General features: G+C 36.0%; 1 protein-coding gene across 1 annotated transcript; it reads right to left on the reverse strand.

Moving 5' to 3' along the window:
- Positions 1 to 291: 291 nt before the first annotated feature.
- ALDH1A1 (aldehyde dehydrogenase 1 family member A1) lies at positions 292 to 33,039 on the reverse strand. The gene is made up of 13 exons (XM_050329312.1): positions 32,868 to 33,039; positions 25,784 to 25,888; positions 21,806 to 21,946; positions 18,611 to 18,740; positions 17,508 to 17,569; positions 15,489 to 15,617; positions 12,954 to 13,067; positions 10,714 to 10,816; positions 9,995 to 10,179; positions 6,807 to 6,971; positions 4,769 to 4,926; positions 3,085 to 3,159; positions 292 to 905 (listed from the first exon to the last, which is right to left on the reverse strand). The coding sequence occupies exons 1-13, from the start codon at positions 32,955 to 32,957 to the stop codon at positions 833 to 835; spliced, it is 1,530 nt and encodes a 509-aa protein (XP_050185269.1). The 5' UTR covers positions 32,958 to 33,039; the 3' UTR covers positions 292 to 832.
- Between the last annotated feature and the right edge of the window lie 39,050 nt (positions 33,040 to 72,089).

Genomic DNA, 72,089 nt, shown 5'->3' on the forward strand with positions numbered 1-72,089 from the left:
CAGAGCCCATTCAGAGGGGAGTGGCTTCAGACTAGCCGTAGTATGCTCTTAAGAGATGAATGGTTGTTAGGGATTGGATCATACCAGACACAGGCCAAGTGTGTGCCTTCTAGCTTAGTGTTCCATGTGTTCATATTCTTCCAATTATAATACTGACAAAATATTAGGGACTTCAGTCTCCACATAGCAGATATAATTCTGATGAGCTGAACACACCAGTGGTGCCTCTGTGCTACACAGAGCCAAAGGGTAAACTGGTATAGTAGAAAAAACCAATGAAAGGAGAAGTAGTAGGTTTTGTAGGGGAATTTTAATATTTTTTTTAACATTATACAGGTTACATTTGTGCAGCATGATGAACAAATTTAATAGTCTAAGAAATATATCTGCAGAAAGACACAGAAAAGTATCTGTCTGCAAACTACTCATAAGTGCTTTTGTTAAGGCCACAAAGAACAGAAAATGTTGCAAAGAAAGCTTGCCATCTAAAATTTAGAAGACCACAAAAATTCAAACTGTACCTGTAGAATATATCAGAAAAGGAAAATTTTCATAGCACTACGGAGAGCCTCAACTGAAAATAGGAGTAGATCTTTCTGAATATGAATTTTTAAAATTAGTTAGCTATGTAGCAGGCATTAAAGTTTCCTTATCACAATTACCAAATAAAATGTTTCTACATTATTCCATATATTGTTAATGCAAGCAAGTACCTCTTACACAATCAGAAAGCAAAAAGGTTAATGAATCATTTGGACAATAAAACATTTAAGAATTCAGATAGTCTTTTCAGATTCATTTGAAGCTGTTAGATTCCACATCTCAAGAAGCATTACGAGTTCTTTTGTGGGATTTTGATTGTGACAGTCTTAACTTCTGTGTATTCATGGAGTCCATATTCTCCCCTAGATAAAAGAGAACCAAGAGCAATATTTATGCTAATGCTTTTTATATGAGTTTTGTTCTGGATGGGATTTTCAGTGATGTTGTGCAATTGGCCATTTATATAACAAGTACACTGGACATATTTGGAAGACAGTTGTGCTGCTAGACTGTTGCTGAAAACCTTTTGAAAGGCTACAGCAGCAGTTTCCTGAGAAAAGTTGGAGAGACAGCAATATTACATCTGTGCAAAAGAATGGCATTTAATTTAGAGTATCTCCAAATTGGATTTCTGTGCAGCAAATCAGGAACATGTTAGATCTTCACAAGCACGCTCAACAAGTTATTTGCAAAGGTCATAAAGGTTTTCTTCTGATGCCAAGAATTTTCTCCGACTTTAAAGAATAGACACTTCATCTCAAGTAAATAGGGGATGTAATTAATCCATGATGAAAACTCTCAGACAATGAAAAAAACTTCAATATTTGACATGTTACTAGCAGGATTCAACTTTACTTTTTCAATGGTGAGTTGAAGCTTGTTTGTGTGCCTAGATATTTGACTTCTGACACAGACAAACTGTTTAGACATGACTAATTGCTTTACAGAACAAGTGTAATGTTCCACCGCTCTCACTGCCATGTTACTAGATAGATATATAAGGAAAACAGAAACCTCTGGTCAGGACCCTTTTACTGGGGGAATATGTTTACTGATTCTCTTCATTTTTGAAGAGGCATTCTGTTAGTATGTGACATTCAGTAGTTTAATTCATAATGGTATTATCATTCCAAGAATTATACAGGGAATTTATTTCTGCGGTTCAAGGAAGTCAGTGGCTTGACATTATGACTTGTTAATTATTTAAGTGCGGCTGTTTGACACATATTTCTGCATCTCCAAAAATTGATTGCTGTTTATTTATTATTTTTTTTCCCAAACAGACATCTATCTGGTGATCTATCCTTGTCCTTTAGCAGGAATATTTTTACTGGTCTGATAATTGTGACTTCGAACAAAAAAACTTCATCAGCACAACAGCTTAACTCCTTCCAGATGCACTGTTATAGAAAATATTTTTTATAGTTTCTTATTGGTTTCCTGTTATTTCCAGCAAATAAATTAAAAAATATTTCTGTTAAAGACTAATTCAGAATTGATAACAGCCAATTTTTTTCTACCCACTAAATGCAAAACATTTGCATAATTTGTATTTGATATACTATTTGATAATAATGGTCTAAATTATTGGGTTTTTCCATTTTGCAGTTTTCTAAAGCTCTCAGCATTGACTTGAGTCCATTTCCTTTGAAGCTAGTTGGAGCTTTGCCATGAGGAGCAGATTGTGTCCAGTGATAAGTAAGTATGAAAATACTAGTTTTTATCTCCTAAAAAAATACGTAAGAAGAAGCTCTGAAATACCTCACCAACATGTATATTTTTTAATTGCTTCTATGATTCATTAAATTTTTTATACATCGGTCTTAATAAAAAGGAAAGCTTACAAGTATTTATTTGTAGTTATTGCTTTAAAAATAATTTGTTGTTCCTATATGTGTGACATTTTTAACAAATGACAATTAAAGGTAAGACAGGACATGATTCAAGTGGAAACTGGAATAAAACTTTGAAGTTTGAAAAAATTTGTTTATTTATAATTTTTGTATAATACTCCACTTCTAGTTTGGGAAAAAAACAAAGGTCCAAAGACTACAGAGGACTGTTTTCATCATAACTTTTGACCTGGCATGTACAGCTGGCATGTACTGTAAAAACACTGTTGTCACAAGACTTTAACTGCTAACTCTTTTTTAAATGTAGTATTTTGAAAAGTCTCTTCTTTTCCAAAACCTAACATTTGAAGGGGATATCACAAACTACACAAATATATATCTTCAAAAATGACACTTTTTCTATACATTCAAAAACTGTAAATCGAAACCAAAATGGTCAATTTAGTTTATCAGTAGCTTGCAAGCTTCTAAAACCAGTAATTTTGAAAAAGAATGTATCCTAGCAATTTTCTTATTTGTAGAGGAATTGTTTGGTTGACATTGCCTTTCAAAACATGAAGCCTCTAAACACTAGCTTAATGGGACAATATTTGAAACTGGACATCAAATTTATGCATATTTAAAGTTGGGGTTTGGAATTTCATTTTGCAGTTCCTGTGAATCCACATTTTTAAAAGTATTTACTTACATTTCTCGTCCATTTCCTGACATCTTAAAACCTCCAAAAGGACACTGAGCAGATACTGCACTATAACAATTAACCCTGAAAAAACAGAAATATTACTCTTGATAGTGTGAAGAAACCTTTTTCACTTCTGAAAAATCAGTGTTTTTCTGTCAACTGTAAGAAACCTATGGTGATAATCACAAACTAGAATTAAGTAATATATTTGCAAAAATAAGTGTAGTTTAAGGTTCAGAGAAATGAAGCATTAAAACCAGATACAGTTATAATCAGGGTAATACTCATGAAGGGTCTTCAAGCAGAGTGACCATCATACCTTTCTCTGATAGTCTCAATAAAACTCCTAACTCATACATCAGCTCTCAAACAAAAGACTAGCCACAGCTAAGTCTTCTGCAGGTCCACTTCTTATTGATAAAGTCAGGATAGCTTCAGTATATGTTTAGGAAGTTTTGTTTGATTCTACTCAGTTAAACCATATTCTGTATTGTAGTTGAGAACAAAGATACAATGAATAAGAAAGGAATTTCACAGGAGAATTTGTAAGCATGAAGAATTTTGGCATAATGTGCATCCTGCTTCCTGGCTGAGAAGCTCTTTTTGTCTTACAACCTTGTCAAATCAAATATTCTCTACTTTCATATTTTATAATCTCTTCTCCTACCAGTCTGCTGGTTTCAACAAAAGAGATTCTGTTCATAGTTAAGGGTTCCTAGGCCACCAATCATGTAAGAGCAAAACCCAAAAATTCTACTTCTATTCAAAACTTTCTTCCATATAAAGAATAACAACTCCTAAGTCAAAACTGTTAACTTATTTTTAGAATGTATATGTTTTTAGGTCACAGGACCTGGGCAGGGACTTTTTCTGGTTGCAAATGCTTTCAGATGAAATGTAAATTGGACACAGGTTTTGCATTCAAGTAAAATCAGTTGTTCTCCTTCTGATGCATTGAAATAATTGTAGGGAAAAGCAGGCCTTTATCAGTGATAGTCTCTAGATTCAGTCTGCTATGCCTCCAAGCTTTCACTCTTATGTCTCTTATCCTTTTATTTTCCAGCTCTGTGTAGTTTGCCTCTTCTTTTCCATTGCTGGAAACAGTTGGCCTTGTAGCAGTTCTCCCTCAGCTTGTATTTCCTTCCTCTGTTCAATCTTCTTTAATCATTTTTTTCCATTACAGATGGATGTTCTGCCCAGGCTAATGGCCACAGAACTTCAGAAAACTAATTTCTTTACACAATACTGAAAATGATCGTCATAAATTATGTATTCACAGAATAATAGAATCATAAAATATGCTGAGTTGGAAGGGACCCACAAGGATCATCGAGTCCAACTCCTGACCCGGCACAGAACCATCCCCGAGAGTCACATCATGCACCTGAGAGCATTGCCCAAACACTTCCTGAACTTTCGCAAGCTTGGTGTTGTTACCACTTCCCCAGAAAGCCTATTCACCCAACCACCCTCTGGGTGAAGAATTTTTTTCTAATATCCAATCTAAATCTCCCCTGACACAACTTCAGGCCATTCCCTTGGGTGTGTCAGTGGTCACCACAGAGAAGAGATCAGTGCCTGTCCCTCCTCTTCCCCCATGAGGAAGATGTAGACTGCAATGAGGTCATGCTCTGCCTCCTCCAGGCTGCACAGATCAAGTGACCGCAGGGATTTAAAAAGTATGACTTACCATACTGTTCCAGCCTGAAGAGCAGCTGCAAACGTCAGTGCTTTATCAATGTCTTTGGTAAAAACTGCTGCTGCTAAGCCATATGTAGTATTATTTGCTCGCTTGATAACTTCGTCTATAGTTTTAAACTTCATGATTTGTTGGACAGGTCCAAATATCTGTATCAAACATATGTAAACTTACAAAGTAGACTAGAATAACTTAGTATTTTAAGTAATTTATATTTATTAAATTTACATCTATTCGATGGTTTTATTCCTGAATTCATTCAGCAAAGACTGTACATTTCAGGAAAAATTTCTAAAAAATATTATAAATTCACATAAAGATTGTTGAAATATGATTTAAATCAAGATAGCCTATCACAAAATAATTATTAAAACAATCAATAAATACATTAGGAAAACGAACAATAAAGATTAAAAGACTCCCACCATAAAGGGAGTTAACATGGTGTCACACTGTGCTACATACCTATACAACAAACAATTGGGTATTTTCTTGGTAAACTAGTTTTAAAGCAGAGAAAGACATTCAATTTTTTCTTCACCTAAATTTTCTATTAAACTTTTATCTCTGTAGGCAGCTACACAACTGGGAATGTACTCCAAGTGGAACAACTAATTCTGCTTTCCATATGGGTGTTAGGTGAGATAATAGTCCTTCAGGTTCTGCTTTCCTGCTACCATCACTCAGTGTTCTGAACCAGAGGTGCCCATGCCCACCACAAAATGCCAAGACTGTGTAGTGTGAGGGGGCATTGCTACATCCAATTACTTCTATTCCCACAGATTGTGAGCTTTCTACCTGACTGAGTTTTAGGGTTAGTTTCTAACTAATGTTGCAAGAGTTGACTTGCACAGATCAGAAAACCACTGAACATTCCCCCACTATTCAAACACTGAGCTTCAAAAGCTGGATATTCTTTAAATTGCCTTGCCTATCTGGAGTTTCATTGTTCATTACACTTAAAATAATGTGAGAAGTAGTTGTTTTACTGCTGACCAAAGAGAAATTAAGAGAGCAGCAAAAAACCCCACAAAACTCTGTGTGGTTTCCTACCTGACTCCTAGAATGACAGAAACAATCCAAATTCTGTCTCATAGACCTCTCTTCTCTTTTACAGCTCTCTCCTTGTCACAACTCTAGATGTTGTGGTCATTTTAACTAGGGCTGTTGACTCTTGGTGGATGTACTAGGTATGTTCATCAGACTGCATCAGCAGTATTGCTGGTTTTGTAAAGCAACAGTTAGGAGGATTTTGAAGGAGGTTTTTTAGGAAGAAGTGTAATGGACACCAATTGCAGCCCAATTGCAGCAGTTATTAATCAAGACGAATATAAAAAAACACAGAGAAGAGATCATGACTGGATTTTGAGGCTGTGTTTAGAGAACTAGCTGTCATAGCAGCTCTGCTGTTCCTTGCAGACTTTCACTGATGCCCTGGCACTGTCACCTTGGTTGGGTCAGTAAAAGATTTTTCAATCATATGTAGACACATTTGCAAACTGATCTAAATTAAATAACTGCACAGAGGCAAAACTCTGATGTACAGTAATTGTCACCAACAAAATAAATGTTGAAGAACAAATCAACTAGTTTCTCATATGGCAAAAGAGCTGCCTGGTGCATATTATGTCCAAACGCAAAATTAAGTAGCTCCCTAGGCAATGCAAATTGTTCACAAGCTGTGCCTCCACTGTTTGCTTCTCTGATACTGGTCGCTGTGATGCTGGTATGTGAGACATGGACAGTATGGGTAGATGTAAATAATCCAAACCTCAGCATTTTTCTGCTTCCAACCTAAATAGGTGACTTCGTAGGCAGGCCAGGCTTATACTCCTCTCCCTCACCACGACCAAGTTGGTGAAATGGGCATCAGAAACCAACAAAGGTGCTTTAAACACCACCAAGATGGAGCAACAGACTTATTGAGAGCATTTTTATGTCATTGCTCGACCTTCTAAATGAGTATTTTGTACAGACATTTAAATAGACAACCTTCAGTGAGAGAATGGATGGCTAAAAATTTGTTTACCTCTTCTTTGGCAATGCGCATATCATCCGTAACATTAGAAAAAACTGTGGGCTGGATGAAGTAACCCTTGTCTCCCCATGGACCTCCACCACATTCCAGTTTGGCTCCTTCTTTTTTCCCACTCTCGATTAGCTCCAGGATTTTTTCAAACTGCTCCTTGTCAATCTAAATGAAAAGATATTTCAGGGATGAAAACAGCACACACTGATAATAGTAGGTCTTCTAACTCACTAACCTGAACCTGACAAGGTTCCAGCTTTGTTCAATTACATGTTGAAGTCAAACAGGTAGAGAGCGCTGATAACATTCTTGTCATTAACTACTCAAAACTTTTTCGGCTTAAATAGACCAATAATCAGAAATGTTGACATAGGAGAATCAGGTGTAGAGGGACAAAATTAATGTGTCTTATACTTCTCAGTACTCTTGCCAGCCAAAAATGGTTCATCAGAACAAAAATTGCTGGGCTTTACTCTGAAAAAATAATGGAGGGCTTGATCTAACCAGCAAGACTCTCCTGTACTTCATCAGGTCTGGTAGATTGGCCATACTACTTTCCTAAAATATTAGAGGAAGTTAAAAAACAGCAATAAAATATAATTTAAATTCAATTTTTTTTTAGTTCATTCTCATTTATTAGTGGAATAAAGACATACACTTGTCATTTGAGAAACATAGATGACAAATTGTTTACAATATGAAGCCTATCTCTTGCCCTTCCACTAACTCAGGCTTACCAACAAATTCAGTATATGCCAAGTATATTGCAGTTTGGTTGTATAGTTTGGCAAAATGCATGGCCTTTGTCTGGAAAAGAAGTTTATGGTGACAGTACAACAGGTGCTTATATTTCTCTAACTCATTCCAGTTTTCTGTGACAAAATGGATAAAAGCAGATAGTGCAAATGGTGACTAGAAACAGATCACATGTTGTTTATTCTCCTCCAAGGTCCAAATCAACCAATCACCCTTCAGACCTGAAGGGAAGTTGTGCACAAGATAACATGTATGTCAAAAAAATCTCAATGATAAAGCTTGTTTGGTAAAGGCCTTTGACATTCTCTTGGGTTTGTTTTTTTTTTCCTTTCTTTGCTCCATTTTCATAATTCTTTCCTTCACTATTTCAGACTTCAGTCCTTCAAGTACAAGTTCATGAAGATACTGAGATTAATTCCAGGGTGACTCTAGCACAGAATATTCTTCCCTGTGATCATACACATCAGCCAGCAGAGCAGAGTAAGTGTGTATCTTATGCTCTTATTTGTGCAATAAAAATGTTGAATTTCAGTTTGAGCAATAAGTTTTACTACGGTCTTAGAACACAACAATATTTTCAAATGTTCTGGGGAATTCTGGGCACATATTAGATTCAACAGGTATTTAAATAAAGCTGTGATGAAAGTTTATAGCTATAAGGGTAAGAATTTAAGGACATGATTTTTAGTTCACTGCACTCCCTTTGTCATTTTACTTTCAAAGAAATGTTTGCCTTACTGAATGCTGAAGACATCTGCTACCTTGGTGGCCACATAAATATCTTGAAGAGAAAACAAGGTTTATATAGTACAGCTCATATTGTTGTCAGTCCTTCCTTTGCTATTACCATCATTATTTTTCTTAATAATGCATATATAAGATCTTTTGAATTCCAATAGGGCTTTTGACTCTTCTTTGATGTCCACCATGCAGTGTTACCCAAACTTGCCATTTAAGGTAGGTGGTGCCCCAGAGGGCCTGCGACCTGGACAACAAGTATGTCTTTTTCTCTATGGTAAGAGATCACAGTGGATAGGCCTGATACAGGCTATCAGTTTTTGTTTCTAGAAACCATTAGTCAAAGTACAAGGAATTTGAAGACAAATATTTAGCATAATTACCACAAAAGAAAATGCACCCAAACCACATGGTTACACTTTCCATTAAATGGGATCATACCAGTTCTAAAAGAAGTAACTTTGTTAATCTGTAAAATCATTAAGTTTCTGCTAAAGCTTGCTAAGAGAAAAATAAGTCAATAATGGCAAGTGATGAGATTAGAGGAGCAAAAAATCTTTATACTCTTTAAAATATTTTCGTTATTGCTTTTTCGCATTTAACTTTCCTTATTTTTTTTTGTAGAAGTTTACTTACATCTCTCATTCAAATTGTTAGCATGAATTTCACACTCAGTAAAGCCACAATAACTTGATAGAAGATTTCTGTTAATTTTATATTAACTGTACAACAGACACCTGGAGTTGACTTGTTTGAACATTCTTACCCTTTGACTTTTAAAATGTATTCAGATGAATGTTATCTTGTATCCAAACACATTGCAGGAAAATAACATTCTTCCCTAATTTTAAATTTCCCAAATCTTGTGTGGCTTGAAATGTTTTTTTTCTTTTCCAATTTACTTGGTGTATTTTATTACATAAAATGACTGTGATACCCAATGAAGAACATGTTACACTATCAAATGCGTTGGCCTTGCTTTATCTCCAACTTTTACTTTCTCTAAAACTGTTCTGTGACAATCAGCTGTGCACATAATAGCTCTACCAATAAAGTATATTCCTGTAGTATAAGCTGATATGGGACTAAGACTAGATGAAAACTAATTTAACAATGGTCTGATGTCATCCACTGAATTCACAGCATCATAATAACCATACTTATTAATGTTGCATTTTAGCATTCATTTGATGGGGAAGCTATTGGCATAACCTTTTAACAAAAGCAGGAAAAAACAATAAAATGTATTTAAATTGTGCACTATTCTAAAACTGAAAGTGGCAAAATGAAGGTCTAGCACCTTCAAAAAGCGGAAAAGACACTAAAAGTCTTACTTCCTCAAGTTCATCACTTTCAGTGGCACTATTTGAATATATAGTTAGCAATCTTTAACATAACATGGGTGATTATAATGCAGTTACAGCTGTTGCTTTGGAAGTTTCTCAAAGCACTTCATTTTTTTGTAATTGTTCCCCTCACTAATAAAAGGGACTAGAAAAGAGAAGGAAACCTCACTGTTTGGCTTATGACAGTGTTGTAAACAACAGTCTCTCTGGTTTCTTCCTCCTTGTTCTCTAGACTAACCACTGGAAAACTGTACTTAGCCTTGAAAGTACTGCAACAATAGGTTTAGATGTAATATTAAATTGCGATGTTGTGACACAGCTATGCTGGAAACATGTAACATTACTTACTTGAGGACCTTGCTGTACACCAGGCAACAGAGGATTCCCAAGAGTATACTTCTTTGCTCTTTCAATGCTTCGGCGAACAAACTCATCATAAATAGGCTCTTCCACAAAAATCCTAGATCCTGCTATACAACACTGTCCCTGGTGATAGAACAAACCAGTATGTGCAAATTCCACAGCAGCGTCCACTGCAAAGAAATGCAGAGTTCATCAGATCATAAACACAAATCGTCACATCATGCATTCTTTACTAACCTTTGTCACTACATCTCATTTCCTTTTTAGCACTTTGTATTTTTATGGTCCTTTAAACCATGTACTTTTGTCCGAACTACTCTTATCAAGTAACATCGTACACCTAGTTAAACACACATTAAGCTGTTTCATATGAAATGTAGATCCAACATTATTTACCGTGTTAGCAGTAGCAAGCATAGTATTCACCTAGAAATTTAATAAACCTGTATAAATCTGATTTTGGTTCTGCATTCATATTGCATTAGGATGATCATTACACTAAGGATGGACAGGTTGTCAGAGGTCCATATTCATTCAGGAGCTATAAGGTTTTGGTGGCAATCTAACTTAAAACTGTGGCATAACTAGAAAACATTAAAAGTTACTCCCTCAGTGGAAAGGTTTAAACAATTTACTGACAGAGAAAAGAAAAAGAGCATTAACTTTTCAGTAGTAGTATTTTATATAATAAAATTGCTACTAACAGTCTGCATCCGCAAATATAATGTTAGGACTTTTTCCTCCAAGTTCCAAGGTAACTCTCTTCAGATTGCTCTTTCCGGCTGCCTCTTTAATCAGTTTGCCAACCTAAAAGGTAGGGAGAGCATAGCTTCATCTCAGAAAGGTTATAATGACCTCAAAACTTTCTCTGATTTCCTCAGAAATGAAAATCCATTCACAGTTATCTACTATCCCAGTAATAAAATGACAAATAAATGAAAAAAAAAAAAAAATTGAAGAGTCAGGGTGCAGGTAACTTAGAATAGTTTCCTCCTGTATACATTCATGTTGTTGCCTAAAGATCAGTGAGGAAAATCTCACAAGGCAAATTTAGTATGGGTAAGATTTAGAGCAGGTTTTTAATGAAGGCCTTCTGGTACAAGGAGTACAAGAGTGAGCACATCTGTGTCCAAGGTTTCCAGAATTTACGGTCTATCTAAGAACTATCTGCCCCCAGATCCTCCCCAGATCTGCCCCACTGGCACGCCTCCCTGGAAATTCAGTCGGAGGCCCTAAGACCCCTTTATTTCTCATATTCCTCTTCTTCACAGCACATGCTGTCTTTGGAGCTTCTCCAAGGTTCCAGGCATGAAGTTTACTTTGACTATGATGGTACCTTGTTTTTCAGGCCTGGGTTCCATATGTTCTTAAGCAGAATGTGTTTACTATAATCCTGCCTTGAAAGGAGCCTAAACAAGCCTAAAGAATTTAAGAAAATTCTATACGAAATAGGGGAATAGGGTTTGGTGATTGTTAACTACTGTTCTAAAGTGTGACAGACTACACAGCTGCATTAAAATGCACAAAAGCAGAAAATCCAAAAAGTCCTGAAACATCAATGTTAACTGCTAAAGATATGTGCTGCTTTTTGGGTTACCACCATGATACTTGCATGTATCTGTAATCTAAAGTAGGCACTGATTTCTGCTTTGCCTGTTTCCCAATCAGGTTGAAATTTCTCTGTTTTATTCATGGGAAAGCCCTCTGATGCATGAACATGTATGAAAGAATCTACATTACCTGTATGGACACTTTCTTGTTCCAATTTCTCCCTTAAAAGAAAGAAGAGGAGGAAATGGACACTGTGAGGTAGAACCTCTACCCCACTTCTTTCTACTGGTGACATAATTTAAGGAACTACTTGCTATGAATAGCCCTGGAAAAACCATGAAGGAAAAACATGCTTGTAGCTCTTGTGGCTTTGATCTCTAACTTCCTGTGTGTAGCAGACACCACATAAACCTCCTTCCACTGTCAACCTTCCTGCCATCATTTCTCATTCCTAAATTGCAGTGCCAGTAGAGGACTGTCCCCAAAATCTATGAATACATCCTTGGGTCCATCTGCCTTTGGAGGGCCATGGGGCACTGGGAACTGTAGTTGTTAGTGGCTATTTGGAACATCTGTGGATCTTGCTTGTGTGTCTGGGGTTTAGGTTGTTTTCCCATTACTTCAGAACTAAAGGTTTTTAAAAGTAAACATAGCTTTTGCACTCAGTATGTACTCATCCTTGTCAAAAGGGAATGATATTTATCTTTGGAGTCTATATCCAAGAAGTTAAGAGACCAGGTGGCGGCTTTCCCATTTAGAATGGAAGCAGACAGACAATATAATGAAGTGTATTAAGGATATAGCTATATAATGCCTGCAATGAGAAATCTTCAATTGTATCTATCACTCACAGTCCTTCAGGGTGAAGATTAGGGAAAATTAACAGTGACCTTCCTTTTAATTATTAAACTAATACATAACCAAATACTTTTCTAAGACCACCCAGATGATCCTAAGTATAACTGATATATCAAAAAGCCATCATCTCACCTAAGTGTGTGCAGAACCAGGAATGAGATTTCTTAGGTACCTTCCTACCATCCTACTGTTATTAAAATTAAACGGAACTTCTTTAAAAAAGGTGCAATCTATGTTATGAAAATGTTCTGTTTTAAATGCATAAGACTTAAAATAGCCTTGGTATATGAGAACCTAGTGTATCCCATGGACTGCCTTTGTTTGAAGGGCTTGCCAGCAATAACAAATACTGTTCAAATATGTTTAAAGTTAATAATAACCAACGAATCATTAAACAGAATTTGTTTAACAAACCAGTAGTCAAAAGAAAGAAGAGAGTTAAAATAATTACATGGAACAAGTTAGACATTAAATCATTGGTGGGAATCAGAGGAGCACATTTCCTGCTTATATTTTCTTGCATTCATTATAGTACCTCTGTAGAGCCTGTGAAAGCTACTTTATCTATATCCATGTGGTGAGAAATTGCTGCTCCAGCAGTGGGTCCAAAGCCTGGTACAATGTTCACAACTCCAGGTGGAAATCCTGCCTGAATTAGAAGAAAGAACTCCGTAAATTTGGGGAAGGATAATGACTAGAAGAATATATCTCAGGCAGTTTTACTTCCCTTCTCCAGCCATCTTTTCTCAGCCATACATTTATTTTCAGCCCTACACCCCCAATTGTTTTCATTCTCCCAGTATTTATGCCCTTTTAGTTTCTTGGTGCTATTTCCAAAGAAATGAATTTTTTTTTTCTTTTCTTACTCAGTCAGAAAGAAAGAAAGACTGCTTACTTTTATGTCTGCTTCTTTAAAGCTGTTTGAATCAATGTGTGTGCTTGCTGACTTCTGCACATTAGCATCCAGGCAAGGTGAAATTTAACTAACGATCTGTTGCCTGAAATTCTATTAAAAAAATGATGGAAATAGTACCTCAAACTCAATGTCTTAGCTTGTTCCTCTGGATGTAGGTTGAAAGCAGAGTGGGCAGCACGAGAGTTTACAGTAAAAAAGAGGCAGATCAGCTACCAAGCATGAAAAAGCAGGTCACCTGAGATATGCACACTTCCAATATCCTGCACGTTTTTTATGCAAATAGGCTTTTCCTGTTTTTCAAAACAAATCTGTGTTTTCCTATCAATCCTGTATAGTTATGTTCCATTCATAAGCAAAATAAGCTATTTTCTTCCAGAAGGTTGTCAGGCAAACTCCAAGGATGTGTGAAATACAGCTGGATTTTTTGCCAGTTTATGAAGCAGGTATGGGATCTTAAAGGCACTTGTAGTGTAAACATTAAATTAAAATTCTAAAAAGATTCATGTCCTGCATTATCACTTAAATGAGTCTCTTTCTAACATTAAATGGACTTTGATATTACATACAAAAATTTCAATTTTTAATTGGAAAATGGTGAATTTCAGGTGATGAGTTACGGCTTCTAAAACTTAATGTCCTGTGTTATCAGCACCTTAGTGTTACTTTTATTCTCCCAATTTTGATTCCTTACAATTTCATGCTCAGATACACTCTGTCCATGTTTGTTATGCTCAGTTAATATTCTAGATTAATATTTACCCTGAAATATTGAGGCAATGAGGTTCATTCCATTTGCTTAGCATTGTGTTTCATGCTTAATTTGTAGAGAAAAGTAAGAAGGGTAATTTTTAATGGAACTAATTCACACTGTGTCACTTTGAACATTTAATTTCCATGTTTGTTTTAGAAGCTCTTCACTACATATTAAAAAGGGAGACTTTTGAGGGCTATTAAGAACGACAGTGAAGATTACCAAAAGTGACAATTTTTTTTTTTTAATGTGGACACTTGAGAATTAGAAAGTTAAATTAGACCTTCAGCTATTTTTACAAGTCTTTACAAGCAATTGAAGTGATGACTGTCAGGGATTTGGCTCCAACTTTGTTTGGATACTGATCACTTTACCACTTACGAGCATTCTTTTCAGGAAATCAGAATATCAGAATAGGTATTTCATTAGAGTGATAGGAGAATTGAGTTATTTTCCCTGTAAAGTTACTTTTTCTAGATAAATATACTTTCTGATACTTATTGTTAAAAATTAATAGGGAAAGTATCTCTAATATTTTTTAATGCATTTCCTCCTCCCCAGTATTATCTAATAGCGTTTACTATGTGATGCAATAACAACAGGACTTGGGTCCACCCTGATAGTCATTTAGTTTCTGTGTAATATTAATACATAACCAGTCAGTATGCTCTGCTGAGTCATTGTTTTGAAGCAGCATAATAAGATGTGCCAAGTCATTTCCATTAAAATTCAGCAAGGTTACTGCCCTGCTGATTATTGACATCTGTGAATACTTTTGAAACATGTTAGATTACATTTGTTGATTTTATTGAGAAGAAAGCTAAAGTATTTAACTGTTCCCTTTGGGGGTTTGCTGGCCTGGGTACAATAGTTAACTCTGGAGACATAGTGCACAAAGTGTATTCTCACAGTTTCTGTGTGATGAAAGTTCATAGGTTTGGCAGTCACTAGTTCGATTTTATGGCTCCCAGTTAATAATAAACCCAGATGGATGAAAACTGCTTTCAATTGAAAAAAAAAAAAAACAAAACTGTACAAACAGGTTCTTCTCTGTGATAACCATGCTATAAAGTCCTTGCCACCCACATCCATGTACTCTGCACTTGAGTTCTTGCTTGCTTGCTTGCTTTTGACTTTGAAAGATACTGTGTTTTTGTAATACAAATATATTTTTGAAAGAATGGAATTTTGTATGTGTGTAGTAGGCTGAAAGATATGCATGCTTTTGCCCTAGATTGGTTTCACTGGATTACAGTAAGGCAAGTGCCACAGTGCAAGGCTAGGCATGCAATGAGAAGTACTGGCAGAGGCCAGCCTGGATTATATTACCTCTGTGGCTTTGCAGCTGCATTATACTCTTACATTTTTGAGAAGGACAAGTAACTTTGTTGTTGATGACTTACCTCTTTAATTAAGGATCCCATGTAAAGGGCAGTGAGTGGAGTTTGTTCTGCTGGTTTGACAACCACCGTGTTTCCACAACAAAGGGCAGGGGCAATCTTCCACATGAACATAACCAATGGGAAGTTCCACTGAAAGACAGATGAGAAAGTGTATCCTATTTCTAATACATCACCAAAGTGCCTCAGCTTTTCCTGTTATAATAGGGTAAATTGTCAACTGAATGGTTGAACGCTTTGTTGAACTCTTTTCAGAATGAAGGTATTTTGAAAAAGCAACTGGCAAACCACGTAACACAAAGACCAGTGATTTTTGTATATTTTAGTACAGGGGATCCAAGGTACTAGTTAAAAGCTCAAGTGGCAGTAAGTGTACGTCCCTAACAGCCTTACAGACAGCTGTTGGATTAGTGGTACAATTGGGAGTTTTGCTATCTTAAATGATCACATCCATCATCAGTTCAGTTTTCTAAGGGAGGCAAGGTAATAAGTAATGCTACCCCTTCCCTTTTCCTTAGAGGTTTCAACAGCACTTGTGTTCAGTCCAGACAGACTGCAGAGCAGCTTTAGACCCCATGTTCTGTAGTGTGAGGGGTAATGTGACCAGGGTAAAAACTGTTCGTCCCTTTAAACATATTTCTCATAGTTTGGGAAGCATTGAGTCCATGAGCCTCCGCTCATAAGTCATCTTTACAAAACTGGGAAAAAAGGCTGTTAAGAGCTTCCTATTATACATCAAACTGTTCCTTTTCTCTCTCCTTGTCTCCTTTCAGTCTCACCCCACCAGCAAAAATAGTGGGAGCATAAATAACACAAAGTGAGGAATTACAGGGTTTTCTGAATATTCATCATTAAAGTAGTACTGAGTCAGTGAAAGGAAATGGAAATGGTGAGCTATCAAAAGTGGTTTGCAACATTCACATAGTCCTCAAAGTTTTGCTTTCTGTGGAAGCCTGCAACTTGGTGGTTCTTTTTTTAATGAAGAGAAACTTAGGAAATGCACAGAAATCCTTGAACATTTTATTAGGGAAGGCAGTGTTTGTACTAAATGCTGCTTATACTTCCAGGGTGTAATTTTATTTAAAATCGTCACATCTAGTGTTTCTATTTCTTTAGCTTATCTTAACTGAATGTTTTACTTGAAATATTTTCTGTCTGACTTATAAGAGAATCAGTTTCCTAGCTCTCCTAGAGACTGGATCCAAACATATCCCAGCAATGTTCTCCAAATCAATGTGGTGGTCTAAAGGGATAGCAAATCTTCAAGCTCAACTGAAAAACATCAGGAACAAGTCTGGGACCCACATATTTGAGCAAACCTAACAGACAATGTGACTATTTCAGAATCTGTTAAGTTGTTGGGAAGGTCAGGTGAGATTTCTCACTACTACCATATGCAAAAAGGTGCATGGATTAGGAGTGTCTAATGCATGCAACTATTTTCACAGGCATCCACTAAAACTAAAAGACCTCACAAATAAATCGAAAAGTAGAGTTCTTCAAGGTTGGTTTTTTGAATCTTCACTTAAAATAAGTGACTTCAAAACTGGAAGATTAGACATGTCAAAGAGGAGCTTATTGGACACATTCTTTGTGTTGTTACTTGTATCACCACCATGGTGAATGAGTCTTAGCCATAAGTAAAAATCCATCTGTCTGGAAGCTATACAGAGCAGAACAGACATTTTAGGTCTTAAAAAGGCTGTAAATATTACACTCTCCTACATGTTAGTTTCTAATTCTTTCAGTCCCAACAAAACATAATTCCATATTTCAAATGATTCCGTCAATCTTTTGAGATTTATTTTCCCTCCATATACAGGTAGGAGGGAGACAAGTTGAACCAGACTGACTCATCAAAAATTGTGTTGCAGAATTTGAGTACTCAGGATAGTCTTTATCTTTCAAGATCTGAAATTTTCTGGTCATTTTTCACAAATGTACTTGCATAGGCAAAATTTCAAAAGCATTTCCATTTGTAATAAGGAATACTTTTGTTTTACATAAATAGTTCCAACTTACAGGAATAATTTGGCCACACACACCAATAGGCTCATGTCTTGTAAACGTAAAAAAGTTTCCATCTGTGGAACAAAGAAATAATTAGACATGCAGACAAAGCACTTGTGAGAAACAGTTAAATCAGAAAGATGATACAGTTGGATACCAAACTTAGCTGGATACAATTTTACTTATAAATGATACTTTCAAAATCTTAACTATGATAAGAACCATAAAGCACATCTGGATTCAATGCCTACTTTCTTCATCCAAGATTTTTTTGCCAGTCTGACTGACTTTTTGCAGTGATAATCCTGCTTCTTGATGTAGTATGCACAGCACACCAATGAGCATTCTTAATTTCTTTTTTCTTTTATCACCTTTTTCTTTTCAGAAAGTGCTCTTTTAAATCCTGGGTACATATCAGACATTTTTTAATATTAGGTCTCAGCTTAAATCAAATCCTTTTAGTATAAAGTCCTCTTTGATTCAAACAAACATGTGTTCCATTAAGCCTAGCATAGAGACCTATGTGATGCAAAAAAAGTTGAAAGTATTTATCACTCCAGTTTTCCTTAATTCCTTCTTTATTGCCATTCTTTTCTTTGTCCTTCTTCAAGAAGGTAGCTTGAGAGACAATGTTTTCACAGAGCTGCATAATGGGAAAGGGAATGGAGTGAAATTTTGGCAAAATACGTTTTCCTTCTTCCAATCTCTTAGTACTTACTCTTTCTAGTACATTATCCAACAACTGAAACAAATATTACTTCTTTGTCTTAGCTTTAATAAGCAAATACCTGTTTTTTCACTACTGTAGTCTTGCATAAACTGTACATTTCTATGCAAAAGTACACTACCAGATTTCTTAGGTATACATACAGGTTAAATTTGTTGGTCAATAACCAGTAATGGTTAGTAGTGCATAGAACAATAAATAAATGTGAAGAACTGCACTAAATGTTTAAACTGAAAACTATGATAAATCTTTAATAACCTATACTAAAAACTATCTAAAAAAATTTCCATGAGATATTTTCCGTGTTGCACAACTTTTAGATGAAAGTCAGTTATTTACAGCTCCCATTGGCTTCAGTTCTGTACTTTTGTTATCCAAAACTACTCACCCACTGGAACAGTACGCCCATGGATTTTATCAGCCCAGCCTGCACAGTAGCGTAATGATTTGATACAGGCACCTAAGTCCATTAGGTAGGCTGTGGAAAAGAGTTTCCCACCTTCAGTGGCTTCCATTGTCTGCAGACAACAGCAATCAAAAAGTTAATATCAAATACTGATAATGGTTCTTATGCTTATAGTTTGTCACTTAGATTTTGGTAGTTCAGGTTGAGGATTTTTGTCTTTAGTACAAACATTTAGATTAATTCTCCTTTGAAGCACACTACTTGAAAAACTTAAGGTAGCAATTTACAGGTGAGAAATTTTCATGATGGTTTATTTGTCTGGAGCAGATAGCAGATAGCATTATTGTGGCAAATTTGTAATGGTAAGAATGTACTGAAAAAGCAATAACATTTCTCCCATCTGAATCAGTTACACTGTTCTGGTTTGTGTTAAATATTCTGCAAGCATAGGTCAAGAGATCAGGTAGGAGTCTGTGCAAGTAACTGATGCAAATAAAATGAGCGGTGTTCCTCACATATCAGCAAGAAGACTCAATGGCATATAATACCTTAACATATATATATATTTATATATATATATATATATATATAAAACATGTCATATGACCCTAATACCTTGAATGTTTGATGAGCAAAAGAAAAATCTGAGTCAGTTAGAACTCCTAACAGAAAAATTCACTATGAGAAATAAATATTTACACAGAAGAGACTTTCTTTTATTGGCTAACTACCACCTGAGTGATCTAGCTGGTCTTATTTGAAGCTAAACCTGATTCTCCATGCCAGGTAGACATAAACTTTTACAACAATGATCAATAAATATTCATTCAATGTCTATAACTCTTCACCTGGACAATTCTGTTCCACCCACAGAGACACCAGCACTAAATAGGGTTGATTGCTAGCCAGATCCAAAGAGTGTGGTTTGGATTAATGCCACTTCCATACCCCTAATTACTGGGACATCTAGTTAAAGATCATGTACAGTTCTTAAATAGTGTCAACATCTTTTTGACGCTCCTAAATTTTTTCCCCAAGTTTTCCAAAACTGAAGACCTCCAGCTTTTTTAACAATCTTGTTATAACATTCATAGCAAAACCCCAGATCTTATAAATACATTTTTCTTTTCTAAATTTGTTGGGGTTCTTTAGCATTTCAGATTGTATCTACAGACTGATCCTTTAAGAACAGTTTTTCAACAATAGTGCCCCTGTGAAGTCTACATTTTAGTTGACTGGACACATTTCAGATATCATATTTGTGAAGAGAACGGAAAAAACAGAGAAGACAGCAATTCTTGATGGCTTTCTGCAACAAGGAACTGATTAAATGAGATATGCCTTTGCCATTGGAGGTAATATGTCTGAAACCTTTTTTTTTCTGTTTGGAGATGGGAGAAAATTATTCCCTGTCCTCAAACTTATGAATCCTCTAGCTTTCAACATCACAACAGACTGAAACATAAGAAACACAATTCTCAGTGACTTTTTCAGTCCCCTGTTTTGACTTACTGTTCCAGTCACCTGCCTATAGGGCTGCTGAGCCTCTGAAGCATGTTATCATTAAACAAAACACTGAAACAGAGTAATTTTCATCCATGAACACAGGAGAATACCTTAGCAATGAGCTTTCGGGATCCATTTTGATTCCTAGTGTACTCTAGGGCTACAGACCTAGTGATGTCTAGGGTTATCTGTTATTCTATAGTACTAGTTCTGCAGGTAGGATAAGCTGTGAGTCAAGAAAATCTCCCTTCACTTTGATAAAGTCTAGAAAGCACTTTGTTCAAACACACCTTATCGAAAAGGGTAAGTAGTTTATAGTGTGAGTAAGATGTAAGAAATATAAATAAAAAAAGTAAATTAGAAACTAGGGAGGGGCCTCAGAGAAAAGCAATGCTTTTATATTACGAAAATGAGAAATGGGAATAAAAACTAACTCAATGTTTCAATTTTTTCTGTGGAAAAAAAATATTGTATCTTTACTATCTCTGTAAGGCTTAGGCTTTACAATAAAAAACTAATGCCAGCTTATTCAATATTTAATTGACAAGGGGATATACTTTCCTATTAAAAATGTACCTCTCATAAAATTTTGTGTCTCTCATCTCAAATAAGTCTAGCATTGTAAAGGACGTTAAGTTCCAGCCATTCAAGGTTTCTCCTGATAAACTATGCTATGGTCATAAGGACATACAATGGGCAATAGATGCTTTGCAGGTTTTATTTATTTGAAGGTTTAAATTTTACAAACTTATCAACAGTGTGGTCTGTGGCTAATGGTTAAATAATTCAAACTGTAGCTGGACCAGTCTGAGTGATTATACTTCTTCTTCTCTTTAAATTTGTTTGCACTGTTGACAGAAAACCAGGAATCATATTCAGCGTAAACAATAATCCTGCCTAAATTTAATTTCAGAATGTTCTTGAAATAGCAGAGAGATCAGCTTAATGATAGCATCATATGTGGGGCTTAAAACAAGGGGAGGAATGCATCTCTATTTTACACGTTATTTCTTGGCTTAGTTCCCTATACGTAGGTGGGGGTGTAACAACTTAAGTGTCTGCTCTTAGATGTGGTAAAATTGCCAATACACAGTATTTGATAAAGACAAGACATCATTTTCCCCCACCATGTTCTTCTTGCCTTTAAAGACTTCATTGATGCCTTTGGTTCTGGTTAAGATTAATCTCTCATTACCAGTTCCAAGCTGGAGTTAAAGAAGGACCAGTGTTAATGAAATATATAGGCACAAAATTCAAAATTTTTCCCAGTTTTGACTTGTATCATCTGTAAGCACTGAGCCAAGCTTTGAGTTTGAGCTTTGATTCAGGCTTTGATTTGGGTTTAGGACTCTGTTCTGGCTTTGGTGTAAAAAAAATGCTAACCATGCCATCTATGTTAGTATGTCCTTAAGTATCAACAATTCAAATTACCGTGATTGTAGGTAGTTTAAGTATCACTTTAAAGTGATCAAATACGCAAGTACTTTTTGGATTTGGGGTGTTAATAAGTCACAGTCCAAACCAGTTTACTGCAGTCATTTTGCTATAGAGATGAAAATCTAATATTTAGAAAGCCTGACTTTCCAAAGGATAGGCACATCACACTTCCTTGCATCTTTCTTTAAAAATCAGGACTTTTGTCCTAGTTTTTTGGTCACATATCATACTCACAGCTAAAATCAGCCGATCTCTTTCAACTAAGTCAGCTAGTTTATTCAAGAGCCTTCCTCGCTCTGAAGCATCCATTGTACGCCAGGGCGACCCAAGCTCAAAAGCCTTTCTAGCTGCTTTAACTGCCTTGTCTACATCCTCCTGTGGGGAAAAAAAAAAACTTTTATAATCAATAATTGATTCTGTCATTTTTGGCTGTTAATTATGTGAAGTTTAACATAAAGTTTAAATAAGAGAAACCAAGACCAATCTAAAATTAAATACATAGGTTATTTTTTTTTTTCCAAACACTTCAGTTGCTGTCTCAGCAATGTGCATTGTATAAGAAACAGGTGGTGGGTTCTCAAAGCTTCTAAAATAAAAACATATTAAGGAACTCTATTTTTAAAATTTAAATTTTCAATCTCTCTTCATACACCAAGCAATTACACTGATGATACAATTAAATGTCTTTTATTTATGAAACGAGGCCCAAATATCCAAGTTAAGTGTTTAATCATTCATCATGTAAAACCATCTTGTGATGTTGTGAAGACCAGGTTATAAAAATCTGCTCTTTAGGATGTTTCGTAAAATAAACAGAAATTTATTATTGTGGAAGAAAAATTAATACATTTATTTTGGGAATATTTAAGAAAAATTTGTGTTTAAAATTATTTTTCAAACATAATTAAACAAAATTAAAAACGCCACCTCATTTAAAATACTAATCCTAAATATAATTTGTCAGTCCATTAATGTTTTTCATAGCATATTTTATTATTTATCATTTAGCCTTCACTATAGAAGGAAAATCTATGGTGAATTAATTGCATGTAACTATTCTGTGCAAATGGTGTTCCAGGATTAAAAAAACCCAAAACAAAACAATTAAAAATCTCTTTTGAGAAGGCTTTTAGCGCTTAGAATTCTCCTATATTTCATAATTCTTGTAAAAGTTTACACAGGAAAACAATGACATAAAAAGGAGATTTATTCTAGATTTTTTGTTAGAAATTAGAAACAAATTTCAAGGAAAAAAAAAAAGTGGTTTCTACGCATGCCACATTTCCCTGAGAAATTTGTGTGCAATGTTTGAAGTATTTCTTTCAAACGTTTTTGTACTGCTGTTTGCTGAAGTCTCCTCCAGGGAAATCACTATCAAGGTTGACTAAGTCAGCAAAGTTGACTGAGTTGGCACCAAAATCATTAAACATGAACCAGATCTTAAATCTTTAACTGGTGTTGGTAGCCAGGAACAAATTTTTAAAAGCTATGAGTGAGGTGGGTGAGTGGCTTCGAAAGCCCAGCACAGACCTGTTAAGCAGGAGGCCCGCAGAACTTCCCAAATTTTTTTCCAGGATATTTGGGAAAAGATGGTAAGGAACTATACAAGTAGCATAGCCATCACTATAGGACCATACTGAGCAGTCACCTACATCAGGTAGCTGAAATCTACCAGTTTAAGAAGAATTGCTTTTCTTCAGAATCTTCAGAATGTTGTCAAATACATCATCACTGTCTGAGAACCCTGTCATAAATATTCTACAGCTTTTCAATATGTCTTGTGGAGGTATAGCTTTACTCCTTTACTGGAAAAGGACAAGGGGGAAACAAAAGTAGTACTGGTACAAATGATGTAAATTAAAACTACAGTACCATACGTTCTTTCTACTAGAAGTGCAGAAATCATTAAAACCAAGAGAAGTAGGATAAAGGTTTTAAAGGGCCACGAATGAAAAGTAATAAAAAAATTATTGTTCTTCAACAGTATGAAATTTAATTCGGATACATAAATCTACACTATGAGTATAAAGACTATTTTCTGGGCCAGTTTAAACTTTTTTACATTTACTTTACGTACACTGACCATTTGTTGAGCTGTTTTATTACTACTAGGAGCCTTTAGGATTAGGAACACAGTTTGAAAGCACCATCAAACTGAAAGGAAACAGTTCCCACCCACATAAATGTCTGTGCTTTGTAATCTCCTCGTTTTTTTAAAAATGCCACTACAAGGAATGGGACAGACCTTTGTCAACCCTATTGTATGCACAAATTAAATGCCTAAAATCTTTTGACTCATTATTGGAAGTCTAGGCTCTAACATATTAGGTTCATAATGGCCATGTAATTTACTAGATTTGTACAATTCACTTGGTAATTTAGTTAATAGCAGTTGTCATCACACATTAGTTTGCAAAATTATTGAAGAGAAAGCAAACCTGATTGTCGAATAGTATTATCTCTTTGTCTAATGAGTTGCTGGAGTGCTGGTACGGAAAGGAAGCTACAAAAATTTTGTGTGGTAACTGAACAGTTGCAAGTCATGAGTAATTTAATTTGAGAGTGATCAAATATCAGTGTCTCAGCACTATATATAGGTAAGTGGGACAAAAGCGAAGCCTTTGAAAAAACTCCTGGTTAGATGTACGAAATAATTAAAAACATACTTTCTCAGCCATCTTTTTCTAAAAAAGAAATTAAAATATGTCTTCATTCTAACCATCTTAGAAGTTTGTGGTCACTATTGCTCATGTGCTAGACAGCCTTAGAGACACAGTTTATTAGGAGATTCATAGTGAAAATATGGACCAAAGTAACTAAGACTTAATGAGCAAACGATTCTGAATGTATTTCTTAAAAGAGAATTTCATTTCAGGCTGAATCTTTGTGCAGTAAATTAAAGCACTCTGAAAGAGCCCATGCTTACTATATTGGCAATAAATGTTTGGTGAGCTTATAACACAGGTAAGGAACTTATAAATTTTACAATAGTTCTGGACAAAAAGGTGTTTAATAAATATTTAGCTACTAAGCTTAAAAAATGCTTGTATACAAAACATTGTAGGTATGGATATTTCTTGACTAAAATAACACACCATTTTGTAAGAAATGTGAAAAAATTTTCTCACTTTTGGATATAAAAAATTGACTTTGAGGGGGAAAGTGTAAACACTGAAATAAATATTTGTAAGAACCAAATCATTTCAAAAACCAATTTCATTTCCAGATACAGTCATCTTTGAACTGGAAATGGGACCTTCACTTCTCATATTTGCTTGCTCGGTTTATAAAAAAAAATGGTCATCATTTTTAAAACATTGCCTGTCCTTCCCCCACCTTGACAACTTACATTTAAATGATATAGCAGCACTAGCCAAATCCTTTTCATGAGAAAAGCACATAATACAGCAAAATATAGAGCTTAGCACTTAGGTTTTCATTATATTTTTTATTACATGACATCTATCTGTAATTTTCCTCTAAGGAATCTCATAAATATATGTAAAAAAATGTTTGTTTACAGTTTTCAACAAGTTTTTTAGTCCTCTGTTTAAGTTCATTGATTGAATATGTTTTAAGTAGATAATTAGTGACTGCTTGATAGGCTACCTTCAACTTCAGTTCTTTTTTGGACCATGTTCCAAGGTATTTTTCCAAATAAAATATTTGAAGGGGGCAATACTGAGAAGACATATTCATACAAATGCTGATGGTAATAATTATCTTCACAGAGTATGTGTGGGAAATTAAAAATATTTGCCCTCTTCATATTATCTATAATGGAAAGTCTTATGTAGATGTGTAATGAACAGGTTACATTACTGAGTAAGGAAGAGCAAGAAAAAACAACAAAGACACACAATTAAGTTTTTAGGTAAGACAGATCACAGATAAGAAAAAGAATTGACAACATTAGTAAGACAAAGTAGCAAAAAATATTTTTTTAGAACTTTTCTTATATGAGTAAGATCCTAAGGTAAGGATCCAGTTTTTCAGTGTCTTTTTACAAAAAATATTATGACTTAGTTAAAAAAAAAAGAAAAAAAAAAAAGAAGCTAAGAATTATTTTGCAGAAGAAAGTATATAGGATGAAGTAGGTACATCCCTAAGGTGGTTACATCACAGAGATGGCTGTATGGCTGTTTGCCTTCCTGCTTTTAAGATGAAGAAGTAAATTTAAAGTTAGAATTATGAACAAGAAAGAAGTTTTACCTTGTCGCCTTCTTCAACCTCACAGATTTTCTCTTCATTTGCAGGGTTAAAGACTGCAAATTTTTTACCACTGACTGAATCATGCCACTCATTGTTTATAAATATCTGCAGGGGAAGAAGGAGTGTAACAATATTAGTAACACATATATAGCTGTTGTCTCTCATCTGCTCTAGTGAATGAACCTATCTTTCATACCTGATAGCTGCCTGACTGATACCTGAATTAAAAATAATTAGCTGTTTCTAAATTATTCTGAAAAGATGAGTAATCACATGTAAACATAACAGGGATCAGCCTTTTAAAATTGCCTTCTTTTGAAGAGGCAAACCTTCTCTACATTATATTTTTGCTTTGTTTCATATCATAAAAATATACTGTTACAAAGGGCTCCTTCCCCTCTCAAACCGAAATCTACGATGTGCAAGGGAGGTACATCCCTAAATGACCTACCTAAAACTACCTGGGTTTCCTGTTCTCACAGGGTTGGTAACAATGGCGGGCTTTCTTGTTACACAGCCTTACAGAAGTAAACCCAATCCTTGGGTTTAGTGAGTATAATAACTTAAATTAGAAGTATCTTGGAGAGCACTGTTGTATTTAGGTTTGCTTTGATTTTTCTTCACTCTCTCCTGCCAAAGAAAAGAAAATCCCAAACCAAAACCAAATCAAAAGCCCTAAACAAACAACACCAACAGTATGGTTTTCTGACATTGAAGTTGGACTGAAAAGCCCTCACCAAAGTCAATTGAATGAATCACAGAATCACAGAATAAATAAGGTTGGAAGGAACCACAGTGGAACCATATGGTCCAACATCTCAGCTCAAGCAGGATTATCCTGAAGCACATTGTACAGAATTGCATCCATGTGGTTCTGGGTGCTTAGGACATGTGTAAGGATCTCGGGGTGAAATTTCAGGTACTTACCTCTGTTCACAAATGCAAAATAGAACCTGGGTCTTACATGTAGATGCACAAGATCTGTACTACTCTAGAATAATGTGTGAGGCCGTGTTGGTAAAATTGTCAGAGTGGGTTAACTTTTTCAGACTGTAGGTTAGCCTCAAAACAGGCTAAGACAGGAAAGGCTTTTTGGGAAGACGTAATAAATGCACAGGTTGAAAAGACGAGGCTGTGTTGCTAAGAAGTATTATGTAGGTTGCTCGTTGAAGTGAGCATGATAAGGTATACAGTCTGATGTTAACTACCAGTCCTTCTCTGCCTGATAATCTCTGGGTCAGTGATGAAGTGGGGTCCCACACTGAGCTGCCCTCCCAATGCCTGAGCCCATCTTCCTGGTGCTGGTGGGCTGGTGCTCTCCCTTCTCACTCTCTCCCAACAAGCCTGCATTGCTGGCAGGCATGTAAGGTCTTGATGAGTATGATCAGATGAGTATGATGAGTATGTCAGACTCTGACTGACTGCACCAGCTATTTTGAACTCAAAAAGTACCTCTCTTGCCTCACCTTTAGTCACTGGAGCTTAGCCATTGAGATACCTAGCAGAAAAGATGTGATTCCTGTTTCCTTTCCATTAGGATAAAGGACTTATTGTTGCTGGTTATAGAGCAGGAAAATTGAAATGGAAAACCAGAAAATACTTTGGGGCAGTCAAAGTCAAGACACCAGAACTACAGGATAAATACTTTCTGTCACATAGACCTGGGAACTAAACCCTTCCACCACAACCACGTATGTTGTGAAAATGTATCTGATTTCAGGAAATAGACTTTTTTGCATAGCGTTGAAATTGCTTACTCTGAGTGGTAGTTGATAATTAGGGAATAGTTTGTGAATAGGGATCAAGATCAATAAAATACTATATTTCCATAAATGAATATGGTAAAAATTTGCTATTAATATATTCCTATATGTTTCAGATTGTCTCTATGTGGGCACCTTATACACTGTCACTGTAATGTCTGCCCATCAGGGCTGACCAGCAAACTCCTGATTTAACAAAAGCTATCAATCCCTGGAAAGTCCCTGGAAATTTCAGACAAGTGATGAAGCTGGTTATAAGAATATCCACACAAAATTGTGGCTGTGGTGAAAGGACGAAGACAGCAGCTAAATGGTTAATATGTCCCTCTTCCCCCATCTAGATATACTGCCAAGAAAAGAGACAAAGCGAAAGGTAAATATTAACGTAACACTGATGTGATGTTACAGTATGCTAAATTCATATCTGTCCATGAAAGGAACAATAGCAAAACATACCATTTTTGGAAATTTTTGAAGTGTTTGTTTAAATATTACATTTATTGCACCAACTAATATCACCCATAATATTAGTTTAGAATATATCTGTTATTGATGTTTCTAATACCATTTCTGTTAAAATATAACTTCACTATATTAAATATATAAACATCATTGTATCAGGGCTGTATAAATCAAACTATCCAGATGTCTTTCATAAGCTAGATAGTGGGCTTGTAAATGCAGGTATGAAAGACAGAAAATAGAAAGAAAAAGTCAAAACTCTACAATTAAGCTGTATAAATACATTGGAGGCAGCTGTACTCATAAAAGTGCATGCAGCCATGCTCATTAAATGCTGTGGAGTATTTGCTACAAACAAATAGGATGTGGATCTCTAAATCCAGACAACGTCACAGTACCTGCTAATAGCAGCATCTAACAGCAACCTTGACTGAGAAAAAATATGTTTGGGATCATCTTGCAATAGGTTACAGTGTTTTGTCAGTCGGTCAGAACTCCACTGACAGCTTGGCTAACATAAATGCAAAGGACCTAACCCTCTGTGGCAAATGCTGTACAGGGCTTTGTCTGTATTGACTGACTATGGCCCATGAGGTTTAGGGCTACAAATTTGTTTTACAAGGATTTAGAAATGTTGTTGCAGGTGTTTTGTAAGTGTTACTTCACTGGAATTTTAGGAGAGATGTATTTTTATTGCAATGACTCAAAGTACTAAAGACTTTCAGATTTCTTTGCAGTAGAACTGGAAATACACATTTCCTGTAAGTGAGACTGTACACTACTAAAGCTTAGTATTTCAAATAGAGCCCAGCAACAGGCAGTCAAACCCCTCTGACTGTCTTTCTTTCGCAATGAGAGAGTGCTGTAAAATCTTGTTTCTTTGAAACGATTGATTTCAGCTCAAATGATCTAACACAATTCATCATTTAGGGTTGAAATTACCTGCAAGACTACAGTATTTCTGACCTTTTTACACAGTTGATTTCATCATTCAAATGACCTGAGCAGCGAATGGGGAGACAAGACCTGAATTTTGCCTTTTTTTCTGTCTTCTCATCAGTTTCTTTTCCGTCAGTCCTGGAGTATTTTGAAAAGACTGTGACTTCATAATATAAAGTATCTGCTAGACGGGATGCCATATTTTTGTCTGTGCTGCACGAGTGAAGCTCATGCTGACTCTGTACAGCTTTGTTTCAGATGGACCACACTACAGCTCTGCTGAAATAAATTTTAGGGCCCTTATATTAGGCATCATCACCTTATGAAACATAACTTTTTCTTTAATCTTCCTTAGAATAAGAATCCCCTTTTTTTGTGGTTTCAATATTGTGTAAAGTCTGTACATGGATCCAGGCTTCAGTGCTTCTGCAAAATGACTTAAAGGGCAGCTTAAAGAAGAAAATACTTAATTTCTGCTATAGCAAAGATCCCATATTCAGCATCTGTCTATAAACTTATTCTTTTCTAGGGAAGAACTTTGACGTCATTCACTATTATTGTTAAAAATTATAATTCAAACTACAGAGATGTAGTCAAGAAATGAAATAGAACCAACTAAAATGTGGACTACCCCTAACTTAGCTATTAAGGATAGCTTTGTAAACATGAACTTAAATGTCTAAGCTATCTTCTATTTAGACATCAGGAAGTCTTCCAAACTTATCGTACAAGAAAAAGCAAAACCTCTTCTGCCCATAAATCTACCCCTTGTTATAATAAAGTTTTTCTTCTCAATACTTTACAAATGAGCCTTTTTGACTGTTTTTACAGAAATTTTAACAGCTACTCAGCTCACTGCTCATAAGTTTTCTAGTGCAGACTATAAACCAGGGAATTACACCAACAGCATTTTTTTTACAGGTCAGGAACAGTGAAGAGACATCAGGGCTGAGTTTGGATGTATGATAGAGGCAGTTCAGCACCACTCAGGGGAGGTGATGCACGGTGCTGAATAACTGCTAGCACTTATACATACCTGTTCTTATAGAGTATGACATTCAGATATTCTTGAGTACTGTAATACACTTAAATTTAATTGGCAGTAAATTTTACAGATACATCTAGACCTTAAAGAGGTCTAGAGACCTCTTCCCAAGAGGAGGCACCTTTCAAGTGTTGTATGTTCTAACTTACTAGTCTCACAATACATCATGGAGTCTCACAATATACTTTAAGCAATAAATATGTGGCATTATTCAAGGAACTACTAAAGAATGAACTTTTAACTTTAAGCAAATACGTCAGTATGTAAATTTTTATTTGTCAGTAGGGGGCTTTGTGTCCACAAAGCCAGCTGATCTGAAAAAAATGTGAGTATCTGTAGTACCTTTCTAGCTGATTACCTTTCCCCAGATATTCCAATTATATTTTTGTGCTTTTATGCCTTATCTTTGTTTGTGAAGCTAAAGATGCAAGATATTGATGCTCAGCTTTAATTTTCTTTATTCAGTGACTTAACCTTCCATACTTTCTGATATGCCACATGCAGCTTAGTGAGAGAATGTTTAGCCATTTCTCCCCCTCGTGTAATTTGACAACCTAATAATTAACTAATTTGAGTTTCTCTGATTAAAGGAGCACCACAGGGCTTAGGGTATGTGAAAGCATCATGACAGAAAGCATGTCACACAATCATGGTCTAATTCTTCAGTGTTGACTAAGTAAAATATTTACCAGTATGTTTTTAACTAGTTACCAAAACTTATTCAGTTCATGGAAATATCTTTAAAGGAGATTCAGATATGAAACCAATTCAAGATCACTTTGGGGTTCAAAATCCAAGTTAATTTTAGTGTTTAAAATACTTCCATTTGATGGTTGAAAGTCAGGTTCCCTGAAGAGTGTTAAGAGTTATACAACTACATGTTATATATGAAAAGGGATTAATCTGAAATGTAGCTATACCTACCTATAAATCCATAGATGTATGGAAATATTTAGTTAAATGAATTCTGTGAAAGGCCTCGAATGATCTTTCTCATAGAAAATAAAACAGAGAGAGTGTTAAGTAAAAAGGAAAGTCCTTGAACATCTTCTGAAGACCTCTCTTCAGATCCTCATGCAATGGGCTGTTGATATTGTGTAATGGTAGGAAAAGAAAAATTGGAGTTTACAGAAATGAAGGATCTGGTCTATTTGCTTCTGACAGAAAAGAGTAATACGTCAGCAGTAATTAGGGATTCACTTGTCTTAATCTCTCCACTGTAAGTAGTCTCTCCCCCACATTCTAACTTCTGTAACAGGAGAGGGACAGGATGGGTAAGAAGGCAAGAGTGGAAAAGCTTTATTAAATTGTAAGATGAGTGCTGGATATGGGGTAGCATTTCTATTATCCCAAATCTCTGTCACTCAGAAGACTGCTGTGGCTTTCAGGTAATCCTATATGGTATTTGAAGACAGGAAGAAAACATTGCAAAGATCAAATCTCCACAAGGGTGTGTTGGATTTTGCAAATCAGCGCATTGCATTTCTGCACAGGTACAAATTCTATAGAACTTTACTGTCAAGGCAAAAGAAGCATTTTGTATGTGACACTCTCCTTGATTACACACTACAAACTATAGACTTTTGTCTTGGCTGGCTGTCTTGCGGTTGCTTTTTATATTAACAGAATAGATTTTTACTAGTTAAATATTTTATAAGGATGGAAATATTTACAGGAATTCATGTCTTGAATATTCAGTTACATCAGTTGGTGTTTTGCTCATATTAGTTGTCTTCCTTTGTAAAAAATCAAACAATAAAAAGCTTTTTCTTTTTTTTTTTTGAGACAGGAAGAGCAGTAGCGGGCTATCATATGGCAGAACTACATAGCTTTCCTAGTCTGTTAAATATTTACAAAGTAATGTCCTGTGTGATTTATTCAAGAAAGACATGCATTGAGAGCTGCTTGATTTTTGCCATTAAAAAATAGGATAGAATGTAATTCAAAAGGACTAATTTAGATGATTGTTGAATACCTTTCTTTTGGAAAAGAAAATAAACAGTGGCTCTAGAAAATAATATTATTTCCCTTTCAACAGTATCGAGAAAAAAAGAAAAGAACAGTGACCAAGGAGTCTCCAAAGATAAGAGGTCCTTTCTGATAAACTGTTCTGCCTATATGTTTCAGAGAGCAGAGTTTCAATAACCTCTGCCAACACTTTTGTTGAAAGTTCTAGGAGATATCTGTGTTCTATGATATATGGTATAAAACAGGCAAACAGTGTTTTCAAGTTGGAAACACAAGTCTGGATAATATTCTTTATCTGTATATTTCTAAATGTATATGGAGAAGAATTACTTCAAAAAGTTTATGGTAAGATTGAGTAGTTAATGTTGGTAGACTTTATTGATATCTACTTGTTTGAGCTGAAAGACAGGTTCATTATCTCTAAGGTAAGTATGAGAGCAGAATGATTTTTATTTTAGTTTCATTTTCACACATGGCTTTCAACATAATCTTATTAGGTATAATTATTTAAATCTGGTCATAACATGATGCAATATGCTAACATTTTAATTTGCTCTCACTCTTCTGAAAAATAATATAATAGTAGAAACTTTTCCTTCTTTGCTCCATTTATACTTTCTGAGAAACTTACCATTGCAGAAAGTTTGTTTCAGGAGAAAAACAACACTCACTCTAAATGAAATATGAAAAGATTGTATCATTTGCACACAATTAGGTGCTTTAACTTAGGTTAAAAAGATCACTGAACATCAATTGCTAATATTTGTAAAATCAGAACTTGGTCAGAACAAACAGTTCAAGCACTGATTTAGAGTGGCTTCCATAGTTTATATAAGTTTAAATGGAGCACATTCTACTGTCTGAGATGAATGCATAAGAACGATTAAGAAGTGCAAATGCTACTAACCTTGGTGTACTTAATTTTCAGATCTTTGATTGGTTCTGGCAGCGCTGGCATAACTGAAGCAGAATTGCTGTCTGAACCTTGCTTCTTCATGTTTTCAGTTGAGAAGTTTGAGGATATTCCTGAAACACAGGTGAAATGAGGTATAAAGGAAGTGCAGTGATTTTTGTCCTGACTGAGCCCCTAGCTTTATTTGTGCTTTTTTATCTGAACCAGCTATGGTATATTTGCATACAGGAATACGATTGGATGAAAGAATTCTTTGCAAAGAGAAAATGACACTGCTTATTTTTATGACCAAAAGCAACAGCCTTTGCACTGAGCTGAGACTTTGATGAATTAAATACTGCTGAAACAATCTGCTTAGACAGACACTACGAATTCCTTATGGGGGAACAGAGTTTTAGGAGTCCTCATCTTACCTGTAAAATTGCCTTCTCTCAGCAGGCAGGTCACCAGATTTGAAGTAAAGTTCTTCACGTACTTGAAGGCAGTTCTGAAGGCAAAGACAGACTTGTTAGCTCCGGAAACTGGGCCCTTCTCACTGAAGAGCTGATGAGAATAATTAGCAGAGCTAGAAAGCATTCATTAAAAAACAAGCCACCTTGAGTGACATTTTTATATGTTCAGAGTACATTAAAAGTACAGTAATTACTGTCTGTTGTGTAGATCATAGAGATAAGGGAAGACTGTGGTGATACAAAATCCTTCACATATTTTTCAAGAAATGTGAAGGTAAGAAAAAAAAGATCAATCCAGAAAATTTTTTCTGTGGGCAGAACTGAGTAAAAGTTTGTTGCTTTTTTTTTCCAGATAGCACCACAAATTTAAGGACAAAATTTTTACCACAGTGCCTTTTGGAATAACTGAATTCAAAACAAATTATTCAATAGACAAGACTTTTCTACACAGGGTGAAACCCAATGGTACATAAATGTCCTGTTCTGATTACTTAATGAGATAGGTATCTATCTCTTTTACAGGCAAATCATTTTATAAGGCTCAAGAAACTCCTTTCTTCATTAAGTCCTACCTTTCTTGCTTAGTGGTCTCTCAGACCTTGTTTTTCTATGCTAGCCTTCTGGTATATGTACTGTGGATCAATGCCATAGAAATAGAGAGAAATTATCTTATTGTCTTCACTGAGACTACACAGATGCTTGTAAAACTCACTGCACACATTTAACTCTTATCAAGCATCGTCTACACCATCTGTCAATAGAGGGCCTTTGACAGCTGAGATAGGATATATTACAAGATTAATCTTTCCATACATTAATTGTATTTCACACTTTCTGAATGAAAGAGCATGCCATAATTATTATGGATGATTTTTTGGGTTTGGACATAAGGTTTGAGCAAGAATTTCTGAAGTTTAGAAAAGTTCAAGTTATTTCTGGATGAGAAAGAAGTCTACTCTCACATTAGTCTTCTCTCAGTGAGATGTAAAGAGCTGTGTGGACTTATTTAAGTTTCAGCCATTCCCCCTATCATGTGAATGAAGTAGACCCATTCCCATTGCTGTAACACCCTGGTATCCAAGGTTACCTGCTTATTACTTACTTTTGCATGCATCCTTCAGCTCTTCTGCCTTAGCTGTCTGGCTTAAGACATCCAAGCAAAAAAAAAAAAACTTTAAAGTTTTGTGAACAGTACCTTCAGGTCTGAAGTGTTTTCCTGCCTTAGATAATGTCTTTGAATTTCATGCAAACCCCAGAATATCTAAATAGGATTTATTTATTTTTATTTGGAATATAACTTTTCAGTTCTATCCTCAAGTAGAAATTTTTTTTTATCTTTTAATTTTCCTTGTAATTTTTGGATTTAGACACTAATGTCTACTCTAAAAACCTTCCCGGCACTCTTGTCTCCATTAGCCACAAAGAGTTTATCTCTATTTAATTCACATGCCAATTGCTCAGATTTGCCTAAGTGGAGCTGCAAAATAGAGGTCAGTGGATTTATCTTGTTTCAAGAAAAGTAAAAAATCTTTCTCCCAAATGATAGTGTTCTAAATGCATTCTCATATTTATGCACCACAGCATTCCTGATTTTTTTTTTTAAAATATTCAATCTAGAAGTGAATTATGATAACTGCTTTGGAAAATGATAGCATTTATCATCTTTCCATGTCTGTAAGGACTGCCTGAACTCTCCTTAAAGATGGGTAAAAAGTTTCAACTTCTCCCAATATGCTGGTAATCACTGCTTTATTTTCCACACCATTTATTAATTTAACACATAATTTGCCTCTTTTTTTTTTTTCTCATGAATCACCTTCACTACTATTCTTGTTGTGTGTCCTCTCTTTTCTCTCTAGACTTTGTATATTGTTGAAAAACCTTGTCTCTTCAAAAGTTTACTTGCTATCTTGAGCAATCCAGTTGCCCTTTCCTTGGACTTTATCCGTTGAGACTTGCTCCAGGCATTATCAGGAATGTCAATACACCCTTTACCTTCTCTGATTGATTTTCCTCCCTTTCTCTAGGAAACTATTGCTTAGACAACCTGTTCACATTCATCCTAATCCTATCTCCAATAATTTTCCTATTTATTTTCAGCCTAGAAATGCTTTTAACCTAGTGCAGAAATTATTTAATTTTCCTTATATACCACGTTCTTGTTTATTAAAGCTTCCTGCTGTTTTTATTATGTGACTTTTTTCCTCCATCCTAAATCATTATCATTTCACATTTCACCTTAATAATGACGTGCAGTTCAAGAACTAGTAAGTAACTTCTATAAAGTTAATATAATTCAAAGCACTGAAGTTAAGTAATCTTCCATGGTGACTAACGCACTATTGTCCAAAGTTCTCTGGAACAGGAGTTGCACAGAATATGCTGTTACACTCCACTGTTTTGTAGCTGTATTGCATCATCTGTGCTGAATTTGGAATGAATCTTTAATACTTAAGTACATGCTTACACTTTATAAAAGCTTATCATTAAAAAAATCCTTTGAAAAATCTCTAATTAGACAATATCACTGATACTGAAAATCCTCATTATGTCAACAACTTTTTCCAAATTCAGATTATAGATGTAGTTAAGATAGGGAGTTATTCAGTAATACAAGTAGATCACTGGGCATTAAGTCAGGAGTGGACGATCTAAGTGTCAAAAGACCAAAATATGTTTTAAAAGTGGAAATCACCAAGATTTGTGAAATCCATGAACTCTCACTCTGAAATGCTTTATTGGTTTTGTTACTCTTCCTTATTGCATCCATTAATGGCAGTAGAACAGAAACAGTAGCCACTGTTCAGTGTGTTGTGGAAAGGCAGACACATCAGAAACTAGGCAGAACTAGAGTTTTTGCCACTTTTGTCCTTATAAATTTAGAGTCCAGAGATGTTGGGATGTGCAAGTTCTGATAATTCTAATTGTGAATTACTGAAATCAAAATGACAAGATCTTCAAGGCTACTGAACAAATTCCTTTAGCTTCTGCAGAGCACTGATTATCTTGCATTTCTGAAAATCCAAGTGTTCCTTTTATATAATTACAGGTATCTCTTACCACAATCAGCAGTTCTTCAGCTATTATACAATTTCAGTGACCTATAAAATCCTGCAGTGAGGCAGCTGACAGATGCATAACTGTTTATTTGAGTTTGAAATTTAAACTCAATTACTGAAAATTCTTTCCCTTTTTGCTACATGGATGATAACAGTCTATGAAGAAATGTGTTAGAATATTCTTCATTCTCTTCCTTCTCTCCACTCCTGACCAGTGAGAGGACTCGATGACAAGGCATGAAGCTGTCATGCGAGATTTATGTTAGATATCAGCAAAAGGCTTTTCCCCACAGAGGGTGACTAAGCATTGGAACAGAGAAGTAGTCACAGCACCAAGCCTGTGAGTTCAAGAAGCATTTGGACAATGCTCTCAGGCACATGGTGTAATTCTTGGGGTGTCCTGTGCGGGGCCAGGAGTTGTATTCAATGATCCTGATAGGTCCCTTCCAACTCAGCATATTCTATGATTCTGTGATTGTATAATACCTCCACAAACAAGTCGTAATACTAACTACTGTTTGGCAATTCGTGCAAACACCTTTGTTCCAGTAATGGCCAGATTTAACTTCCATTTGTTCACTGCAATGAGGGCAGAGACAGCACAAGAAGTAGAAAAACTAGTGTTACTGATTTTGTAAGCTTGGTATCAAAGACATGATAGCATGAATATGGTAACATGAATAACTTCTTGCTATCAGTGCTTGGGCTGACAGTGGATGCTGTCATGAGGCCTGTTCTCTGCTGAATCCATAATAATATTGTTGTCCAAGATACGCTTGCTGCAGGGAGGCACAGATAAGTGTTTCCTCTCTTCTACACTGAAACGTGTGTGACCATAGCTGGATGTCTTTTTCATTCATGCAGAACCCAATCTGTTAGTGGAGCAAGATTTTTTCTTCTTATTCCATACGCATACAAAAAACTGTGTATTCACCTGTATGATAGTTTACTGAAGAAAATCAGTCAAAAACCTCCTTTAGAAAATATTTCCACTCTTTGATTTTGTTTGGGTGAAACAACATGATATATTACAATTAGCTCAGTAGAATGGGACACACTTCAACAAATTTACATCCCAGTGATACAGCTATCTATCTCTGAGCTATGTATGTAGCAACTCTCTGTAACCAATGTAAGAAGTACAAATATTTTGAAGCACAAATCTGTTCATTCCAAAGCAAGTATATAAAGTAGCTCAGTATCCTAGTAATCTGAACAGTATGCAATGTGTGAATAATTATTGTTTGTGGCTATAAAAGAAGACAATTTATCCGCCTTTGATACAAATACGTTACTAGAGATAGGTACTGATGTGTGATATGGCTTTCACTTTATTTTTTTCACCCACCACCAGGAGACATCTTCCTAGCTATTATTTATGAACTATACAATATTGTCTCTGGAGTGTAAATAAATTATTAGGACCAATGTTGTTTAACATCTTTTTCAGTGAAATGTACAGTGGGATTGAGTGCTTAGTGTCTGATGATGACACTAAGCTGTGTGGTACAGTCAACACTTTGGAGGGCAGTGATGCCATCCAGAGGGACATGAAAAGGCTTGAGATGTGGGCCTGTGTGAACATCATGAAGTTCAGAGGGTAAAGTGCAAGATCCTGCACCTAGATTGGAGTAACCCAAAGCACGAGTACAGGTTGGAAAAAGAATGGATTGAGAGCAGCCCCAAGGAGAAGGACATTGGGGTGTTGGTGGATGAGAAGGTCAGCAGCCTTGGTGCCCGGGCAGCCCCAGGAAGTTAGAAGTATCATGGGCTGCACAAATAGAAATGAGGCAGCAGGTCAAGGAAGGTGATTCTGCCCCTCTGCTCTGCTCTCATAATACCTCACCTGGAGTGTTGCATTCAGCTTTGGGGCCCCCACCACAAAAAGAACATGGACTTGTTGGAACAAGTCCACAAAGGTGCTCACAGGGCTGGAGCACCTGTTGGGGTTGTTCAACCTGAAGAAGGGAAAGCTCTGGGTAGACCTTACAGCAGTGTTCCAGTACCTAAAGGCTGCCTGCCATGAGAAAGTTGGAAGAGTGACTTTTTATGAGGACGTGTAGCAACAAGACAAGAGGTAATGTCTCTAACTGAAAGATAGCAGGTTTAGATTAGATATGAGGGAGAAATTCTTCCCTATGAGGTTGGGGAAGCACCGGAACAGGTTGTCCAGAGAAACTGTGGATGCCTCTGGAAGTTGTGGATCCCTGGAAGTATTCAAGGCCAGGTTGGTTGAAACTCTGTGAAACCTGGTCTAGTGGAAGGTAGTTCCAACTCTGTCCATTGCAAGGAGGGTTGGACCTAGATGATATTGAAGGTTCTTTCCAACCCAAACCATTCTATGGTTCTATGATGATAAATACATTTTTTTAATATTTCTTTCTACTACTTGGGCATCTACTCAGTGTAGTCTATATTTTCTGTAGCATGAATCATAACGTGTATTGATTATGGAAGCAGATGTTTTACTTTTGTATATAGGACAATTTCCACATAAAATAATGACTAAATTGCAACCATAAAATCATTGAAAAAAATAAAGGGAACTGGATATATTGTGGAACAATGAGAGAGAGAGTAGTGGTTCAGGAATTACTACACCATTTTTAAAAACATTTTTCTATAGAACACGTTTCAGCCACAAGAAGCAACAGTCTTCATAATATGTATCAGAAGACTATCTTTTTAATTGTTACATAATTTCCTAAAATTTACAGGAATATTTGGTAACATGTAGTATATTTTGCTTCCTTAAATTAAAATGACTTGTAATTGTTTTTTTATTTTCTTCAGTTTAACACCAAAATATCAGAAAAAAGTGAAAAGGATAATATTTTCTGTGAAGAAGGCAATAGAACAGAAACAACTAAAGAGAACTCATTATAGTCTGATGCACCCAAAATGTATCTGCATCCTTGGAGAAGAAAGAAATTCTCACAAAAATGGGGTAAGAGCTATAAAACAATGTACCTGACTTGTAAAGGTCTGTGTCTACATTTGTGCTAAAATAGGGAACATAAGCAATTGTATTTTACTTATATCAATAGAATTTTTCCTACTTTACTAATTATTACTTATTATTCAAGCATGACATCAAATATTTGCCATAAAGTCATAGAAGTAGTCCATTAATAAGTTAACAACTGGAAAAGTATAAGTTTTTCACTTAGGCTATAGTAATTTTCTTGTCAAGAGAATGTTATTTAATTAAAACATTAATAAAGGTCTACTGTTTTTCTAACTATTTCCTGAAAATTAATGAACATTTATATCTTTTTTTACAACACTTCTTCAAGAAAACTGGAGAGTATATCTAGTCTATGAAAATGAGAGCTCTTCATTATCACAACAATGCATTAGTTAATAAATGAATACAATTTTATTCACTATACTTTGAGCATAGAATGACTTACATTTAGAATATATTTTTGTGAGTCAGAACAAATATATTCCTGTTTTTCCTGTTAAAAATAATTTTTTTTTAATCTTTTTTTTCAGATCATAGTTAAAATGAGGGAGAAAGTAATAAGTAATGGAATAGTTTAAAGGTTCCTTAGATAACTGATTATGAACAAGGAGAAAGATTTTGTGGCACAGGTAACAGATAAAAGCTCTTATCAGTGAACTTCCTGAATAATTTGATGCAAGTCAATAGAGTGCAAGTGTAAAACTGGTCAGGGCTAGATCAGAATCAGACCCAACGTTACTTATTAACTTGCATTGTTATGAGCAATTACAACTAAGTAATTTTCAGCATTTCCTCCATGAACCTTTGTTTCAAAGCCAAGTTTTTAGATGGCCTCAACTGATTTTACATAATTGCTGTGTGCTTTTTTAAGCATGTGTGTACTAACCGTGTTCTTCAGTTATGAAAATTTCAAAATAACCCTTTCTACTTTAAAATTTTGAAGAGCATCTAAAAAAGTTACTGCTAAAATGAAAAAAAAAAAAAAGCCAAAGATATATTTAATATGGATATGCCTTAATTTCCTTACACTGTTTTTTATCAGTCTTAATGTTAGTATCTTATATTAACAATCAGCAAAATCATAACAACAGTTGTTTTGAAAGATTTATATTCTGTGGTTTTTTGTATAGGATATATTGGGTTCTGAGGTTTCTATGGTAAAATAACACCCCAACATGCTGAAAAACATGAGGAAGCTGAGGTTCTATAAAACGAAAAAAAACCAAAAAGCAACTATAAAATGATGTTTGTGAAAGCCAGTGGTTCATAACTGCAGATGTAACAGTTTTTTATCTAAAATACAGTAAGCCTTATTATTACAGTGCAAAGTGGAAGACTGCTACAGCACAAATCTTTGTACTCAAGATGAGTGTCTTCCATACATCAAGGTAGCAAAGTGCTACAGCATTTAAAACTTGCAATATATAGAAAGCATCAAAAGGATGTGTACTGAAGTTGCAATTGAACTGATATACATATAATATGAAACCCATAATGATTCATTTGTGTCATCCTGTCTCCCCCCCACCTCAACTTGCTTTTACCGCTATTATTTCGAGAAAGTTCCTACAGGGCTGGCTAGAAACCATGCAGCTGACAAACAATCTTGAGGTCAAAAGTCCCCTTTATAACACTTGAAGTGTAATCAGAAATGCTAAGAAATAACTGTATTTGTGGTATAAAAGTGACTTACTAGAAATAAAAAAACTTGGCACAGTGATTCGTCATGCAGCATTTCCAGAATGACTGTAACGCTCAACTACTTCTCTTGTATTATAACATCAGTGGAGGATTTTGATGGATTTCCAACTCCTCTGTTTCCCAACTGTTTATTTTGATTTAAACAAACAAACAAATAACATGGAGCAAGACCAGTCTTTGTTTGCAAATTTCGGAGAGGTTTCTATGGATGCTGTCAGAGGTTGGAGTTTCAGATGAAAAGTGAACTTTAGCCAGCTTGTAGATCTGTGCATCTCTGGTCTGGGGCCCAGCTTGTAGATCTGTGCATCTCTGGTCTGGGGCAGTAGGGCTCAGAATACAAATTTCAATACAGAATAAGACTTTTGCAGCATATTTTGAAGAGTCATTGTTTTCCAGCTGACAGAATCTCCTCTCCCTTTAAGGCAATTAGTAAAACTGACATTATTCCCTGGACTGCAATTTAAATCTTAATTTCAAGTTTAGATGTAGTGAATTAACCACATTAGCTTATAATTTGTAATTCCTGTTTTTCTCTATTTTGTCATGGTTATAATCCAGTTTTCATGTGGGTTTTGGTAGAAATATTGTGCTACTGTACTCATTAGCATCACTGGTGAGTGAGAATTAAAAGCTAAAACACTTGGCTATGATTTAAATTCTAAATTATAAATTATGTGATAATTATATAAATTATAAATTATGGGATTAGTCTAGCTTCCACTGAATGCTATCGAAAGTTTTGCCATTGGCTTGTGAATCTTATGAAGGAGTAGTTTTCAGTTCTGTGTACCATTTAGTTAAATAATTGTATTTAAAAAAGAATATGAGATGTGACAAGTTTGAATTATATTAGTAATTTCTGTATGATCCCTTGAACTCATTTCAGAATGGAAAATAGATAATATCCTAGTACAGGAAAATCAGATCAATAACATGGACTCTGGGAAGTAATCTTATGCTTTGTTACAGTAATGTGTTAGCCAGGAGATTTACAAATGCAAACGTAGCAAAAGTAGATCTTGGAAAGAGCCAAACTTACAGGGAAATCCTATATTCTTGATATGAGGTGTGTAACATTCACTTCTCATCTAAAATTAGAAGTATATTTTGTGGATGTGCTAAATGTGTGTGCATTTGTATATACATACAGATGTATGTACCTCTATACACATACAGATAGAACTAGATACACTTTTTGGGTTTGCTTCAGTAAAACCATTTCACATCTCTTCTAAGAAGAAAATTAGAAAAAGAAGGGCAATTCTTTCTCTAAGGAGCAAGGATGTTTGAACTGGGAATACTGTAGTCCAATATAATGTGTGTTATGATTCTGAGGCGGGGGAAAGTGCACGTAAATATTTTCTGTTTGTTACAAAATTTCTAAGAAAACAGAAGTAGCAATTTTAATTTTTAAAAAAATTTTGATTTTTTTTTTGTTGGGGTTTTTTTTGGGGGGGAGGGGTTGTTTTGTGGGTTTTTTTTGTTGTTGTTGTTGCAAGACATATGGGGTTTCTCTTTCCATAAACATATTAAACCTTAGACTCTCAGACTGCTTTTCATCTTATTTGATATTGTGTAGCATTAGGCTGATGCTGCGATGATTTGTGGATCTAGGCCCCTGGTAATCTATATAAATAAGAATGTAAATAAACCCCCTTTTTACACAATTTGTGTGTAACATTATATAGCTGTTGCCACCAAACTGTCCCCAGAAAAGAAACACATTCAGACCTTTAAAGAAAAACTCTGAAGAATTCAATATATTTTTAAAGTTTTAATATAAAATGAGATATATTTTGGTTTAACTACACCATTTGTATGACAGTAGAATAATTTAAAATCTTCTTTTTTCTACCACTTTGTGTAAGGAAAACTATGAAAGCTGAGAATATTAAGGTTTCTTATTCCTAAGAAAAGTAAGTACATGTGAAATACATATTCTCAGACATATTGCTTTGGTAGTGAGGTTTTATGTTAGGTTTTATGCACAATAATTATACTAAATACTGAAAAAGTTATTCGAATTATAAATTGCCTGAATGATAGTTGTACTCTGGGGTGATAATGATATTAATAAGCTGAAATTTGCTTTGTTGATCGGCACATTCTGGAGAAAGCAGGGCCAAAAATAAGTCAAAGGTAGGATACAGTGGTTGAAAGCAGAGTTCCTGTTTATTCCTTACAATTTTTCCCTGAAAAATAAGTGGCATATAGCTAAAGTTATAAATCTGGCTTGATTTATACACTTTCTCTATAAAATTTATAAATTTGTTGCACTTTCTTGTTTAGTTAGCTTGCCAAACTCCACTGACACAGAAGTTTTGCAGACAGTAAAGGCAGTATTTAGTCTTTCACAACCAACATAACATAACTAACATAACCAACAAAATGCTTAGGATAAAGTTTGCATAAAACTATTCCTTTGCTATCGCTGCCAAGAAAGATTTTAAATTTCATCTCCAAACAACAAAATTCTGATGTTTTCTCAAAATTTCACCCACAATTTTGAGTTAATTTGACATAGGCAAGTATGAAAACTTTTACCTAACCAAAAGGTAAAAACTAAGACAGATTGAAGGGAGAAGCAGCAGAGAAAGGAGGAATTGCCACACTACGTACAAGCTAAAACTTAACACAGTAATTAAAGTAAATAAAGCTTTGATAGATGAAGATTTAGCTACTGTGGGCTAAGATATGATTTAGAATATATTTATACATTGAACTACCCAAGCTGAGAGAACGTAAGCAAACTTATTAGGAAAGATGTCAGTAGGAATTTGCTCTCTGAACATTTTCCCTTTATATGTTAATGATGGTGCAATCCTCCTTTGGCCACCTCAGTGAGAGCACAACCAGACAATTACTAGTTTTTTTTCAGAGGATAATCATCCATACCTCTCCAACGTGTCTTTCGAGGAGAAATGTTCCCAAAGCCCCTGTAAAATGTATCAATTCCTGGAAGTTGGAGTTCAGCTTGCAGCAAACGCATTTTAAAAAACATTGTATTGTAATCAGTTAACTGCAGTAGTAAGAGGCATACAGGGGCTCTCAATCTCTTTTCTAACACAGAAACTTCTCACTTTCTCTTTCACAGCTCTTTAATAGATCTCCTTTCCCTCTGTCTTGTTTTAAATCACTGCAATACATTACGGGTGTAAGTTGACAGCTAGATACTGTGTGCACTGTAATATGTTCTGTTTGCTCTTCTCTCTCAAGTAACTGTTGCACTGATGAAACTGCAGTATCAGGATGGAGTCTACCCTCCGTTTTTGTTTGTTGTCTGTTTTTCACAAGACTAACTTCCTTTTTTTAGTATTTCATCAGTAGCAAACTGAATCAGAAAAATCCACATAGGTAATTTCTTGTCAGAAATCAAATTTAAAAAAAAATAATTAAAAATGTACTCACAACAATTGTGTTGTGCCTGTGTGTTATTGTCTAATATCTTTCACCACTGTAAGTTCTTCGAAACCCAAACCTATCTATACATATATTTGCAAAGTATTCTGCATTTCAAAGGACACTTAATGGCGGAAAAGAATATTGTCATATTTCTGCAAATAGCGAAGAAAAATATGTTTCTACTCGAGATTGTTCTAAGAAAAACTATAGAATATCTGTTCTCTGATGAGAAATTACATGAGATTCTAGTGCTGTAAATTGCAATGAAGAGGAAGAACAACTGTAAGATGAGAGCAGGTTTAACTAACTAGAAAAGTCATGTAAGTTCATATTACGTCAAAAGAAGACAGTAAGTTGTCATTGTATGATATAAATTTAGCAATACATTTAGTACTCACAGTTTAGAAATGTTCAGTGTTTGAAGAACTGCATTTTCAGTTCACATAATACAATTAAAAATATTTAATTGTAGACAGCAGTGTAAGAAGTTCTGGAAGAAAAAGTACAAAACTTGTTGACAATATTTTTCTCATGATTTATTTTGCCATTTCTTCTCTTTGTGATGGTACATAAAGCAAAATAATATGAACACTTTATTCTATTCGACTATAATGTCTGGTTTAGTGAAGCTACAGTTGTACAAATACTGCATTTAAATATAAGTCAACCTCAAATCTTTTTTTAATGAATGTAGAGAAATAGCTTTCTTGCTACCCTGCCTCTGTGACAACTGCTACAAGTTAAAAAGAGTGAATTTTTGATATAGCATTTCAAATCTGTTTCCTTTTGTCCTATCCAATCTGTAATTCCACCATGAACTGAAGTGTAGAATTTCTTAGATAATACACACTGACAATATATTCTTAAGGCTATGTACTTTTGTACAGTATTTCATAGTTAAGTTTATACAAAGACCACAGAGAATATTTCTCAAAATTAGTCATGACAATTTGTTTTGGAAAAAAAGTCTTAAAATTCAAAACACAAAAAATGAGAACGTCATAACTTCACAAATGCCTCCAAATAAAAATTCTCTATGGTCTTTCTCGTTTTTCCCCAGATATGACACACAAAATAAGAAAAGCTGCTTGCTTTGATCTGAAAAGACAGTACTTCTTAGGACTATAAACTTTCTTTACTAGTTTTAGAATAATTATTAATGCTAATAGAAATTAGAAAAAAAAGATAAATTAAATTTATTTGCTCAAATTAGGCTTTAGTAATATGCTAGCAATCAAGAGGAGATACTAACCTGAATATTATGTAAAGGTATTTTGTCAAATCAGTTTGTGCCTGTGGCTGTGCAGCCAATATGGAAAATTCAGCATGAATATTAAAGATAGCATTTTACCTGATGGTGAACATATGCAGAAGCTTGCCAGTAGATTAAAAAGGGAGTGTTTGTAAAAAGGAATTGTCAGGTTTCAAAAAAGGAAAGGATATTTTGGGTGGTTAATTCCATTACAGTAAGAACATGTCTGCTTTTTGTCCTAATAATCTCATTTATATCTCCCAGGACTAAAATATAAAAGCATTCAAATATCTCTGGCTAAAAGAGGAAAAAAAAATCTTCTTTATTGTTTTTTTGCTGCTATATGAAGAGGCAAAAATTTCTTTGTACAGTAAGCTGTACTGACTTTCTAAATCTTTTTCCAGCATCTCTTTTAACAGATTAAAGCTCACTAATCATCAAAATTTTCTCCTGAACCTCTGGCTTCTGAGGAAATTAGCAATCCAATTAATATTCTGTATTCCTGATCAGGAGATGACTCTGTTTGATCATAGTTAATATTCTTCTATATTTAGCTTAAAAAATTCTTTGAGTTCACAATTTTTACTGCTACAGCTCCAACAGTATGAACTTTATTGTCTTTATGCTTTCACTATCTATTTTCTGTTTTCCTGCATCATTTTTGTCTAGGTAGCAGTAATTTTAATGTATTTTTTAGCATTCTGTCTAAATTTTTAAATATTTCTTAGTCTGAGTTTTAATTTTGAGCCAACTTTTAGAACTATTTCAAATAGAAAAAAATCATTGTTTCAAGTGTCAAAATAGCATTGTTTCATCCTACAAGTATACTTATCTTTGTGAATCTATCTCTATGTGTCTCAAGAATAACGCAAAATCAACTGCAATGCAAACATAAGCATTAACAGCCCATGATAAATTGTCATCACACCAAAATTATTTACTGCAGTTTTTAGTATCAAAGTTATTAATCCACTTGAAGCAATCTTTCTTAAAGGGTATTATATAAAACTATTGCCTTTATGCTTTTTCAATATTTTGGGTTAGACAACCACATGCATGAATTGCTATGTGCCACTAACACCCACAGGACACAGCCACCTTTTGCATTACCTGTGCATTTTCTAAGCTACTTTTCTTTTGGTTCTGTAGCTGTTTATTATCTTATCTTGCATTCTGAAACTTTCACAATGTGTCCTACTGAGCATGGCTCAAAGTTTCCTGTTGAAACTCTGTCTGAACTGAATTTCATTGATAGAAGTGAATTGAGAACACTCAGGACTGTGGCTCTGCTTTGCATTACATAACAATCTTCTAGTCATTCCCCCCATCTTGTGACAAATATGTACTCTGGTTTATTACATAGCAAAATCGTTCTTAGACCAGAGCGCTGTCTTTCCCCTATTCTTGCCATATCAGTTTATATTTTAAAGGAAGAAAGGAGTTTTGTATGGATTGCACTGAAAATTGTGCTGGTTTAGGCATGGAACAATTTCAGGGGCTTGCACATGAGTTTTATGTGGGGAAAGCTACAAGAAATGACAGGAACCATGATTCTAATCTACTGCATGTGAGGGGATACATATATTTACTCTTAAAAAACATCAGTATGTTAACTGTATGTGTGATAAAGTGGCAATTATTTTCTGCCTTTCTAAAGGTATGGACTTCCTAGATATCTTTTGGATAGATATTGGATTAATTTAATTTCACTATTTTCCACTACTATATTACTTTCTGGTTAAAGAATGGATTTATATGAGTTCATAGAAGTTTTATGGTTTCCATGTAACATTGGAACTGATATACTCTCTGATGTCAAAATTTTGTAAAATTAATACTGGCATCACTGCATAAAATCATTAATGTCATCGAACATAGGGAATTATAAAGTCTCAGATTTTCTTATGCCACACTCACATTGTGATCTAAAATGTATGTAGAAAGATTGTGTAAATTAAACAGTATTATCAATACTGAAATAAGGTGTCACTGTAAATTCTTTTAATTCATTGGGAGAAAAAAGAATAATTTTTCATCTGTGATATAAAGGATACCCACACTAATCACTACATTTTTGCATTACTATAGAAAGAAAAGATCAAACAGAGGAATTTTATAACGACCAAGTCTGTGTCCTCACTGAATCTAATGAAGTTTGCAGATAATTGTACCAATAATTGGGGAAATACATAAACAGTATACTAGCAACAAACTGTGAAAAACTCCTAAACTTCCTGCAACATCTCCTTAGGAAGATGTTTGGTCTCATGTTGACTATGTCCATAGAGATTTCTCACATCTCCCCCCAGTAAAACCACTAAGGGTGTCTTTTTGAGGGAGTATTATCTACTCTTGTACATTCTGATAATCAAGCTTATACTTTGTCATTCATTAAGCATTCCTTTCGTGCCCTTTTAGTCTAATGTCTTCTCTGTCATAAAGAGATAGTTTTGGCAGAAAGGAAATTATTTTCTCTCAACATATTTAATGACATTTTTATTGCAGTACTTTCAGTATTTTTCTTCTCTTTTTTTTTCAATAGGTTTTTCATTCTATATCCTGGATATCAGATTTCAGAAGGACTATGGCAATTTGTTTCATTTTAAAGCATTATTACATTAGCATTGCTAATTAATAGATAAATTATTAACACAAATTACTGCCATACAACTTCATAAGCATGCAGGCACAAATAAACAAAATCAGCAATTTAATGTAGCAATTAGTGCAGATGTGGATGTCAATAGTTCACAAATCTTACACAACAATCCTTGAGGATTCAAATTCTATGTATTTATTTTTTTACGCATACATATATGAAAGTACTCACAGACATACGTATGTTTAATGCAGGCATGTATTTTTGTACTAGTTGCACAGCTACACCTGTCTTTCCTAAGCATGCATTTCATCCAAAGAGTACCATATGTAATCAGTCAAAAATGCAAGGCCTTACCTTTAGAATCAGGGCTTGATTTCTTAGATCTGTTATATTTCACTTCCTCAGCACACTCTGCCCTAAAGTCTGTGATCAGCACTATAGTCAAAATACCAGGCATGACCTCTATATATACACAATTCAATAATAGCAACAAGTGAATACTTGTTTCAGTTCCACATTTATCAAATGATATTACTCTTAGAAAGAGATCCTTCAAGCAAACACTTAATCTGCATGGAATTGGGAGTGATCTTGATGATACACTCGGGGGGAAAAAAAAGAGATTATTGTACAACACGGCAGATGAAAATACCCGCAGCCATTGCACGTACCACTCATTCTGTTAACCATGTAATATACATTGTCATTTTGACGTGTAGACTATTTCTCTTCCTCTATCACCTCCATGTCAATCCAATTCACTCATTCTTGCCAATGATGAAATGAAAAAAAAAAAAAAAAAAGAAAGGAAAGGAAACAGGGAAAGATTGTTATCCCAGTTCTGTATTTGCGGAACATTTTAAAGCCAGTTAGATTAACCATTGGGAAGATGTTAGTCTAGATAAGAGAATCCCCACTGGTTTTCTGTCTCCCTTAGACAATGAAATCACGTAGTTGTGTCTGCGCCTCTGTTTTAGATTGTTCTGTTTTAACACATAACAGATTGAGGTCTGCCTACTATTCCTAATTAACTCAAGTTAAACTAATGAGAGAGAGCGTGGAGGGAGTGCCAAAAAAAGAAAAGAGATCATGAGTTGGAAGAGATTGAATTACAACTTAAAGGGGATGGAGAAAGGAAAAGAATAAAGGAAGGAGGGGGAGGAGATGAAAATATGGTTAAGGCTGAAAAGTAGGGAAGAAGAAGGGTCTGAGAACATGTTTGCCCTTCATTTCCAACAAAAGGCAAAGACGTCTTGCAAAATCATCAAAGCAATATAAATCCAACATTCTGCTGATGTCAGATTTTTTCTTCAAGTTAGACACCCACTGCTGTCCTGGTTCTGCTCTCACACTACTGTTACAGGTAGGTTAGTTATTGGGCTTGATAGCACTATCTGTAATGAAATGGCAGTTTTAAAGTAAAGCAAGAGTCAATTTTCAAGTGTGCATATACTATATGTAATGCCGTGTTTAGAAGGGTACCTTTTTTCCCCAGGCCCAGGAGTAGACTTGCCAAAAATCCCATGTTCCTGTGTCTGAGATTTCCTCTCTCTAACTGAGATGGGGATGGGAGCCTGCAGGAAGCAGAAAGGACAACAGGAGTGTTTGCTGTCATTGCAGCTGAGGCTGTAGGGTTTACCAGGAGTAAGACCTCACCTCTTCAGTGGATGTCCCTGCTCCAGATTCAGGCTGGGTGGGAGAAAAGAGAGGTGGTAAAAACTAGGGAGGCAATGTGAGTAGTAGAGGTGGAAGGGGAGAGAGGATTATGAAAGGGAGGCTGGTAGGCTGGAGCGGGGCAAACACTGTGAGTTAGGCTGAAGGAAAGAAGAGCAGTGAAGAAAACATGGTGTCAGACCAAGGGAGGGGAAGGGGTAGAACAAATCAGGAAAGTGACGGAAGCACTGGAAAAGTAGTGGGAAAAGCTCAAAACAGAGTAGAGCTGAGTGAGGAGGACTTTCAGCAGTCAGTGTGTTGTGGAGAAAGGGGAGAAAGGAGAGAGGTGGGAGAGGCAAGGGCTAGGGATGTAGCCTAGTCCCCATCACTCCCAGCCCAGAACCAGAAGCTCTTGCTGGACTCCATGCCTGCATGTGCCTGCACACACCTGCACGCAAGCATGCATGTAGCGCTTGCTTCTTTGTTGTAGCCCAAACTGGGGTTAATTACAGCACTGACTAGTTCAGCAAAAGCCTAAGGGATGTGACAGGTAAGCAGGAAGAAAATAGCCAGCTCGTTTTGGCTGGCTGTGGTTATTCGTGTCTAACAAGGCCAGCTCGTCGCCAGGCTCTCTGCAGATGAAATGAAGCAATGGGCTGCAGCAGGGCAAAGGACGTGCCATGTCCTGACAGGTCGAGGTGTGACCTGACAAATCCTAACCACCCTGGACATCTTTGGAATAGCAAGGAGAGGGAGAGCCTGACCACAGAGTGCTGGGGCACAGCCAGGGCTTGGGCTCTGGGGAGAATGAGCTGGTTAGGGAGGATGGGGAAAGGGGGCTCTACAACACCTTGTTTCAAACTGAACACAAAGGCAAATTAAATACAAATTCAGCCAATGGAGGACAGAGATTTGCAGGTTTTCTTAGATTTTTTTTTTTTTCCCATGGAAATTGTTTGACATTTCCATTTCACATAGGGAAAAATAACTTACAAAATTCCAACATCTTCATCTCATCTCATCAACAACAGAGAGGTTTGTTTGTTTTGGGTTTTTTTTGTGTGTTGTTGTTGTTTTATTTTTTTGTTTGTTTTGGTTTTGGTTTTGGTTTTTTTTCCTCGTTTTTGTCCTTTTTTTCCCTGGGGTGGAGTATGTCTTGTATAAGAAGAACTCAAATATTAGCTTTCTAAACGCATTCTGCAAATGATAAACAGCATGACTTCTGTGCCCAAAGTATATGAACATCTGTATCTTTGAAATCACTAAGCGACTTTGGACATCCACAGAAATTAACTTACTGGATTGGCAAACAGATATGGTTGCAATAATGATAAGATAAACATATTGTGGATTGTGCATTTCTACAGTTACAGGAATATTCATTTTGCAGACATGTGTATACACCCAGGTCCACATGGTCTAGAGAATTTACTTACCTACAAATATACCTCACTTGAAAACTTTTAGGAGAAGCCGTTGTAGTACACTGAGGGATGTTCTATTTTAACCTGCACCTAATTTTAACTCTTTGACAAAGCAAGAATGAAAGGAGATTTTGATTCATAATTTTAAAATCAAAAGTAATGGAGTGAAAATTCTGGTTACTTTTAAACAGTTCCTCACATGGGACATACTGCTACTAGGGTTCAGAAGCTAGCAAACAGAGATATAATGGAATACATATGTAGCTATAGGTCAGCTGTGCTTTGGTATCCACTGCTATCATAATTTGCCCCACAAAAAAGAAAATAATATGAGAGAATGATTACTGAAGAGAAAAAAAGTATACATCTTAGGCTTTATTCCCCTTAGTAACGCAAAGCCAGTAGAATATACTTTAATTCTGAATAGGATAGATTTGACCCTAAGAGATAGGAGAGGTCCCAACAGACTGGAATTTGGAGAACACTGTCCCAGTTTTCAAAAAAGCAAAAAGGATGATCCTGGAAACTACAGGCCTGTCAGCCTCATTTCAGTGCTTGGTAAAGTTATGGAGATAATTATTATGGAAAATGTTGAAAGCATCTGAAGGACAACATAATCATTTGTCATGGTTTTGCTCTTGGTCAATTTGCTTTCACACTCCACACAATTACTGTAAGTTGAGAGAAGGTTTATGCAGACAAAAGAGACTGGATTTGGGAAAAATAATATGAACATTTATTACTAGCAAAATAAAAACTACTAAAGAACTATATCTATAACAATTCTACTTAAATAAAAGTACTATGTATTTACAGAAATATTTCTCCCTCCTTTATATCAGTCCAAGGAGGAGAAGCAGTTTCTTTCTCCATTCTCGGAACTCCAGGTCTCTTCAATAATTCTACAGCACTCCCGTCGCAGCTGGAACTCTTTCTCTTTTTCACTTGCTCTGTGTTGGCTTCCAGGGCTGGGCCTACCCCCCTCCTGGGCTAAAACCGGAGGCTGGGGGTTACCCAGGCCCTGAAGTTTTTTTCTTCCATGGGTTTGCGAGGGGACACTTGCCTACCATGAATCTTCTTCCACGGGGTTACAGGGGATAATGGCTTATGAGTCCACCCCTGTTTTCCTGTGGAGGTCCCTCCCCACGGGAGAACAGTCCTTGATAGACCTCTCCAATATGGGTCTAGCATGGATCCCACACACGGATCCCAACACCCCTACCTGAGCTGTTTTTTGCTCCAGCGTAGGTTCTCTTAGGATCACAAATCTTCAGCACCAGTAGCATGGATCTCTCACTGAGACCCCAAGCTTACCCGAGCTGTCCTCGCCCTGGTGTAAGCCTCATCCCTCTCAGGGTCATAAATCTTCAACAGGACTTTTCCTCATTTCAGTCCTTCTCATGAAGTCTTGGCTTCCTTGTACATCCACAAGCTCCTCTGTGAATGGAGGTCTCCTCATTCCAGCAGTCTTCCAAAGGTAGCAGGGATTTATTTTCAGTCTTTTCCCTGCTGAAGGGAGGGAGCGAAAGGGGGGAGAAAGAGCCCCCCTCCTTCGAACTTTTCTTCTCTCTCCTCCGGCTGCCAGCTTTGACCTTGGAGGTCCCTTATCTCCCTGCTGGAATTCTTCTGCAGTGGTTTTCGTCCAAGTAATCAGTCCTTTAAAATTTTTTTTCCTTTACTCTCTTACATGAGAGAAGGGGGGCTTCAGTGCCACACCTGCCCCCGGCCCAGGGTCGGGGGAGAAGGGGACCTTGACCCACCTAGGGGCCCGCCGCTGCCTCTCCTACAGGGCTGTTGCTCCTAATTTCAACCACGCAACCAGCCTTCTCTTCCATTTTCTTAAATATGTAATTAGCAAAGGCATTACTGAGAGTTTTGATTGTTTTTTTCTATGGAAATCCACCTGGACAAAACTATCCTCAGCCCCAGGGGCTGGCTGGCTGGGCAAAACCACAGCATCACTGGTCACAGCCAGCACAGTTTGATGAGAGGAAAGTCCTGCTTATCAAAATTGATTTCTTTTTATGACAAGGTAACCCACCTAGTTGATCAAGGGAAACCATTTGATGTAATTCTTTTGGATTTCAGCAAAGCTTTCGGTATTGTGTCTTACACAGTATCCTTCTGGATAGCACACAGCTGGAAACACATCATGCAGTGAGTGAGCAATTGGCTCACACGTCGAGCACAGAGGATAATGGTGAATGGGGTAACATCAGACTGGTGACCTGTCACTAGTGGAGTTCTGCAGGGCTCCATCTTGGGCCCTGTGCTCTTCAACATCTTCATGAATAACTTGGACACAGGATTAGAAGAAAGTTCATAGATGATATGAAATTGAGAGGAGCTGTTGACTGCCTCAAACACAGGGAGGCCCTGCAGAAAGACCTTGACAAATTAGAGGATTGGGCAATCCCCAACCATATGAAGTTCAACAAGGGAAAGTGATGGTCACGTGGGATGGTGCAGTCTGTGTCTTTGTACTGGAAAATACACAAGTTAGAAATGTCTGATTCCAAATACTAAGACTGTATATATATTTTTAAAGATAAAAAGCAAACAAAAGAGTTTTTCTGTGGTTTTGCCAGTTTTAACTAGCAGATTCTTCTGTATTGCATCTGCGTGCCCACATAAATATAATGGCCAGTCTTCGCGAGCAAAGATCCAGGGAAGGTCTTTACACCTTCCAGCCTGCGCATTGGATTTTTTTTTTTAGGTGAGACACAGTGTGCGCGGAACTGAGCCCACCCTTTAATCCTAAGGTTCATCTGCTGGGGCCAAGCGAGCTTGGACGGTGGCAGCGAGGTCCTCAGGACGCAGATGGATTGCCTTACAGGGCTAACGAGCTCCATCTGCCCGGGGAGTATCCCTGACTGGGAATCGAACCCGGGCCTCGGGGATGACAGCACCACGCCCTTAACCACTAGACCACCAGGGGCTCCCTGCATGCACACATAGAGAAGTGAGAAAGCTCAAATTTTTTTTAAAGTTGTAAATTAACTTACCTTTCTGAAATGGGTCTTCTACAGTGCATAATGACTTTTTTCTGCTTATCAAAGAGAGGGTTTTTTATAAATTTTTATAAATTCAGATATATGTTTTATAATATCTGAAAAATTGTGCTCATGAGAAAACAAAAAAAAATGGAAAAGTGATGACAATTTTGCTGAAGTCCCAGCAAAAATAGGCCAAGCTCTGTAGAGAACTGACATTAAACCTGTTACATACACATATTAGACTACATATTCACTCAAAATTAATGTAGACAGTCCTGTCTCACTAGACTAGACTAGAGTGTAACCCTTCTTTGACTAAGTGAACCTATAACAGACTGCTCCAGCCATGGACAACCTTACATAATAAGCTGCCAGAAATGCAGGTTTACAACTTCTGTGAGATTTTTGTAAACTAAAGTGCCACAGGTTTAGGCATCAAGTGTTTGACCTCTCTAGTTCTCAGGAAGGCTGAAAATAGATAGAGGATATAGGAAGGGATATAGCCCACATTTGCACCTTTTTTCCAGTCTATTTGCTGGAATAGCTTGCTAAAATGAGTATTAGATTAGACTTTTCTTTTCTGAACTGACACAGTAATGAGAATAATTGCAGAAAAATTAAAATCAACTACTTGGAGAACTAGAGGTTTTCCAAAGTATATTGACGAAAACCCCAAATATCAACTTACAGAAAGCAAGTTCTTGAGTCAAAGGGGGGGGGGAAGGAAAAAAAGACTAAAATGTGAACTTTTGGTATAATTCTGATGTTGAAAAAGAGGAAAGATTTATATCACAGTGTAAATAATGAGAAACTACATTCAGCTTACTGGTATGTGTTGAAATCAACAAAGTTATACCAGTTAAAAACTTCCTAGTTACATTTATCTGTAGTAATCCTTCCTTAGAGATGAGTTCCACTGAATCATATAGAATTTCTCATTCCTCCCATTCATATAAAAGTAATATTTTTTAATTTCTGTAATTAACTTCAAGTTATTAAAACAAAATTTGTTTTGAGAAGATAGGTCCAAAGTCAAGTCAATAATAACGTCTTCTGAGTAATACTTATTATAGACTTCTTGGGTAAATCACCCCAGAAATAGATTTTGCTTTCAAAGGACAATAAATATTCTAACTGTATTAAAAATTTATAGGAAATCTACTCTCAAAAAATCCCATCATAATAAAAAATGCCTTTGACATCCACCTTACTGTGTGACAAGACAAATTTCATAGACATTGTGATTACTCAGCAAACACATGTACATTGGACTTTACATTTTACTATAAAAAGTATTGTTCTGAAAACTCTGCATGATGGAATCCAGTGAGTCTCTGTGAGTAAGCACCTATCTGAGACTTTGGAGAGCATTAAAAAATAAATATAGGGTGTCCAATTTATATAATTGCCAAGGCTAAGCAGATACCAAAACTAAGTTTTCTTAGTGAATGTGCTTATGAATCACAGTATTTTCATTTTTATAGTAATTATTCAATCACAAGACCTTCCCTCTTGCTGCTAGAGACAACATTTTGTTTTCTGTCACTCTGTGCTGGCAGGAATTTTCTACAGCTGTTGCTTTAGCAAACTTAAGAATTTCCTAGTATTCTTACCTGAATTGTAACCCAAGTTAAATGGAACCATTGTTATGAGACCTTTTGAAAAAGGGGCCCAAGTGGCCCAAGTCCATTGTTACTTGACTTTGTGAAAAAAAAGTCCAGTAGTTACCAACTTCGGTTATTGTCAAGATGGAGACTGAGAGATGACTAAAGCAAATCATCTCATGACTTGATGAACAGCAGTCCCAAGTGAGGCCCTCTGAGCTCTCCTGGGCAGCTGTGCCAGCACTCTCTGCCAGTGGGATGCCTTTTGGAGCTTAACAGCTCTCCAGTGTGCAATGCGTGAAAGACTGCCACTGATGATGAAGCCTGAGACAATACTGCCTCCAACACATATGCTCCTTGAGGTGCAATCCATACCCAGTCAGAAGCACTAAGGGATTTGATATGAGTATTTGACTGAAATCAAGGGGTATTTTTGATAGGTTCCTTTAAACACATAGATACAGATGTATATAACTCTTTTTCTGTGCCCCTATGTGGGGATTGGTTATAGTATGAATTTGTTTTCCTGAATCCATTACTAAGTCACTGTTATAATTGTAGCAAATATTTTTGCATAACCGTATAAATGTTAAATTAGTAAATGATTAAGTACTGCTAAACCCTTTTGAACCCTTATCTTTTGTATCCATATCCTTTGCATTTTTACACTTTACAGTCCCAGTCTCCATGTATATTGTTCTAAATTGATTCTAATCTGACTTCCTAGTATATTCTTCATCTCTGTAGTAATAGAGTGAATCTTGTCATCGAACTCTGTTAAAATTGCACTTTCAAAAATTTATATGAAACCCTGTTTTTTGTCAATGCCTTTGATGACAATTCTTTAAGCAACCTAATCATTCGTTTGTGACATGAGTTTGTCAAGCACAGGCATTGGTGCCCAAACGTGAACACACAAGAGTAGTCAGTAGTTTTAGCATTCAATTTTAGCAATTCTGTACATTCTGCATAAATTATGTCATCACTTGACAGCACTGTGACTACCCCATCCACTCATACATGCATCAGTTACTTGAATGATGTAGCATTTGACAACCTATATGCAGGTTTCAAGTCTGTTCATTGCATGTAAACCCTTTCTACTTTTTTCTTTTTCTAACCTTCTAGTACTGAAAGACCTAAAACAGTTATCAACATTCGATGTAGACTTACGCCTGAAGCTAATGTCACACAAGATTTACATCAACACAACTCAGTGAGTTTAGTCACACTACTCTTAACTACTCCAGCAGCGGAACAAGGTCAAACCTATATAATGAGAGGTGATTTGCATTTTAGGTGTGATTTTTGCTATTTAGATTGCAAGTGTTTTCACAGTTGGCAAATATTATGACAACCACTGTGACACCATTAGTTCTAGTGTGGATTCCTGAGAAATATGAATGTCGTGTGACACTGTTCCTGTAGAAGCTGAGTATCTCCCAGTAGCTAGTGATGCACTCTGTAGAAGGCAAGCTGTATATTAACATATGGAGAAATTGTCATATTACTCATCATCTTTTAATTCAATTATTTGCAGATCAGCGGAGGATGAAGGACTCTGGGCTCTTGTCCATTGTATTTGGTCTTTGTTCTGCTATAGAATGTACTAGTAGTCACCAAGTCAAACTAAGAGGAGTTTAAGGAATTTAGACAAGTCCATCCTCTAAATACTGTCTGGCATGACTGAATCTTCAAGTGTGTCACTTATTATGGCTGATTTCAGGCATATCTGCATCCACCACAGTAAAGCAATGTATGGCAGTCTGAAGAAAATGCAAGAATTTTGTAGTGTAGTATACTAATGTTATTGAACTTTTTTACGACGAAATAGGCTCTTGAAGTGAACTATATGGTTGATACAGCTCAGAGTGTCACACGTATGCTGCATAAAAAGTAAGGTTTAGTTTAACTTGATATATACTGGAAATAAAGGTTAGTAGCAAAAAAAGTATTTAGCATGCTGAGAAATAATACAAACATTTAACACATTCTCCGTGTTAACTGTAATTCAGATTTTCATTGAAATCGAGAAATGTTTTAATGTTCAATTTTATACAGAAACCTTATATATCTGACTCTGACTCTGAGAAGCAGTTGTTAGGAAAATTCTAAGCACAACACTACAAAATTTGTTGCCAAGTAACAAACCTCTAGCTTCATGATTCATGGTCAAGTTTCTATAAATGTAGTTAGAGGAGTGATCCCCAAAGCAAAAGCAATTGATGAGTTTTTGTCAGTTGTTGGAAAATTAGTATAGCAGAAAATTTTATGGGAAATATTTGTCATTGTGCTACGTTTTACAATGTATGTCCCTGTAGTTGAAAAGAACAGCACCAAAGCAGTTGGGAAAATGCTTGAGCTTTATGAAGTATCACATATGGAAGGAAGGGAGGATGAAGTCCCCAGCATGCAGCACTGTTCAGACTGTGATAGTGTATGAGCCAACAGGTTGCCTCTGAAGCATGGGATAATAAAAATTGCTCAGGAGAGGTGGGATTTTTCTGTCCTTCAACCTGGAAGGTAATTGTTTTAGAGTAATCTTAAAATCTTGGAGTTTGTTGTTTCTGACATTTCTGTTGTTAACAGACAACTTTTCTGTTGTTTTCTGAGTTATCTGTGAGGGGAATGGTTTGCACCTTGCTGTGGTAAACATGGCTGAACAGGAGCCAACTGAGCAGTGTAAAGAGCCCTATCCTATGAAGCTTGACGTTCTATTTCAGTTCTATTTCTTCATACAAACAAGCCCTACTTTCCTCACTCCACCCTACTCCCTCCCCAAGGGCTACCTTTATAATTCTTGTTGTCTTTGAGGAAAGGAGTGTGTCTGAATGAAAAAAATCTCTTCTGTTGCTATTTTCTTCTGTGGATGACCACCTGCAATAAACTTGAATAAGAGCTTTTACTGGTCAAAGAGATTTAATTTAGCTAATTCTTTAGTAATTTTCTTTGGTGGATTTTTATTACCTTTATGAACTCTCATGTTTCACTGGGTTTTACATTTTTATGAAGGTAGTTGCTTTGTCAGTAAAGTGTCACTTGAGTATGACTACTCAAATCCATTATTTTCCATATTTCCATATTAAAAGAACTTGTGTACTGAAAGAAGTTTTGCTGCTCCTGGGGAACAGGTCTACTGATTTCATATTGACTTAGTCCCAAAGATGTTTTAAGACTGTATAGTCAGTGGACATGTACTAACTGGAACTTTAACGTTGGTTTTCATAATTAAATATAATTCTCAAAAGTACTACAGAGATTCCATGATATGACTTCATTAATGGTTGAGGTATCAAGAGCAGAGTTTTTGTGTATACATGCTTAATCCTCAGCACTTCTTGCATCGTGTTTTCTTTCAAATGGCAGTAATAAATTTCAACAGTAGGTGAATGAATTGTTAAAATTAATTATCTTGCAGTCTTTCTTTAATATACATTTAGCTCTGAAAACCTGATAAACAAATAGATGTCTACTATACACATTCCAGACAGACTATTACAAATTGTTTAGTAAAAGTACAAGTCTTTTGTTTCTTACCCATTCACTATTTCCATTGATAAATATTTATTTATTTCAAAACCTAACTTTAGTGGCTGAAATCCCTCAAATCTGAGGTAACTCAAGATACTTAAAAGAAAACAGTGGCAAATAGTCCTATGCTGCCAATTCATTACTGTTTATAATGCGCTTTCAACATTTTAAATGCTGTGCATATGATTAGTATTTGTTATGGCATTATTTGTACACAATCTCTTTTGGAATAATGGAAAATAGCAATTTATGGCTCAGTTCTCAGCATTTAATTTACATCCATATTTAGCAAATCCAGACTAAAAATTAAATAATTTAAATTTATAGCATGTGTATTCAAGATTAGGTTTATGTTTTGTGGTAAGATTTGGTTGGATTTTTTTATGCTACATTATCAGGAGTGTTTTAGTCAGATACCCAAGCATTAATAATCTGTTCTTTTTTGGTTTGGTTTGGTTTGGGTTTTTTATGTTACCTGAGAAACTTCTTGCAACTCAGTTTTCTGTTTAATAGTTATTGGTAGCATTTTCCAAATGGTATCTGAAGTGACTTCTCAATCCAAAGGATATAATCACTATTTATTTTATTACTCAATAGTTGCAACTGTTTTTCTTCTAAGGTTACATCTGTCCTTCCTAAAATCCTTCTATTTTCCTACTTCAGATATTGTTACTTTCATTAATACTCAATATATTCTCACAGTAGGTCAAATAAAGAAAGCTCAGTGATTATTCCTGGTTAACTTTTGCTCTGTTTCCAATAAAAAAAAATACCAGTAGGAGCTGTTACCTAAAGGCGTTGAAGAGACAAGCAAGGGAAGGTTCAGTCCGGGTTCTCAATTCATGGTCACCAGATTGAGCATGCTCTAGAAAAAGAAGCCTGACTGTGGAATTTTCATGTGCTTCGATTTGCTCAAACCTTTTAAGGACATTATTGTACTTCTGGGTTGTTGGAACACACTTTTCTAGAAATTCAGAATGGAGATGATCCAGGTGGCAGCTGTTAAAAATTCTTTCTACCTTTTCTGTTGAAGTGTCAGTTTTACTATATACACCTTGAGACTTCATCTGAACAGTTTTCTTTGCTAATTCATTGTTGCTTACTGGGATTGTCTTTATTATAGCTGCATGTCATATCTCTAGACTATAGAAACACATCGCAACTGTAAAGCTATCTCTGTGTGTTGATATAGTTTAAAACTGACACATCGCAACTGTAAAGCTATCTCTGTGTGTTGATATAGTTTAAAACTGCCTATATTTAGGAGTGATATCTGGAAATCATGCCATAGCTTTACATAAACAATACATGTGTGAAGAGCCCCTGGTGGTCTAGTGGTAAAGGCGCCGCGCTATCACCGCGGAGACCCGGGTTCGATTCCCGGTCAGGGCCACTCCCGGGCAGGTGGGGCTCGTTAGCCCTTAAAGGCAACCCACCTACGTCCTAAGGACCTCGCTGCCACCGTCCAAGCTCGCTTGGCCCCGGCAGATGAACCTTAGGATTAAAGGGTGGGCTCAGTTCCGCGCACACTGTGTCTCACCTAAAAAATCCAATGCGCAGGCTGGAAGGTGGAAAGACCTTCCCCGGATCTTCGCTCGCGAAGACTGGCCATTATTATTATTACATGTGTGAAGTGATACTGTGTGATGATACATGTGTGAAGTGGTGGTGTGATGAATTTACCTCTAATTTAAGCTCAGATGGTCACATAAACGAGCATGAACTTTGTTTTTTATCTCTTAAGAGCAAAATGTTATTAGTGTTTTATTTGATTGGTGTCTGTAAGTTCCTTATTCTTCTCATAAATCAATTTCATGTTCACAGACTGTTAATGATTTAGTCGCCCTGCTGGAATGTGTTCTCTATCTTCTTTTTGTTACACAACTGGTAGCCATAAAGTTTTACTTTAATTTCAGCTCACAGGGTGTTGCTTTTCCTGACTAAAACTCAATATAAGGCTTGTTTGTGTGTTTTTACTATATATCTGTTAAATTGCTTGATAATAGTATTATGTAAGATTTTTAAAATTAAAAATTCATTACAAATTAATATAATTACTGTATTACCTATTTTATTAGGCATAGTGATGGATTCAGTAAAAAATAGTATAACATTATTGAGAATCACAAACCTTAGAGGAGATCTGTGCCACAGCAAAGTACATAAGAAACTGAGATAATGAGATACATAGAAGTCAATAGAAACTAAGACTTCTGAAACACAGGCGTTTTGAAGACGTTGCCAGAGATTTCAATCAATCTGTGCTTAAATGACAAAGTTAAATATCTACTACTACTTGCAGGCATGCAACCTTGGGGTCTGCTCTGGAACAATGCCAAAATTCAGTGACTTTGATGACTTCAAATGGATGATTGGAGAAAATCCAGGTGCTGGATTATTTTTTCTCTCTAGGAGTGGAGAAATTGGGCTGTAAGGAATTTTTTTATACTTTCTGTCTTGCATAGTGACTTGGTGTAAGCAGAATGTAAAGACAAGAAATACTTCATTTCAGTGATCTGTATTGCTTTGAGGTGAGGAGTAATTGCAGTATGACTAGCCATATTTGAACTATTTAGAGGATAAGAACACCTTGGAATGCATCCACTGAGAATGTGTTAGATAGCAGAACTCAGTGAAGGCTGGGTGATACAGTATACTGTGCTCCTTTTACCAAGATGACTGCAGAACTAGACAAAAATCTTTTGCTTACATTTCTAGCATTTGTTTCCGGTACAGTACAGTAACATTTAGAGACATGGGAGTGTTTGAATACACAGGAAGAAGTATGCCATGACTTTGGGAGCATTAGAGTTGCATTTCTAGTTCAGGGTGTGGAATTTAGCCTGAGGTAAAATTTCTGTTGGAAAGTTTTTCCCACACTGGCTGAATAGGGATTTTTTTTAGCAAAAGAAAGAATGTGAACCAAAATGTTCTTTTAGTGAGGCAAAAGAAAGAAGAAAATCCTGCCTGGAGTCCTGACTGCTGGCTTGCAAGAGTACTGAGATTTCTCCCTGGACTGTATTTCCAAAACTCCCGTAAAAGCTGAGGAAATATATGAAGCTATTTAAAAAATCTGAAAACCCTGGTTCTAGTGCCTCCAGTGCAAGACTTCAGTCAGGAGGCTTAGTATTTATATTTAACTCAAGTGTATTGTAGATAATTTGAAAGATTGCCACTACTTCCTCTATTTTTCCTACCACTTACCATTTGCATTCCACAGTTTATTCTGACTGAAGACAGAATGGAGTAGTTCACACTATATTTCTCAATGATACAATCTATAGAAACTCAAATCTCCTTTTCCTAACCACCGTGCTATGCCATGACTCCCTAATTAATTTATTCCAGAGAAAGCTTGGCCCCTGAGATTGATATGATAGACAGCTTATTTTAACCACACTCTTTAAGAGTACTCTTTGAAGTGCAGAGGTGATTGAGACATCCTCTATTTGGGTCCCCCATGCCCTTAAGGTGACATTTTCTATCCATGCACTTTCAGTCTAAATGACTTGATATAATGTGATGCTGTTTTCCTCTTCCAGAGCACCTGTGGCATCGATAATTTACAAGAAGAAATGAAGCCTGCTTGGATTTTGCAGAAAATCCAGTTTCTTCACAAGTCTGCAAGATTTTTGCCTGAAGGCTGGATTTTTTTCATCAGAAGCAGTTCAATAGTCTGCTTTTGAAGGGAAACCAAAAACAAACTTGAAAAGTACGGTGACCTGGCATGTCCTAGTAAAAGAGAGAGCTCTTTGGCTATGTACTTGTACCCAAAGAGTTTCACAGAATCATGGATAGGTCAGGTAGGAAGGTACCACAGTGGGTTATCTGATCCAACCTCCCTGCTCAGGCAGAGAACAAAGCTCATCCTAGAGCATGCAGCACAGAGTTATGTCCGATTCTTGAGTTTTTCCAGTGAGGGAGATTCCACAACCTCTCTGGTCAACCTGTTCCAGGGCATGGTCACCTGTGCAGTAAAGAAGTTTATCCTTAAATTCCAGTGGAACTTACAGGGCATCATTTTCTACCCTCTGCCTCTTGTCCTATTGCTTGTCACCACCAAGAAGAGCCTGGCTCTTTCCCCTTGGCACCCTCCCTTCAAATATTTACAGACACTGATGAGTTCCCCTCTCAGTTGTCTCTTTTCGAGGCTGAACAGTCTTGCCTTTCTCAGCCTTTCCTCATAAAAGAGTTGCTCCAGTCTCCCAATCAACTTTGTTACCCTCTGCTGAACCTGCTTCAGTCTCTCTTGTCCTGAGGAGCCCAGAAATGGACACAGCATTTCAGATGTGACCTCACGTGGGCTGAGTAGAGGGGCAGGATCACCACCTGTGAATTGCTGGCAGTGTCCTTGCTGATGCAACCCAGGATACTGTTGACCTTCTTGGCCTCAAGGTCACTCTGTTGGCTCATGGACATGAGTCACTGATATTACTGAATGGAACTTGTTTTAATCCGAACTTAATATTTTTCTTACTTCACCACACATTTTTCACCATATTATTTTTTTTTTAATATGACACAGAAGGACTTACTTCTAAACATGAAATTCATCTCAGAATGACAGCCTTGAGGACTGGACTTCTCATGAGCTGATTAATATGTCTAGTTTCTCACTGTTTATAATCTTTTAAAGAACTGATTGTCACTCATTAAATTTTAAATGAGAAAGAAAAGATATCAGATGGTAAATGCAGGGAGGATTCTTGAGCTAAAACTACTGCTTACTTCCACAACCCTTTTCACAGAACATGCCTGCATAAGCAATGATAGGAATGACCAGCAGCAGGAGAGGTACCTCTCCTGGTAATTGCAGCTCCTCTCCTGCCAATATGCAGGAAGGGGCATCACTGAAATGACATTGAGTCATTTGACAATGAGCATTACCTCTCAGATAGTCTGGTGTGCTGGGTGTGCTACATGTCTCGCTGAAGATGATGGTTTTGGTGTTCACTTTTGAGGGGAAGAACTGCAAGCAAAAAAATGAAAAAAAGTAGCAGAGGTTCTGTTTTGTTGTGGTAATCCAGTTGTTTCGAAGCTGAGATATTGAATAGAAGCACAAATTTGTTTTCAGTTTCTTGCAAAACATGTTATTTTCATTTTTGGGGTAGTAAATGAACATTGACAGAGCTGGTGAGATGCCCTTTGCAGTACAAAATGATCACTGCAATGATAACTAGCAGTTGCTAGAGAGTAGCTAAGGTTTGCACTGACTTTTAAGACAGATTAATTAGCTCAGCTTGTCATAAAAGTGCAAGTAATAAGGATGGATCCAGGATTGCTTCTTAGAAATAGAATATATAGAAGGTATCCATAAGAGAAACCTTTGGAGTGTCACTTATCAGGGAGCAAAATACTACACCAACAAGGAGCCAAGATTGCAGTTCTTGTCTCATCTTTGCCAGACAAATCATGAATTTTTTTTATGTCCAGGACCTCAACATACTACTTAAAAATACAATTAAGAATTCTTATTTCTTCTAAATATATTTTTGCCTTTGGAGGATAAGAAAATGAAAAATGCAACCAGCTTTATTAGTTTTTTTATAAATCAACAGATAAATTGGAAAATAGAAGGATACTATAGATTTGTTTTCATTACACAAATTAGTAGAGTCTATTAACCTGAGGAAGGTTAGAAAAAAGCAAATTATGGCACAAGAAAGGCACAAAAGATACTATAGCTTTATCGTATGGAAAGGCTGAGTGAAAAGTCACAGGGCAATGTAATCATGCCTTTTCACACAGAGTAAACAGAAGAAACAAAAACCTCAGTTGTGAGAACAGATAGATGAAGCAATGAAAGCCATCACACTCTAAACATGAGGAGAGGTGTGAGCAGAAGCTGAGTAATGTGACCTGAACACTGATACAAAAAAGCCAATAGCTAAGGTATTGTTTAAGGGAGCTTTGGGGCAAAGATACTACATTCTCAGTCATATCAGTCTTGTTAGTGTGCCATTTAAAGGAAGAGCTAAGAAAGAGATACAGGATAAAGTGCTGGTCAAAAGAAGCAAGGGACTGTGAGCAAAAGAATTGCTACTTACAATCTAAAGACAACAGCACATCCATGCAGCTTTTGTAGAAATGCTCAAGGAATGTCTTTGTAGCACTCCTGCTTCTGTCTTCAGGTTTCCTACCTACAGAAAAACATGAGCAATAAAACAATTAGTTGCTGTATCATGAGTACTAGGAAATTGTTCAGAATAAAGGGAGACAACACTTTTCCAGGGAAAAGAAATAGGAAGTGAGTTTAACAGTCAAGATTCCTACTAGTCAGCACAAAAAAAGCTCAAGAAATAGCAACAGTACATCAACATGAAAAGCTGACTGTGAGTAACAACACATGATCTGACATGATCACAAAGTCTGTCAAGTGTTTGGTGTACTTCGGCTCTATTGATGTTGCTGTTAGCAGTAAATATTTTGGGACATTATGTTTTGACCTTGAGTTTTCCATGTCTATAGCACCAAGTATGTGACATGAAATTCAGGAAACAGGTAAGTTTATGTTATTCCTACTACATAACACAAGTTGTAGAAATACGATTAAATACAATATGACTGATTTTGCACAGCAGGTTACAATAAGATTTTTAGATATAAGCACTGTTCAAACATGCTAAATGAGACTAGTAGTTGATTGCACTAGAATAATGTAGATGATAAGCACTACCAAGGTCAAATGAAAAGCTTTTTTTTTTTAAATCTTTTTTTTCGTCTTTCATCAGAGAGAAAAATGGCTGACAATTGATCTAAAATATGAATTGCAGATTTTTATCAATAGGTTCAACAGAACTGGTAGCCAGAAATGCTCTTCACACTGAACTCATACTCTCCCTGTAGTGCAGAAATGTCTCATGAACTTCATCCTTAATGTCTACTAATCTAACACAATGGAACTTTCACATCTTCTAAAGCAAAAAAGATCGCAGCATCATGAGAGTTTGGAGATTTTCTCGTGACCCATTTTTCTTTCTAGATCATCACAAGCAGGACATGGGATGTTATGTTAGCAAAGAAGCAGAAACATGGATGAGAAAATTTTATAGCTGTGCTATCCAGAGAACAGGTCACACTTATTTTAGGTAGGAGCAAAAGAAAATGTATGTTGACTATGTTCTGCTTTTGTCTAAGCCAAAAAGCAAATGCTAAAGAGAAGCATCAAAATTCATGGGACATTAATTGTCATTATGCTGTGGAAGTTCAAATAAAAAAAAAAATGAAAAGGAAAAAGGATCAATTGCACCTCTTTGTGGTCTATAAAAAAAGTGATGAGTCCTACACATACGGCTGTTTTTCCCTGCATTGAGGCAATGAAGGTAATTTTATTTGCATATATGCTAAAATAAAATAAGATAAAAATCCAATGCATTTATCCAGAGATATATTCTTTGTTCTGTGTCTGTGCAGAGGATCCTGAAGCAGATTAATGTGAGGGTGGTGAGACACTGACACAGAATTGTGGATTCCCCATCCCTGAAATTGTTCAATGCCAAGCTGGAAGAGGCTTTGAGTAACCTCTCTAATTGAAGGTGTCCCTGCCCATGGTGGGAGCAGGGGCAGGGGTTGTAACGAGATGACCTTTAAGGTCTCTTCCAACACAAATTATGCTATGATTCCATGATTACTGTAAAAATGACATTAAATAGGGATCTATCATTTATTGGTTATTTACATAGGAATTGGCCTACAGGAAGGATATTTTCTGAGCAGTATAAATATATCAAAATCAACAATCAAATATTGTCACTGTTAGATAAAACCATGACCCAAAAGCTGGCTAATCCTTTAGTCTGCCTACTACTGATCTATTTCAAGGGCACCATGTCAGTTTCTTTTTTTTCTCCCCTTTCTGTTCCTGCTGCAAATACCTTTTAGTAGACCTTCTGCTAAAGGTTGTTCAACTATGCTGACAGCCGTAGGTGACTGTGGAGCATTCAAAGTTACATTTGAGGCTGCTTATGCCTCCCAGGATCTTCAAGGATTGACCATTAATTTTACCTTACTCCCTCTTAGAGACTGTATTCACTGTGGTTGTAGTTTTGGTACTGTTTCACCTTCCAGGCTGTGTAGAAAACACACACAAAACATTTCAAGAAAACTTTCCAGAAAACTTCTCAAAAATATGCAGAATCTGAGCAATATTCAACAAATCAGCTATTTTCCTAGTTGTATGAAGTTACTTTGTGAAGATAAATATCAAAGATATCTAAATTTATCAGTAAAAAAAAACAAAAAACCCCCAAAAAAACAAAACCCCAGTGCGACAAAAAAAGCCAAAAAAACCCAATAATCACAATAAAACCCCCAAACAAATTAAACAACCCACCACAAACCAGCATAAAAAGGCAGCTCTCCAAACAGAGATTGCAACAACAAAAACAGGGTACTAGGAGCTTTGAAGTTTAACTTTTATGTGTCTTTGCTGAGAAAATAGACCTTGGTTATTTTCTCTTCTCTGTTTGTTCCATTCAAGACTGGACAAGTTGCTTTGGTCTCAGACTCTTTAAGAAGATTATCTCCACTTGACAACCTGTGTATACACACATACAGAGTTATTTTTAAATCTATAATATATTCTTGGTTTGAGTAATCGCCCTTTTTTCTCTCATTTTAAGAAGTACCATTATAAGGTGAAATCTATTTATGTAAGATAATTAATTTAGATTTCCTGAAAGTTATTTCTGTATTTATAGAAACTTCTTTGCATTAAAGTGAGTTCAATGAACTGAGAAACAAATAAGAAACAATGTCCTTTCAGTATTGTTAAATATTGTTACCTGGAAAAGTAACTCAAAAATTCCAAAATGCATTCAATATTTCAGAATAACCTTTCTGTTTTTCTTAAACATCTTCTTATTTATAAAATACTGCAAAATATATTTTTTCAGTAGAAGTGAATAATACAGCTCTATTTTCAGAAAATAACTTCTATATTCTTGTTAATCTGAAATGCTTGCTTTGAAAATGATCTTTTCTATGATTTCTTATTTCCTGACCAGAAAATCTTAAGATTTTAAGCTTAATTTCCACAAAGAGTATCCACTGAGAGCATAGCACAGCACTGCTTGCTTAACATAGGAGGTGGACAAAGATTTGAGCCCCTCTGAATTATTAGCCAGTCTGTGTATTCAGTGGCCTAGTATTAAGAAACTTCCAAATAATATCTGGTGCTCATAGCTGCACCTTCAATGTCAAATCACAGCCAGATGATGCCAGGTTTTTTTGCCACTGTGACAATGAGAAACAGAGAATGACTAGTTTTATGGAGGGGAAAACTTGTCCTTACAGATAGACAGGGTTCATACTGCTTTTGTAACTTCTGGTTGTTATTGCCTTTAGCACTGGTCACAGACAGTGAAAAGAATTTTACACGCCACGATGCAGCTCTATTCTTCCTGAAGCTGTTCAGAACTTCCATCTGGAATTTCCAACTATCAGCTTTCCAACTTCTCAAGAGCTGTGGTGAGGGCAAAGCTCCTCATATATTGCCTAGGCATGAGATTCAACTTGCCCTGACCTGACATCATTCCCAGAAGTGTCATTGTAGGATTTGGTTTGATACTCCAGCAGAAGTGGAAATGTAGCTTTCACCCAGTCAATCAGAGGAGCTGTCAGAGAAACACTGTGTCACTCTCAATAGTCTCATCTTCTCATTCAATGCTGTCAACTAGATTGATTTTATTCTGACCAGGTTTTGCAATGAACTTTCTTGACTAAATCCTTTTTTTTCTGACAGCTTCCTATCTATAAAACCATGTCGTCATCAGAGAATATGAAAATATTTTAACTGCATCAACTAAGCAGAGAAAAATTATGAAGTAAACTTACCAAAAGGTTATGAAAATAGAAGACCAAAGCTTGCAGTAAAGATGACTTACAGTTTTACTTTGTTTGATTGAGGGGTTTTGTGCCTTTTTTTTTGCCTTTTTTTTTTTCTTTTCTTTTCTGTTTAAATACCTCAGATTTTTTGAGAGGTCTATCTTAGGCATTATCAATAATTGCACCTGACAATACTGGATTTAGTTGTGTCAAGTAGAATTTCAATTTTAACCAGAGAATTGTAGAATAACTTCAGTTTAAAGGCACCTCTGGAGCTCAAGACTAAAACTTCACTCACATGTGGACCTGCTGCATTAGACAGACCCTGTCTGGTTGAGTTCAGAATGTCTCCAAGGATGGAGGTTGCACAGCATCCATGACAGCCTAGTCTCTGACCATCTCACTGTGACTTTTTAAATTTATTTTAAATCTAGCCAACATTTCCTGCGTTTCTCTTACATTTCATCTTCTTGCTGTGCACTTCTGGGAAGGATCTGGCTCAGTCTGCTCTATGACATCCTGTCAGAGAGCTGGAGGCAGCAGGACAGTCCTTCCTAATCTCCTCCTGGGCCAGATGCTCCAGCCTTTAGCTACCTTGGTCACCCTGCTATGATATGTAACCCACCTAATGAAAAGCATGGGTAAATTGGTAAACAAGAGGCTAGGAGACAGAGGTTCCAACCAGCCATGTCTACTGTTGCAGTGGGGAACTATTATCAGGATGAAAAGCTATGTCAACTGAACTCACCACTCAGTTAATTATTTCTTTGGTTGCTGTTCAACCATTTATTATTGCTTATAATTAGCTAAGACTTGTCATAATGAGGTTGCTTGTCTTTTGGCAACCTTTTCTCTTCTCTAAATGAAACTTGTCTGCAGTATGAAGTGATAAAGCCGTGATACTGGATTATGACAAACAAATTTTATATTTTTAATTAGAGATATTTAAATTTAAAGATGGATTTATTCAGGGTGCAAATGTTGGTGGTAAACCAGAGTACAAATGAAATTATATGTACAAATTAACTACAGATTCTCATAACAAATGACTGAGTCTTCATTTGCTTTGGAAAGAGATCCTCTATATTATATCTCTGTATCTGCCCTAGACTGAATGGGCATGAGGACTTGAGGAGATTACTTAGCCAACTAAATCATGAGACTGACCACTGCCCCAGTCACACTGTCATAGACATCTTTTGTATGAATTCATTCAGTGAAAGCTATTTAGTTTTCAACCATGGTTTGGATATAAAAGAAAAGGGCTGGAGGATTTCAGCCATGATTGACTGATCTTTCTGCAGTCTGGTCAATTTGCTCCCCTTGATTCATCAGTGTTTTCTCTCTGGAAGACTCTTCTGTATCTATGAGCATCTGCATAAATGAAAGCTGATGAGGGATTCAAACTAGAAGAGACCAGAATCTTTCTATAAAGGACATATATTTGCTAAGCAGTCAGAGTGGCTCTACTGAGGAAGGTCAGTCTTAAATATAAGTTCTGGTGGTTGCATTTCAGGTCTAAGGGAACCACTGAATTTATAAAATGGTTATCCTCAAATCGAGCAGTCTGAACATCGCCTTTTGTCTCTAGTTTAAGCAACGTCATCCTTGGCAGATCTTTCCCTCAGCTGATGGATCAGATGGGCTCGAGTTTTATTTCCTTTTAAAAAGAAAAGGTTGGATGTTTAGTGGAATACATAGACATTGGGTGAGTGTGCCTAGTTTCAAACTCAAGTGTTTAGAATGTGAACAGCACTTTATCCATTTGTTTCCAATGAAGTACAGAAACAACGTTAGAGTGAGTCATAGTTTTCTGGAAGTGGTTATTACTGCAGCTGCATGCACACAGAGTGATACATGAACAGACCATGGTTTAACAGTGCATCAAGTACACATTGGTATCTTTCTTACAGACTAAAAAGTAGGGTCTACTTGTTTGTTTGGTTGGTTGGTTGTTTTGTTTTTTTTTTTTTTTTAGACTTTCATTTCTACCATAAAGGTAAATTAAAAGCACAAATTTCACCTGTGTCCATTCTAAATCACCCCAAGTTGAACTTCAAAAGGCTAAAACATCTCTTCAAGTGAATGGGACTCTACCTGACTGTTCAAACTGAGGGACTGTTTAGATGCTGCAATTTTGGTAATTTTCCTGCCTCCAGTGTCTCTTGGCTCACATCTTCAATTCACATACGCTGTGCATAGCTCTGTAGCTGCAAAGGATCCTGAGTCTTTGTAGTTCTTTTGGCATGCCTGTTTTTGCATATGGCCTATGCCAGTAGATTGACTTATTAAGCATTTATTCAAGGGATATTTGAAAATCAACATTGTTTTAAATATAGAGCAGAAAAAATGAGCAGACTAAACAAGCAAATATATTAGTATATATTTTCATTCTTACTTTGAAGGAAAGTTTAACATGGTTTGCTTGTCTAGAATTATTTTTGTAAAACAGTATGATGATGGGGCATGTGTACATGTCTCAAATGAGCAATTTAAGGTCACTCAAAGATTCGCCATCAAAAGTATTAGCAAAAATGATTTTAATATGAATTTATAAAAATGAAACAAAAAATATTTGATGGCAAGGTTTTACTTCCTACATGGATGAAATATACGATGAAAATCAAGTCAGAATTGACTTAGAATGATTTATACAGAGACTGAAAACTCTCCCATTGAGTTATGAGTTTTGTAGTGGACCCCTTGCTTCCTAAACTCCTGAAAAAGCTTAGGCTTGGCTAGGTCCA

The sequence above is a fragment of the Myiozetetes cayanensis genome, unplaced genomic scaffold (assembly GCF_022539395.1).
Source record: "Myiozetetes cayanensis isolate MyiCay16 unplaced genomic scaffold, myiCay2020 scf4, whole genome shotgun sequence".
Taxonomy (NCBI): domain Eukaryota; kingdom Metazoa; phylum Chordata; class Aves; order Passeriformes; family Tyrannidae; genus Myiozetetes; species Myiozetetes cayanensis.

Coding starts and splice junctions, on each gene's coding strand:
- ALDH1A1 (XM_050329312.1), bottom strand. CDS start 32,957: ATGAAGAAGCAAGGTTCAGACAGCAATTCTGCTTCAGTTATGCCAGCG. Junction 17,570..18,610: donor TGGGCGTACTGTTCCAGTGG/GTGAGTAGTTTT, acceptor TTTGTTCCACAG/ATGGAAACTTTTTTACGTTT. Junction 4,927..6,806: donor TGCGCATTGCCAAAGAAGAG/GTAAACAAATTT, acceptor TGTTTGATACAG/ATATTTGGACCTGTCCAACA.